Source organism: Ursus americanus, chromosome 20 (assembly GCF_024610735.1).
Source record: "Ursus americanus isolate L20-20 chromosome 20, mUrsAme1.1.p, whole genome shotgun sequence".
Taxonomy (NCBI): Eukaryota; Metazoa; Chordata; class Mammalia; order Carnivora; family Ursidae; genus Ursus; species Ursus americanus.
In genome coordinates, this window is record NC_142146.1 from 2,307,347 (window position 1) to 2,379,435 (window position 72,089).

The 72,089-nt window shown below is 42.3% G+C and overlaps 2 protein-coding genes across 7 annotated transcripts; one reads left to right on the forward strand and one right to left on the reverse strand.

Moving 5' to 3' along the window:
- Positions 1-6,855: 6,855 nt before the first annotated feature.
- Positions 6,856-20,666, reverse strand: ZKSCAN7 (zinc finger with KRAB and SCAN domains 7). Of its 2 annotated transcripts, none has more exons than XM_045798388.2 (6): positions 20,348-20,666; positions 18,007-18,538; positions 12,785-12,953; positions 11,079-11,170; positions 10,635-10,761; positions 6,856-8,780 (listed from the first exon to the last, which is right to left on the reverse strand). In XM_045798388.2, the coding sequence occupies exons 2-6, from the start codon at positions 18,418-18,420 to the stop codon at positions 7,327-7,329; spliced, it is 2,256 nt and encodes a 751-aa protein (XP_045654344.2). In that variant the 5' UTR covers positions 18,421-18,538; positions 20,348-20,666; the 3' UTR covers positions 6,856-7,326. The 2 variants fall into 2 exon arrangements, with proteins under 2 accessions (XP_045654344.2, XP_045654343.2); XM_045798387.2 differs by having other exon boundaries at positions 6,856-8,783.
- An 18,334-nt stretch (positions 20,667-39,000) lies between these two features.
- LOC123792878 (uncharacterized) lies at positions 39,001-52,267 on the forward strand. 5 transcript variants are annotated; one of them, XM_087870022.1, is made up of 4 exons: positions 39,001-39,088; positions 44,892-44,983; positions 45,301-45,427; positions 47,275-52,267. In XM_087870022.1, the coding sequence occupies exons 1-4, from the start codon at positions 39,067-39,069 to the stop codon at positions 48,729-48,731; spliced, it is 1,698 nt and encodes a 565-aa protein (XP_087726148.1). In that variant the 5' UTR covers positions 39,001-39,066; the 3' UTR covers positions 48,732-52,267. The 5 variants fall into 5 exon arrangements, with proteins under 5 accessions (XP_087726148.1, XP_087726147.1, XP_045654339.2 ...); XM_045798383.2 differs by having other exon boundaries at positions 39,014-39,088; positions 47,278-52,267; XM_087870021.1 differs by lacking the exon at positions 45,301-45,427 and having other exon boundaries at positions 39,006-39,092; positions 47,278-52,267.
- Positions 52,268-72,089: the final 19,822 nt, after the last annotated feature.

Genomic DNA, 72,089 nt, shown 5'->3' on the forward strand with positions numbered 1-72,089 from the left:
TTTCACGAGTTGTCCCAATAATACACTTTATAGTAAACAGCTTCAGGAGAATAGGTAATATTTCCTCTTTGAATGTTTGGTAGAATACCCTGGGGAATCTGTCAGGCCCTGGACTCTTGTTTTTCGGGAGGTTTTTGATCACTGCTTCAATTTCTTCATAATTAATTGGTCTGTTTAAATAATCAATTTCTTCCTCTTTCAGTCTTGGTAGTTTATAGGTTTCCAGGAAGGCATCCATTTTTTCCAGGTTGTTTAATTTATTGGCATAAAGCTGTTGATAAAAGTTTCTAATAATCCTTCCAATTTCATTTGTGTTGGTTGTGACCTCTCCTTTTTCATTCATAATTTTATTAATTTGGGTCCTTTCTCTATTCTTTTGAATAAGTCTGGCCAGTGGCTTATTGATCTTATTTATTCTTTCAAAGAACCAGCTTCTAGTCCTGTTGATCTGCTCTACTGTACTTCTGGTTTCTAATTCATTGATCTCTGCTCTAATCTTGGTCATCTGCTTTCTCGTGCATGGATTAGGCCTGTTCCTCTGTTGCTGTTGCAGCTTCTTGAGGTGAGAATATAAAAACTGCATTTTAGATTTTTCTATTATTTTGAGTGAGGCTTGGATGGCTATGTATTTCCCCCTTAGGACTGCCTTTGCAGTATCCCATAGGTTTTGGACCATTGTGCTTTCATTCTGGTTGGTCTCCACAATTTGTTTAAATTGATTTTTAATTTCCTGGCTTATCCAATCATTCTTGAGCAGGATGGTTCTTAGTTTCCAAGTGTTTGAGTTTTTTCCAAATTTTTCCTTGTGGTTGAGTTCCAATTTCAAATCACTGTGGTCTGAGAATATGCAGGGAATAATTTCAGTCTTTTGGTATCAGTTGAGACCTGTTTTGTGACCCAGTATATGGTCTATTCTGGATAATGTTCCGTGTGCATTCGAAAAGAATGAGTATTCTATTGTTTGGGGTATAGTGTTCTATATATATCTATGAGGTCCATCTGCTCTAGTATGTCATTCAAAGCTCTTGTTTCTTTGTTGATTTTCTGCTTAGGTGATCTGTCTATTGCTGATAGTGGAGTGTTGAGGTCCCCTACTATTAACGTATTTTTATCTATATGTCTCTTTATTCTGGTTAAGAGGTGGCTTGTGACTGAGGGCTTCAGAGGGGAGGGGGCATAGGGGAATGAGATAGGCTGGTGATGGGTAGTAAGGAGGTCACGCATTGCATGGTGCACTGGGTGTTACACGCAACTAATGAATCATTGAACTTTACATAAAAAAATAAAAATAAAAAATTTCAAAAAAAATTAAGAGTTGCCTTCTGTATTTTGCTGCTCCCCTGTTGGGGGGCGTAGATATTTATAATTGTCATATCCACTTGTTGGATACATCCTTTAAGAATAATATAGTGTCCTTCTGTATCTCTAACTACACTCTAAAATCTAATCTGTCTGATATGAGAATTGCTACCCCAGCTTTCTTTTGAGGTCCATTGGCATGAAAAATGGCTCTCCATCCCTTCACTATCAGTCTGGATGTATCTTTAGGTGCAAAATGAGTTTCTTGTAGACAGCAAATGGATCAGTGATGTCTTTTTATCCAATCTGCAACCCTGTGGTGTTTTATGGGAGCATTTAGGCAATTCACATTGAGACTGATTATGGAGAGATATGATTTTAATGATGCCATGTTGCCTGTAAAGTCTTTGTTTCTATAGATTGTGACTTTCTGTTCTGTATCACTCTTGGGGCCTTTTTTACTTTTATAGAACCCCCCTTAATATCTCCTGTAGGGCTGGTTTCGTGGTTACGAAATTGGTAAGTGACTGGCGATCTGTGAAGGTCCTTATCCCTCCATCAATTCTGAATGACAGCCTTGCTGGATAAAGGATGCTTGGCTGCATGTTTTTCTTGGAGAAAGCTTTAAAAATGCCCCCCCCAACCCTTTCTCTCATTCCAGGTCTGTGTAGACAGGTCTGACGTAATTCTGGTATTTTTGCCTTTGTATGTGAGAGATTTCTTTGCCCTGGCCGCTTTCAATACTGTATTCTTGGATCTAATATTTGCGAATTGCACTATGATGTGATGTGGCATAGATTTGTCGTGGTTGAACTTGGGAGGGGTCCTCTCTGCCTCTTGGGCATGAAAGCTTGTTTCCTTTGCTAGATTAGGGAAGTTTTTCAGTTACAATTTGTTCAAATATCTCTTCTACACCTCTCTCTCCTCCCCCTCGGGGATGCCAATGATTCTGACATTGTAACGTTTCACTGAGTCAGTAATCTCCTGTAATCTACATTCTTGAGATTGGATTTTTTTTTAGCCAACTTTCTGTTTTAACTTTCTCCTCTACCATCCCATCCTCCAATTCACTAATTCGTTTTTCTTCCTCATTTACCCTGGCCATCAGAGCATCTAGTTTTGACTGCATTTGATTCATAGTATTTTTAATTTCTGCCAGATTCACTCTCGTTTCCGCCCTTAGAGATTCTATATTCTCGTTACTATTTTCATTAGTATTTTTTTCAAGCCTGCACATCATCTTGACCATTGTTGCTCTGAACTCCATTTCTGACAATTTGGCTATATCCATATCCATCAGTTTTGTGGCAGAGGCCACAAACTCATTATCTTTAATTTGCTGGGGGGGGGGGATTTCTTCTTCTCTTCATTTTGATGAGGAGAGGTTGCAGGATTGCCCAGAGCCCAAATATTGACCAGGACCCAGGCAGTGTGCACTTTTTTTATAGGGACCTTAGGGATGTGGGCTTCTTGATTTTTCAGCCTGCCTTCTGGGGGAGGGGCCTGCTGCACTGATATTCAGGTAACCCTGTTTGGGTAGAGTCTCCCTGTCTCCTGGGAGGGGGGATGGGGATGGGCACAATGTGAGCTGGTATTTCTGGGCTTTTGTTCTGTGGCAGCTTTCCCTGGCGGTTTTCTGTGGCTCTTCTGAGAGAACAGCAGTGGCCTAATCCTAGGCTCTGTCTCAGAACAGAGAGATCTCAGTCAGCTCTCCACTGAGCTCTCTTGGCCTCTTTAACTCTTTCTGTTGTTGCTGCTAAAAACCCTGCAGCGTTCTGGTTTGTGCACCCCACATCCGGTGTCACAGCCCTCATTTCCTGGGCCAGCATGTCTCTGTCCTTTGTGTTTCTAACACCACTAGCCGTCCCCGGCTTCCACACACGCTCCTGTGCTCTCTGTTTCAGTGTGTTTCGTGCACACTCTGGAGGGCTGGTTTTCACTCAGGTCCTGCGGGCGCTCCCGAGCTCCTGGTATCAGTTCGAGTGAGCGCACCGGAGCTCTGGTGTTCAGTCTGGTCACATGCGCATTCCCAGGCTCATGGCCTCAGTCTGCTCTCGCGCGGGTGCTGGTCTGCGAGTCCAGCTGCTCCCCAGTGCAGGTGGCTACTGCTTCCCCATGTCCAAGCACAGCGGCTCCCTCCCCCTTCTGTTTATCTTCCAATATCTGTGCATGGATTCACAGCTCCCCGCTTCGTACCTCAAAACTCAGTGCTGGAGATGTTCATTTGTAGAGATCCAGATGTAACTTCCTGCATCTCAGGCTGATTCCATGGGTTTTCAGGATGGTCTGCTACCTATCCAGCTCAACTCAGGGGACCAGCTGAAAAAGGGGACCCCTACTCTTCCTCCATCTTAACTCCCCCTCCCACATGTCCACTCCTAAGAGGAAAACTTAGGAAACGATGTGGTGAATTGTCTAGTTTCTCAAGTGGCTCTCTATCAAACATCACTTAAAGAATAACCACAACTATCTCACTGTTCCAGTACTACTCACTAGGATAGATAGTAACAACAGATGGCCATAGTAAACACACGGCTTATACAGTTGTTAGTGGGTTTACATTTAGCATCACGGCAGCTGTCATGACCACCTTTTCCATAAATGGCCCCTGTAATAGACCACATACATCTCAAATCCTAGGGGCACCAGTGGTGTGGCTCCCAAGGGAGAGCTTGAATGTCATCAATTTTTGCCCATTGCCAAAGCAGCCTGAATGCTGACTTGAGAGTTTCACTAGTGTTCTCTTCTTGACATCAGGACATACTCTATTACTTGCCAGGGTCACTACAGGTATGATGTCATTGCATTTGTTCTGGCCCTTCCTCCCCTAGGAAGCAACACAGACAGACAATCTCAGTAAGGGGATATAGCATTTTTCAATTTTTCTAAAATGGGACTCAAAATATATAATTAATGTACACAATCTAATGGCTGGGCATGTACATTTATGCCCCATGGTCTTGAACATGCAGCTGTGGTTACCACTCCTTATTATATATTGTCCTGTGATTACTTTGTCCAATGATCTAATTGTAACCAAATCTTGGATGACTATTGGCTTTGTACATCTCCATCCACAATCCATATGGCACCAAGTTGGGAAACTGAATATACTGTAAATGCATCACCCATAAAGAAGACAATGCAACAGGAAGGGATTTGGGGGAAAAGCCTGCTAGATATCAGAAATGCCAGCTGTACATTCATTCTTAGAAACTTTTGTCTATGGACTGGGCCACCTAAGGTGAAATACATTGTTTTTAGTCAGCCGACAATTCCAAACAAAGCAAAACTTGAGGAAGACCAACAGGTCAGAAAAGGGGGTAGATCATCATACATTTCTTTCCTACTGTGGTTTCATATAAAGCATTCACATGCCTTAAAAGGGGGTCCATACCTCATCTTACTTGGTCCTGTGCGTACATTAGTGGGAAGACTGCTGTGGTTCAGTAAGGAATATCTACGTTGTCCTATCCCAGGTCAAATACTTGCACCATTAGTTACTTGGAGCCAGCTGACATGACACTTTCCCTGTAAACAGCTGGGACGAGTGCTTCCACAAGGCCCCAACAGGCTAGAACATGTCCTAATATTAGGGTCAGGGGATTTTTTTTTTCCCCACGAAGCAAAAGCTAACCTGTAGTTACTCACAATTTGTCCCTGACACCTAGAGGTTTTCATGAATGTACTCTCTGTAGCACTCCAGGAAGTTACTGCCTTGACAGAAACATCTCCCAACATAGAACAATAATCAGTAACTTTTTAGTACCCATAATCTCTTGACATTTCCTATTGGATTTAAAAGCTGAAAATTAGGATTGGGGATAGAGAATATAGCTATGGAATATTTTCTTTCTGTGAATAAAAGGTAAAAGGGTAAGTGTCCAGCTCCTAGCACCTTTACCATCCCATTTGACCACTTAAACTAACTCCTGGGTATAAATTCAGTCTGATTTTTAGAAATAAAGTGGAGTCCTTTACACAACTGTTTAACAATCCAGTAAAAATTATTTCTAGATATATATCACCAAAATTTACACAGAGGGAGAAACCTGAAGAGTACAACCATTGAATAAATCAAAATATTGCTAAGGATACATCTCTCCCAATTCCCTCCTCCCCAAAAAAGGATCTGGTCACTACTTTTAGCCTTTAATGAATAATTCCCACATTATGCAAACTCTTTCAGAAAATAAAAGAGAAATAAACTCTCCAAATACATTTGGAAAGCCAGGAAAACCTTAGTAAATTCAACGTAGTTCTCTACTTAAAAAAAAAAAAAAATCATCACCACAAACAAATGGATTTTATTCCAGGACTTCAAGGAAATTTCAATCATTTGGAAACTTGTAAAAAAATAGAAAGTGAATTACAAAAATAAAGGACATGACCCATAAAATTACACCAACAGATTTCTTTTTAAAAAACCTGATAGAACTTAGCAACTCTAAGCACAGTAATAATTGCTATATGGGTACTAAGTGCCAAGTACTGTTCTAAATGCCTAACACTTATGAACTACTTTTATCCTAACAACCACAGCTTTACTTTACAGATGGAAGAACTGACACACAAGGAAGCTAAATAACTTGCCCAGGGCCACACACCTAGAAAAGCGGTGGAGCCAGGTGAATTAGGGTATTGGGCAGAAAATCAGTGTTCTTAACTACTGTACTATCTTGCTTTTTCTAAAAACAGAAATAGAGGGTCATCTGGTTGGCTCAGTCAGTAGAGCATGCAACTCTTGATCATGAGGTCATGAGTTCAAGCCCCACATATGCATGGAGCCTATATAAAACAAACAAAAATAAATAACAGGAATAGAAGGAAACTTCCTAAACACAATAGAGTATTTATCAGAAACCAACAATGAAGTAACAGTGGTATGTCCAGGAATACATGTAGAAGATATCAATGAGGCCCCTGTATGTGATATCCTACAATGAGATACCACTTCCATCTTTAGAAGCCTCTAGTCTGATTGGGGTGGGGAAGGGGATCTTATACCCAATTTAAGGATGGTGCAACTTAGAGCAGACTTTTAAAAATTTATTTATTAAACATCTACTATATGAAAATTATTATCTATATGCTAAAAGAATAGATACCATACCTAGCCTTAAAGAGCCTACAATAAGTTGATGCAAAAGCATACACAAACATGTTAAATTCAGAATAATTGGCAAGGATGGGGCACCTGGGTGGCTCAGTCGTTAAGCATTTGCCTTCGGCTCAGGGCATGATCCCGGCACTCTGGGATCGAGCCCCACATCAGGCTCCTCTACTGGGAGCCTGCTTCTTCCTCTCCCACTCCCCCTGCTTGTGTTCCCTCTCTCGCTGACTGTCTCTCTGTCAAATAAATAAATAAAATCTTAAAAAAAAAAAAAAAGAATAACTGGCAGGGTAATTTAACAGTTGCACACTGTAGCACCAAATAACTGGAAGCACTGAGGTCAAATGAATAGAAGTTTAAGAGGGAAGAAAAAGCATTTCAAGAAGGTCTTTAGAAATGAGAGGGATCTGGAAGAATCTAAGGGATATATATTAGCCAACAGGAAAAAAAAAAGGTTTCATAGGTAGGGAACACAAGTGATGAGGGCCTGAATTAGAATGGAAGTCTAAAAACTATATATGGAGAGCCTTAGTCAAGAGAAAGGAAAGAATGAATCCATCTTGCAATATGACTTATGTAAGCAGTAAAACAGAGGAGGTGGAGTAGAATAGGAAACATATCATCTCTGTCCTTGAAAAGCACACAATCTGATTATGGGATGCAGAACTGAGAAATGAGTTAGATTTTTCAACAGTTTAAAAGAAAGAATGAGCAAAAGAATAAACTTACGAGTATGTGAAATGTGTAGTCTTTACTTCCCTAACAGCAGAAAAGGATTACACTGTGACTCCCACTCTCCCACCTTCGTGACTCACCAGAAAGTACGTAGGTATTGGTACATTTTGATGAGGAGTTTTAAGAATCCTTCTTATAAAAAAAAAACCTTAATTCAAAGTTCCTTGGAAAATCACATCTTAAGAAACTGAGCGAGCCAGACCTGAGTGCTTCTCTCCAGTGTGAGTTCGCTGGTGGTGGTTAAAAGTGGAACGCTGACTGAAGGCTTTCCCACACTCAATACATTCATAGGGTTTCTCTCCTGTGTGAACTCTCTGATGCACAATGAGCTGTGAGCTGTCACTAAAGGCTTTCCCACAATCACTACATTTATAGGGTTTCTCCCCAGTGTGGGTTCTCTGATGTACCATGAGACTGGAGCTATAACTGAAGACCTTCCCACACTCATTACATTCATAAGGCTTCTCACCAGTGTGAATTCTCTGGTGAATAATAAGGTGTGAGTTCTGGTTGAAGGATTTTCCACACTCGTTGCATTTATAGGGCTTTTCACCTGTGTGAAGTCTCTGATGTCGAATAAGACACTTACTCAGACTGAATGCCTTACCACACACACTACATTCGAAAGGTTTTTCTCCAGTATGAATTCGCTCATGGTCAACAAGTTGAGAGTTCTGAGAGAAAGCTTTTCCACACTCACTACATTTGTATGGTTTTTGCCCAGTGTGGAGGCTCTGGTGTCGAACAAGACATTTATTCCGACTAAAGGCCTTGCCACATTCATTACACTCATAAGGCTTCTCCCCAGTATGGATCCTCTGATGGTCAATAAGATTTCTATTAGAACAGAAAGCTTTCCCACACTCACTACACTTGTAAGGTTTTTTGCCAGTGTGAACTACCTGATGTCTGACCAGACTTTTACTACGAATGAAGGCCTCACCACACTCATTGCATTCATAAGGTTTTTCCCCAGTATGCGTTCTCTGGTGGTCAATCAGTTGGGAACTTTGAGTGAAGGCTTTTGCACATTCATTACATTTATATGGTTTCTCACCATTATGGAGTCTCTGGTGTTGAATAAGATGGGAGCTGTGTCGGTAAGTCTTTCCACACTCACCACACTCATAGGGCTTTTCCCCTGTGTGGGTTCTGAGATGAACTATGAGCTGAGAGGTCTGCCTGAAGGTCTTACCACATTCATGACACTCATAGGGTTTCTCTCCAGTGTGAATTCTCTGATGCCCAATGAGGTGTGAACTACGATTGAAAGCTTTACCACATTCATCACATTGATAAAATTTCTGTCCCTTCAGAACTCCTTCATGTTCTGCAGCACTAGAGGACAGATCTGGATATTTCCCAAGTTCATTATATTCATTACATCCATCTTTTGTGGATTTATCTTTATCCTCGTGTGTTATTCTGAAGAAATCACTTTCCGGTCGGCTCCCTTCTTCATCTGAGGGTTGCCCTTTCAGCTTCTCTAAAGTACGTTCACAGGAAGATACTCCTGTCTCTGGTTCCTCAGAAACCACTCCACGGACGCCTCTTGATGTCCCATCACATGACGCCGATCCTTTAGAAACTTCCTGCTTTGCAGGCAACTCTGAACGCCGCATCCTAGTCTCACCTGCTGCCAAAAGGAAGAAGAAAACAACTTCTATTCATTTCTTGTCCCGCTGACGAAACAGAATCATCAGCAGTCTATGGAGCTGAAAAAACCTTCCCATTAGGGGACACACTAAGAGATGACACATTAAGAACAAAAGAAAGATGGGAAATAGCTCAAGCTTTTCCTCATGGACAGAAAGACAAAGACGGGAAAAATGGTCAGTGGGGGAAGGTGGAAGAAGAGCTATCAGGACAGAGCTCTGTCCTGACAGCTCTTAATTGCTCCACTTAATTGTCCAATTAAAAAGAGCAACTGGAAGGCAAGAGAGCAGACTGTAAAGGTGGTATGATCTTACAGAAGTCACTTAGTAAAATGATGAACTCTAACATCCTTTCCAACCAAGACACTGTATGGTTCCACGGTTCCCAGTAAAGATACTAGGGAGAGGGAGAGGAGAAGCAAATACTTCAAATCAAATATGAGAAACGGTATGTGCAAACACAAATAGGAAAAAACGTACCAAAAAACTGATTCTCATATGTGAGGACAGTGACAAGATGCAGAGAAGTCACAGGTTCAGAAATGCTGGGGGAAAGTACTGGAAGGGATGGCAGAGCTCTAGAAGCAGGGATTCCCATAGTCTCTGGCACACTAGACTGGTAGAAGGCAGTACTTGCAAGTACTACATTCCAGTAAAAATTAAGAAAGGGATCGATAATTGAAATATGAATCAAAGTATGTCTTTGGTATCTTGATAATCTGCAATCATAGGAAACTGAACAATTGAATATTTCCTTTTGACTTTGGAAAAGGTGGAAGTAGCAAGCAATCAGTCATGTCTAAACACAAAACTATTGGTTCCTTTGAATCATATCTTAACCAGGGCCACAAGCCATCACGGCATTTTAGCACATGAAAAGTTATAGAGGTTCCTGGATGCCTAAGCCCACCCACCCTCTCCAGAGTTGGCTACTGTCTTAGACTTCCCAACCAAAGAACCTGCCCTGAAAACACCCCTTTCCAGGAAGATGTGCTGCCTCAGTCTTTCCCAAAGGGGAAGCTGAGGCAGCCATGCTTTGTGCCAAGTAACTGGTCTCAATACATCTCAGACCACAACTGACTAGACCAGGGCACCAGGCCGAAGCGTAGCTTCTCTGTATGTTACACTCTGCTGTGACCAGGGGCAAAGTTCTGCCCAAACAAAGATTAGACTTAGTGGCTGAACCACCCTTGGAGTCCCTCTCTAAGTAAATTCTGAGCTGGAAATAGGGCAAAATAAAGAAAACTAAAACAAGAAGGAGCTCTAAACTGAAATGAGGCATGGAGAGAAGCCAAGCCATTAGGAGCCATAGCATGCAGAAAGTATGTGGGAACGGAAAGTCTAATGAAGCAGCAGCTATGAGGGGACAAAAGATTCAGAGTGAAGAAAATGGGTACCAGTGGGAGGACAAAACAGATATGCAGGGAGCAACGCCTTACGTTTCCTGGCATAAAAATTACTTGCTGTTTTTGCTGAAGGCCCTGTTTCCCAAAGGATGGTCTAGCTGGTGGGTCTGATCAGATCAGGGTTTCCATTCCTTCAGCCTTATTATAAGTAACACAGCTCAGTACTTACAATAATGTGAGCGGCTCCCTATTCCTTACAACTACAAATTCTAACCAAACCACCTTAGGTCAATTAACAATGGAGTAAAGACAATGTTGATAACTTAAGGCTGAGTGACGGGCGCACAGAGGTTCATTACAGTATTCTCTCTACTTTGTCTCATGTTTGCACCTTTTTATAATAAAAAAGTTGAAAAAAAAAGAATATAACAAAGAAAATGTAAAGAAAAGAATGCAGACTGTAATACTGGGGAACAGAATCATTACCCAAAGAGGCCATGCTGCAATAATTTCCCGGCATGATGCTCTGGTGCACGGCTCTCTGACTGAGGGCCGGACCTTTCCACTTCCTCTCAGTATAGTCCACAGACAGGAACTGGTACGCCGCAGATCCCTGGAATGACAAACTTCTATTGCTCAGGGATATTCCGGGCCTGAAGGGAAGACACATCAGGGTACCAAGAGCCCAGGCGGGGCCCTGGTGGGTAAAGGGGTGAGGGAGGGAGAAAAGCTGGGATGACACATCTAAAAGGACAAGTCCAGGGCCAGAAAGAATCCATGAACTCAGCAAGCAGGGCCCAATTCCAGAGGAAGCAATGAGGCAGGGAAACCACAGGATTAATCTCAGAATTGGCCAGAACTCTGGAGATGAGCGCTAGCTATTCCCAGGCCACAGACTTGGGAACCCAGGGAAGACAGAGTTCAGCTCACCTGGGGCCTGACCATCTGAAGCGCAGCTGCCGCTGCCTGGTCTCCTGACTTCCCAGCCTGGGAAAGGGAAGGCACCCAGGAAGCACACTGACCTGAAGAAGGAAAGAGAGCTATGAGAACAAGTCCTGCCTCAGCTCCAATAAGGTCTGTATCCCAGTGAGTGGGTTCAAGAGAACCAGGCAGCTCCACACACTGCCTCATTCCTCTTCCATACAGGTGTTATTCTGACTGTGCTGTGAATTTTCCATGCAGGTGTTATTCTGAGGGTGCAGAGGGTTCCCTGGTCCAACTGAGAACTGGCCATTCCTCCCAGCCCTCACTCGCTTCAAACTCTCTGAAGGAAGCTATACTTCTGCCCACTTTCTCTCCCCATGGCTCCCCTAGCGTAAGCCCAGCCTGTTTGCCCCTCACATTTCTGGCCCATCATTCCCGATTTCTCTTCCTTCTCTTGGCTTCTCATTATGGACGCTGCAGGCGCTTGGGCCTCAGAGCAACGCTTTTTGCTCTGTCAGAGATCTCCCTGCCTCTCAATGCTCTAATGCTGCTTTCCCAGTTCCAGCTCTCTTCTAGACTCCTATTACAGACTTTCAGTGGCCTACTGGACATTCCATTTCGGTGTCCCTCACCACTTTAAATTCAGAGTAAAAAATGGACGTTCTTACCAACTTCCTTTCCTGACTTCCCAAGTTCTCTGAATGAATCCAAATACTGGCCAAATCCCATAATTCTCCTTCCTCTTCACTGTCTTGTGGATTCTTCCTGCAAAATGTGTCTTCTGTCTCTCAATTTTTCCTTTTTTTTTTTAGCTTTTAATAATATTTTATTATGTTACGTTAGTCACCATACAGTACGTCCGTAGTTTTTGATGTAATGTTCCATGATTCATTTCTTGCGTATAACACCCAGTACGTGCTCTTTCTGTTCCACTCAACATTGCTCAGGCAATGATCACCTCACATCTATTCTGACACACTGGCCTCTTACCGAGGCTCTCAACCACTGGTCTCACCATTCATGCCAGAGTGGTCACATGCATGAGAATAATTCTCCCAAAATACTGTTTCTAACACATCAACTCCCACCCATCAAAATTTTCCTAGCCTCAACCGTTAGGCCCTGTTTAAGAAGACTACTGCTCCCCAAAACAGTTCCTCCTCATTCCACCTCAGTGGGGTCCAAAGAACCCCCACTTAGAGTCTTTGCTTATATCCTCTGATCTTTCCACCCCCCTTCAATTTGCTCCACCACTTTTGACTGTCACATCCAACTGCTACCTCATCCATGAAGCCTCCCCTTCCCATGCAGCCTATAATGATTTTGCTCAATGTTTACAATGTCCATATTGCTCATTTTCATGGCATCAAATGCCTGGGGACAGATATCACTGAATGTATCTTACAAGTAGGCCTCTTCTTGCTGTTGACTGACTCTCTGCCAACTAGATAACAAGCTCTTTGAAAGCAGCGAGTGTGTACTATATCTCTCTGGTCCCCAACAGGGCCTTACCCATGACAGGTGCTAGACAAAAACTTGCTGAATACATGAATGATTGGAGAATAAGGAAAAGGAACAGACAAAGTCACTAGGAAAGGAAGAAAGAGGGTAGGGCAATGACGAATTCCAACAGGGTGGGTTATAGGGAGATAAGGGAGACTTGAAGAGAAAAGGGAGGTAAGATTTGAGGCCAGAGCTGGGGAGTTGAGTACCAGAGTGCCCATTAGGGAGGAGGTGTGTCCCTTGGTCATGAGGAGGCTCTAGGTGGGCTCCAGAGGATGAACCTTCACTGAAGGGTGAGGTAGGAAGAGATTCTTCTGCTGTACCCAGGGCTGTCGTCTCCTCCAAATGCATTTCCTGTTCCTGTACAGGAGCTGAAACCTAGAGACAGGAATTATAATTGGATTCAAAACAGCATCCTTCAAGGTATGGAACCCAAAACCTCTAAGAAACACCCCCAAAAAGAACTCAGGAAAAGAACAGCCAATGTCCTTCTAGCCCCCCCCCCTCAGTATAGCCCACTGGGGGAAAAACTGTCAGAACAGGATCTCTAGCTTGCAATCCTGTTTGCTATCCCTCTGTCGAACCTCTTGGTAAGAGCCTGAAGACCAGATTATATAACCATTTCCATTTTGTCAATTCTTCAGACACAAATCTGCTTATGAAGAACAAAGTAAAAGGAGCCAGGAGAGCAATTCTATACACTCTCTGTGACCTTAGTCTACAGAAGAGACCAATCAGAAGTACCTAGAAAATAAAATATGATAGATGTATGTACCTATACATGCACAGATAATGCTGAGGCTGATAGTTAAGAAGCAACAGCCCAGAATAGCAGCTGACAAACCTCAAGAGAGCTTTTCCAATCTCTCTCAGCAAACGTGTTTCCTCTTCAGAGAAGCCATTCCTAACCACACTGACAAAGCAAGGGTTGTAGTACTCTCTCTCAAATTACCTGATTACATTTTCTGTAAGCCTTAACCCTTACATTATTTTATTTATGCCTTTATTGTCTATTTTTCCCCTAATGAAATATAAGCTTTTTGAGGGTAAGAACTTTGTCTTGATCGCTTGCTCCTAGAATACTACTTGGCCCAATGTTGGTGTTCAGTTAAAACTTGCTGACTGATTTTCTCTTGATACTATTTTTTCCCTCTCGATACTTACTACTAGTTTTTAGAGTTATCTGCAAACCCAGTTTTCAATATGCACTACCCCTTCAAAATAACGTTATAAAAAGTCAAATAAGATCAGGTAACACCAATCTTTAGAGACCTTGAGAATACCTCAGAGCATAGGTATTTTTTATAATAATTTTTTATTACGTTATGTTAGTCACCATACAGTACATCCCTGGTTTTTGATGTAAAGTTCGATGACTCATTAGTTGCGTATAACACCCAGTGCACCATGCAATATGTGCCCTCCTTAATACCCACCACCAGCCTATCCCAGTCCCCCACCATCCTCCCCTCTGAAACCCTCAGTTTGTTTCCCAGAGTCCATAGTCTCTCATGGTTCATTCCCCTTTTGTTTACCCCCCTTCATTCTTCCCTTTCTTCTTCTACCGATCTTCCTGCTATTTCTTATGTTCCATAAATGAGTGAAACCATATAATTATTTTTCTCTGCTTGACTTATTTCACTTAGCATAATCTCCTCCAGTCCCGTCCATGTTGCTGCAAGTGCTGGGTAATCGTTCTTTCTGATGGCTGAGTAATATTCCATTGTATAGATGGACCACATCTTCTTAATCCAGTCATCTGTTGAAGGGCATCTCAGCTCCTTCCATGATTTAGCTATTGTGGACAATGCTGCTATGAACATTGGGGTGCATATGGCCCTTCTCTTCACTACGTCTGTATCTCTGGGGTAAATACCCAGTACTGCAATGGCTGGATCATAGGGTAGCTCAATTTTTAACTTCTTAAGGGACCTCCACACTGTTTTCCAAAGTGGCTGTACCACCTTGCATTCCCACCAACAGTGTAAGAGAGATCCCCTTTCTCCACATCCTCTCCAACATTTGTTGTTTCCTGCCTTGTCCATTTTTGCCATTCTAACTGGCATAAGGTGGTATCTCAATGTGGTTTTGATTTGTATTTCCCTGATGGCTAATGATCTTGAACATTTTTTCATGCGTCTGTTAGCCATTTGTATGTCATAGAGGAGAACAGAGGCTGCAATCTCTTTGACATCGGCCACAGCAACTTTTTTCATGACACATCTCCAAAGGCAAGAGAAACAAAAGATAAAATGAACTTGTGGGACTTCATCAAGATAAAAAGTTTCTGCACAGCCAAGGAAACAGTGAAAAAAACTAAGAAGCAGCCCACGGAATGGAAGAAGATATTTGCAAATGACACTACAGATAAAAGACTGGTATCCAAGATCTATAAAGAACTTCTCAAACTCAATACACAAGAAACAAATAATCAAATCAAAAAATGGGCAGAAGATATGCACACTTTTCCAGTGAAGATACAGGTTTTCTAACCCTTGCTAACTGTCATCAAACCAGCTCCTTACAATCTCATGGTTACTTTTTCACCAGCATTTGGAGCTGAAAACCTAAAATACCACCTAAATGAATCATATTTATAGACTCACTTGCTTACACTGCCATGTACACAGTATAGCCTAAGGTGAAAATAACTTCTTCACAAATCCTGCTGGATTTGTCCCATTGGGTTACATCTGCTGAGATGAGGGGACTTTCTGCCTTACTGTATATGTCTCCAGCACAGTGATAGAACCAGGAGGCTCTCTTGAGTCTCCACTGGACAGTTCTTTTTTTTTTTTTTTAAGATTTTATTTTTATTTATGTGACAGAGAGACAGCCAGCGAGAGAAGGAACACAGCAGGGGGAGTGGGAGAGGAAGAAGCAGGCTCCCAGTGGAGGAGCCCGATGTGGGACTCGATCCCGGAACACCGGTATCACTCCCTGAGCTGAAGGCAGATGCTTAACGACTGCACTACCCAGACGCCCCCTCCACTGGACAGTTCTTATAAATGGGAGTTAGAGCTCTTAAATACAGCTGCTGTGGGTATTGGAAGAAGATAGAACTTAACTGCATCATGAAAACACAACCTTGAAATTCACCAACAACTAAATGCTGGTCCAGTTCCTGTTCATTATCGAGGACTCGGACTCCCAGGTTTTTCTTTTAGGCAAGAAAACCTCGTTCCAATTTTCATTCTAAGATGGCATTCCACAGCAAGATACTAGGGGAAAACTAGTGACTTAGAACCCAGGGAGCTAGAAAATTCTAATTCCCACACTTGGTAGTAATCAGCAACAACCATACTTCAGTTAAATATCATGGACAAAGAGAACATTCACTAATTCTGCCATCTGAGATGAGTCAATTAATCTCTCTGTGCTTGTATCACTATGTCAAATGGAGATATGATTACTATTTGCATATTTTGTAAGCCTGCTAGGAACTGAAATAAGATACTGGATATAAAAGCATTTCATAAATTGCATGATTCTGCAGCCCAGCAGGGATTGCTCTACAACCCTCTCCAGCCCCAAAGTGCCCACATGCACATGCTTGCTCCTACTGAGCAGAATGACTCTGATCTGCCCTGATATTCCTTAATCTCCTCCTGGCAAACTGCCATGAAAGATGTGAGGGGCCATAAATACATTTTCTGAGCCTATGGTAGGAAAGACAGTCCCGATCTCATGTCTTCCATATCAGAAAAACTTAAGCTGACAATAATGACTAAGTAAGAAATAGAATCCAAAGACCCTACTGCTAAGCAAGAGCCAGGAGTGTTCAGCTGCCCTGTCAACTGTCAGTCACTCGCTTAAGTGTGTGACTCAGTCACCTTTTTCTGAGGCTGCCTGGATAAAGGATTAAGTTTTAATGGAGGGGGCATTCTCTTCAGCTTAAGCAAACAAAGGTGGGAAATAGAGAAATTTTCCTTCCACCCTCCTCACTAAATGGCACTCAAAACACTTTCTTCAGCCACTGGTCTCTGCCCATGGTTGAACCTAGTTACTCTCTAGACCCTGGTGATGGCTGATTTGTTCTTGTGTTTACTTTTGTATCCAAAGAAATAACGGTTGACAAGGATTTAATGCCAAATGGGCAGGCTGGTACTCTTGGGAAAAGGTGTAGCCCTCAGACTCCAATTAACTGGAATCAATTCCCTAGGCATATATATTGTAACCATTTTTTTAAAAAGCAATGTATAAAACGATATGCTGGGTACTCTGGAAATTTCGTATACTGGTTTTCTGTGATTAAGTGCGAGGGAGTAAAAGTAGAGGGACCCCTAATCCACCCTGCTTGGTTAGTTACAAGACAGCAGTTTTAGACTCATCAGATAGAACTGACTTATCCACCTGTGATGGTCTTTTAATGTGTCACTTTAGCACTAATCTGGGTGTTGCTGTGAAGGTATTTTGTACATGTCATCAACATCCATATTCAGTTTACTCTAAGTAAAGGAGATTATCCTAGATCATCTGTATGAACCTGATTCAATCAGTTACAAAACCTTAAAGTCAGAGCTGGGAGTTCCATGAAAAAGTAATTCCGCATGTAGACAGCAGCTTCAGCCTGTGCCTGCGTTCCAACTGGCCCTTCCTGATGGCCTCCTCTACAGATTTCCGACTTGCACTGCCAGTCCTCATAATCACTTAAGCCACCCTGTAGCAATACTATAGATATAGACACAAATACAAATATACAATATATGTAATTTCCTACTGGTTTTGCTTCTTTGGCTAAACCTTGACTGATACACATGGTCACAGAGCTACTTAGCTCTGTGGTCCTAGAAGCCAGATTTCCCACTGTTATCACACTGCTAACTCTCCAACTTTTCCTCTAATTTGAATTACCTTGGCTTTATATTTGAGAGAACCCTAGGAAACAGGGTAAACCAAAATGAGTTAAAGAAAAAAAGAAAGAAAGAAAGAAAGACCCCAGTTGGGTTCAGAAAGTTAGAAAAGAAACCAATAATTTTGAGGCCCAGAAATGTCACCTCTCTAAGGAACCTAAAATGCAGGAAGAGAGATAACAGACTCTGAGAAGTCCAAGGAAGTAAGTAATGAGAACTTCTCAAATGAAGGCCCATGTTATCAACGTACCCAAAAATCTACTCCCTACCACACTTCCCCATTCTTCCCCATTCCCCATGGGCAGATCCTCTGTCTGTCAGGAGTACTATGTGGATCTCCAGGTCGAAGCAAGGGTCACGACACAGTATTTCACAAAGTGATACACAGAGCTTGTCTGGGAACTGTATTTTTGTTTATAACTTGAAGCACAAAACTATTTCCTCTCTATCCATGGAAATGGCTCAGGAATCCTAAGGGTAAACGAGCCTAGAGCCTAGGGAACAGAGAATGACTATTCCCAAGCCAATCCAACCACCAGAGAAGGGTTCCAGATGCTATTCTGGACTCATCTGCTCACCTCTCCTAGGTGTCTCTGAAAATCCTCCACCACAGCCACAGCCTCCTCGCCACTCTCAGGGTGATGCAGCTGCACCCAGGTCCGTAACTCCCCAGGGAGGATGCTCAAGAACTGCTCCAGCACCAGCAGCTCCAGGATCTGCTCCTTGGTGTGTACCTCTGGCATCAGCCACCAGTGGCAGAGCTCCCGGAGCCGGCTCAGGGCCTCCTGCGGCCCAGACATCTCATGGTAACATAACTGCCTGAAGTGCAGCCGGAAAATTTCACAGACAGGAGGGTGGTTCTTTTGGAGATTGCAGCCCTGACCCCAGGTATGGCTCCCTGGCTCCTGCTTCATGGTCTGGCGCCCCTCCTGTTTCTGCAGAACAGCACCCCTAGGGAGGAGGCCTAAAGTTCCCCTGCCTTGGGTGGCCATTGTGACCTCCAAGAGAAGCTTGTTTCAGCTGCAGTCTGTCCAATTAAAATGATGCTCTGTAATTCAGGTCTCAGGAGCTGTTTTCAGAGATGGGGACAGAGGGCAATGGGGGTGTCACCTATAAAAACATCAAAAGAGAAAAAAGAGAAATCAGAGTCCCAGAGTGTTCAGCCCCAAGCTGACAACAGACCATCCACAGTTAAAAACCAAAGCTCCAGGGGTGCCCGGGTGGCTCAGTCAGTTAAGTGTTTGACTCTTGGTTTCCACTCAGGTCGTAATGTCAGGGTCATGAGACACTTAGTGTAGAGTCTGCTTAGGATTCTCTGCCTCTCCCATTGCCCCTCCCCCTGTTCACATGCTTGATCATGTGCTCTCTCTCCCTCTAATAAATAAATAAATAAATCTTAAAAACAAAACAAAAAAAACCTCCAGGAAAAGAAAGGGGTGGCACAACCAGGGCAGTCTCTAAGCATCTCTCCAAGGGACTTCCCTTCTTAAACTTATAGTGGCTCCCATAACCTACAGGATAAAACCTAAATGTCTATGCCTAGCGTTCACAGCCCTTCACCACCTGGCCTTGGGCCCTGTTCACACCCCTTACCACTCTCCCCAGGTACCCAGGCTAGAGAAGCTGCAATAATCTCCAAATGAGGAATATGTCAGATGATTCAAAGGGTATATTAAGAACACAGAAGTTGTTATTTAACTCCTACTTAGTGTATGTTTTATAATGTGTATTGAAATTTGTAAAACAATACATATATTTAATTTCTAAGTAAACGTACGCTGGAAGTGAATATTCAAAGCTCTTCTACTCTTCTCTATTGTGACAGAGATGCACAATAATGTTTGGGACTAAAGCTCTGGAGACACAGCTAGAAGCCACACATCTTTTGTCCTGTTTGGATTTTTCTTCTTCAACTTTTGACAAACTCTTACTCATCTGTCAAGACTCAAAACAAATATTATTTTCTCCTGAATGCTTGCTTTCCTGATTGTCCCATGCAGGAAGAAACCTGGTAGCCTCCCTCTCTGTAGTTCTCACTAAAACACTGTTGTTTTAACTAGTTTATGTTTTAACTGGCCACTCACACCCTCTTGCTAGACAGCCACCAAAGAAGGCAACCCAATGGAGTCAGTAAATGCCAGACCTTTTTCTACCCAACCACCTCCCCTAGGAAACCTTCCTGATCTCTCCAAGCTTAAATGTGGGTATTGCCTCAGTGAGCCCACAGTACCTTTTTCATTCAAACCTCTACTAGAACACTTACCACACTGTGTTTGTGGTTTACACTGCTGTCTCCCCCACTTCGGGGTAGGAATCAAAGGGCAGGGCTGGTTTCCAGTCTTCTTTGTGTAAATACACACACACACACACACACACACACACACGCCCCACACCCACACCCACGAGCATGTGTGTGTGTGTACGGGGCACACAGAGGTACACCTTTAGTAAATGAATGGATGTGGTTCATTTAGCTGATACTGAAGAGGGGAAAAAACTTTTATCCAGTTTATATACCATAAAACTCTGAGAATCAGTACCTTAGTGGTAACTACGTCATCGATACTAGTCACTCTGCATCTCAGTACCTTCGGTAAGCTACTTCTCTCTAGGCTTCAATTTCTGTTCAAAACACACACACACACAAAACAAAAAACAAAACAAAAAACTTTAAAATAATCTGTTAACTCTGCTCAGAGATTCCACACCTGTAAAAAGTTCTGGTCATTTTCCTACTAGTTCCGAACGCTCAGCAGCTAATCTCATCTGTACTTTTGGATCTCCAAGTGACACTTCACGTTTTTAATTTGAAGACTGTGACCCACTTCTGACGCTTCGACGCTTTGTATTGTCTCTCAGCGCAAGGCTGGAAAAATAGCCAGCTAACACTTAAACCAGGGCTTCTGCGGCGCAGCTCACCTGGCCATGTCTGCCTGTTTCTCCGCTGTACCGGCAGGTGCCAGGCTCCTGGCCAGGCTCGGCTGGTCAAGGATACGGGACAAAGAGGCGGCCCTACAACTGGCGGCTTCAGAGCTTCACAGGGACCGCGCCACCGGCGGCGGAGGAAAAGCGTGCACCGGGCCGGCGTCGCCGATCAGGGCTGCGGGCGGCCGCGGCTCCAACCCAGCGACCCCGGCCCGGACAGCACCTCCCTCCCCGCCCCTGCTCCGCTCACCGAGGTAGAGTCGCGGCGACCCCTCAATAAGGGACGCAGCCGGGGCCCGCGGAAGCGAATACAACGACCAAGCCGGAAGCGAGAACAGCGCCCGCTTCCGGCCCCTCCAGCATCCCGGAAATCTCGGTGGCGAAGGTGGGCGCGCGCTTCCCTGCCCTCAGAAGGGCGGGGAGGGTCACGGGCGCCAGTACAACCTGCCCCCGCGCCAGGCCGGGCCGCCTCGGAGCGGAGAGAGGGCGGGGCCTCAAGTGAGGTTTCAGGCTGCGCACGTGCCCCTCACAGACCGCTCAAAGTCTGAGCTACCCATATGCACCCCAGCTCTGCCCCTACCCTTTCTGCTGACATCCAACTTCTGAGACTTCTGTCATCTGAAAAAGATGCGGAGCATACTGTGTGCCTCACAGGACTACAAGCGCTGACGGGTAACATACAGACACTACATAGCAAAAGGCCTGCCATATCCTGAGCTTTCGGTTATTATTATACTGTATGTGATGCCCAGGGCATTTTCACCCAATCTGAGTTTCAATGAATAGGCATCTCCATCTTATAAATGAAGAAACAGGCCCAGGGACTGATATTTTGGCCAATGGATGTGGTTAATCTTTCATAAAGTTAAGCACTGGCAATTTGCTGTCCAAGGAAAGGCCCCCATGGAGTGCCAAGGAGCAGATAAAAAGTGGGAAGGTAAGGGGGCAACATAATGTAGATGCACTTATCTAACATCTGAGGGAACACCACCCTGACCTCTCTGAGAAACCATCACACTAGCTTTGGTATGAAAGCTAACAGAACAGGTAACCCAAATTCTGTATGCCTAAAGCAGCATTCATCAGTTTTGTTTTTTTTTTAAGATTTTATTTATTTATTTATTTGACAGAGAGAGACAGCCAGCGAGAGAGGGAACACAAGCAGGGGGAGTGGGAGAGGAAGAAGCAGGCTCCCAGCGGAGGAGCCTGATGTGGGGCTCGATCCCAGAACGCCGGGATCACGCCCTGAGCCGAAGGCAGATGCCCAACGACTGCGCTACCCAGGCGCCCCAGCATTCATCAGTTCTGAAGCTCCACCCATGTTCCCATCACTGTGAAAGGCACTATCATTCACCCAGGGGCCCAAACTAGAATGCTGGATGTCATACCATGGGCTGGGTGACCATGGCCAAGTTACTTGGCCTTTCTGTGCTGCAGCTTCTTCATCTGTAAAATAAAGATAAGAATAGTACCTAAATCATAGCATTAATATGAGGATTGGATGAGATAATATATATATAAAGCATTTAGAATGGTGCCTGGCACATTGTAGGTATAATAGGTGTTTTCTAGTGTGTTTCTTCCCACTTCTTTATCCATTGTATCAAGATTACTGCCAAGGCCTGCTGAGTCTTTGACCCATTTGTTTGTAGTAATAATAATAGTAATAACAAACTTTTGATTTAAGGAGACCACAAAGAGAGAAGCACAGTCAGGTCTGGAGATTCTCTGTCCCCAAACTGCTCAGACTTTGTGACATCATCTGTGTGGACAGTCCCCTCTTCAACACCCAGGAATTTGTATACACCTTAAAAATAAAGTAGGTCCCTAGAATATGGGCAGGAACCCCCAGTTACTGTGCTTGAACGGGAGTGGATGTTGCCCAAGAGCAGAGACTTTCCTATTACCTTGAAAACTTCTATTCGTTCTTCAAGACTTAACTGAGAAACCCCCTTCTCCAGGAAGCCTTCTCTATATCCCATCTCTCTCCTTGCATTAGGTACCCCTTCCTTTGTGTTTGTCAGAGTCCTTATTTGTCACACTGTGTTAACACTGTTTACCTGTCAGCCTCCTCCACTGTACAGCTCCTATGTGAGCTGATCCATGTCTCTCTGGCTCACATTTGAGTCCCCAGGCACAAACTCCAAGCTTGGCTGGTTTTAGTAACTGTCTTCTTGGCTGGAAGAAAAGGTCAGGCCACCTGTATTTCACTGATGTGCCTGGCCTAACCTCTAAGAAACAGGTCCTTCATCTAAGTTGCTGTGGAAGGTTTTTTAATCAGGGAAGGAAAATCATAGGTCTGGGTTGTAACTTCCAGCTATACTGAGAGGCTTGGAGGGAAAGAGACAGGGACATCCCTTATAAGACAGGATCATTAGTTTGCAGGTGAGGCTTAGCAAATGTCCTGCTAGCTGGGTAACGTTTTACTGGCTGAAAAGGGCAAGGAAGACTCTGAATTCAAACCTATAGACGTCCTCTCCTCTTTCTATCCCAAGAGGCTATCTTTCTCTAAACCCCATTCATTCCTGTTCTTTATTACTCTGTTTATTACTACTAATGGTGTTCCAGCCCTTTATGAGCATGGGGGGGGGGGCAGTGACACTAATAAAATATGGCTTTGAGTTAGACACAGGGCGGGGGGGGGGAGTATGGACTGTTCTCTTTGACTTTGAGCCTCAATGGCCCTCATGGTCCTATTCTTTGGAAGCCAATCTCAGGCAGGGAGACCAATGAGATAAGCGGGACTCTGAGCTTCCTAGATGGAACTGGAAGTTGCTCCAGGGACCCGAAGACCACGAGGTAGTTGCTTCTGGTACATCTTTAGTTCAGGACTCTTTCCAAGCCACTTGCTAGTGGGATGGCAACTGGGCAGAGGTGGGTGGTGCTGGTGTGTGGGCCACATCCCAGCCCTGCAGTGGGAGCTGTGTTCCCAGGGTGCCTCTGCCCATTGTTGGGGCTGGAATTGACCTTCACTAGTGACACAGATGGGGAGACTGGCCCAGAGAGCGGTGGAGAACTTCTGGTGATCCCAATGCATCAGCGACCATGTTTGGTGGGAATGCTGGCCTCTGCCTCCACACCTAGTACCATCCCAACTCGCCATGCTTCCTTCCAGGGATCTCTACACCAGTAGGTTTAGGAGAGTGGGGGCTGTACCCCCCTGTACTCTGTTCTGGCAAAATCTCTGCTCTGGGCCTGTCATTGCAACCCCAACCCTCTCTCTGGACCTCCAGCTCAGCCTCTGGCCCTTCCTGCTGCAGATCTGCAAAGTGGAAAGAGCATTTTCAGGCCATCCTACCCACAAGTCCCAGCCACCATAGTTGGTAGTGAGGACTCATGGAGTGCACAAAGGATCCTTAGAGTTGGTAGTCTAGTCACCACCTTCTTATTTCACACGTGGAGAAATGGGGCCACAGAGCTATATGAGCCAAAATCTGCCTCTCATTACCATCTAGGATTTGTGTTCTCAGACAAATTATGTATCCACTGCGTCTTAAGTCTCTTCATTTGTGAAATGGGAAAAAAAAAATCCGTGCCTGCTGACACCTCCCAAGTTGGGAGGATTAAGTGAGGTAAATTGTGACCTTTGACATGTCCTAATAAGCACTATACAAACATAAGGAAGACATCTATGTAAGAGACTTTGGATTCTAGGAGGGAGATAGGGGAGTGAGAGTAGACCTTAAAAATGTCAAGGCAGATATGGGTGACTAGCAAAAGGCAGTACGTGATACCCAACATGAGAGACATTCAGAGAGCCAAGAAAGGGATTGATTTTGAAAGCGATCACAGTCAGCCTCAAAGGGAATAGCACTGAATTGAGCCTTGAAGTAGGATTTGGACAGGTGTTGGGGGAGAGATGACAACATGATTAAATGTCAAGAGATACACATTTTCAGGAGGGAGGAATCATTATTTCAGCAGGTTATTTCCTGTTACAAGCTGTAGGAAATTAAAAAAAAACCAGTGATGTGATTTCTAGTTTTGATGTATAAAATCTCTGCACCCCTAAAGCACCATAATATCTCCTGATGATCCTGTTTTAACACCACTTTAGAGAACAGGTAACACTTAACATTTCTTATTGCAACTTGAACAATCAGAAGAGAGCCAAGAAGACACTGAACCCTGATATTCCAGAGAATTTATAAATTCCCTCCAATCTGAGGTCTCTAGGATGACTTCATCTGCCCTTGAAGCTCTTCTATGGCTAAGCATATATATCTAGTGCATTACCCCCTACCCCAGTAACACCAATGTTCACACACTAGTGTTTCTACAGATTAAGCATGCAAACGTCCCTAAGTGAGTGGATGTTTCCTTCTTGGAGGAGATATTCTGGAAGGGCCAAGCTTTTCTCCCCATTTAGTGGTGGGCAGAAGTATTGTTTCCTCCCCTTTCTTCATAGTGCCTGGAACAAGCCTGTCCTTAAGAGTTTCTTGCCTGTAAAGAGTTAAGCCTGCACCTATCATCCAATTCTCTGTCATTCCTAATTCCTTCTGCTGCCCAGATACGGATGGAGCCTGGGAGAAAGGTAACAAGGAATAAAGGTCAGATACTTCTCTAAGTACTTTTTAGGGTTAGAGGGGGCTTGTTTTCCAGTCATTTCCAGCCACAGGGATACACAATAAAGTTTGGAGAGTAAAGCTCTAGTAGAAATTTCTCAATTTCAAAAGGTCAGTTATGATTGGAATTTGGCTTATGTTTGCTCTTTGCTTCTAGAACTAAAATAAATGTTACGGATATTCTCTGGAAGAGAAAAAATTTGGAATTTTCTAGCACTCTTGTCAGAATTTTGTTTCATCTCATTAATCCTAATCACACACTTGAATTCCAAGCAATTCCACACTGCTGTGATGTCCTCTAATTTCAAAACTCACAACAGATACCAACCACTAAAAATTTCTAGAAGCACTGTCTGAAAAATGAACTTCTTATACCTGGCTTCCACCTATGTCTTTGGATTCCTTCCTCTAGTCTACATTACTTCAAGCAATTTCTGCAATGTCAGTTTCATTGAGTTCAATCTATTATTACATATACACACCTATTATATCCCAACAGATTGATGCAGAAGCAGATATAAGATTCTTGCCTTCTATTAAAACAGTCTTTAGTCAACTAATCAAGCAGCTTACCACTTTAGTTTACTCAAGTCCAAAATCTCTGATAAGTGCACCTAGAACAATAAATTCAGTCCAATCTAAAATTACTATGCACAGAGGGAGGTAAGATGGCAGAAGAGGAGGGGACCTCGTTTCATCTGGTCCCATGATGATAGCTATATAACTATCAAAACAATCTGAACAGCTATGAATTCAACCTGAGATGTAAGAAAAGAATTGCTGGAATTCTACAAATGGAAAAGTGACCACTTTTTGCAAGGTAGTACTTGTAAAGAAGTGAATGTGAGGGGATATATCAGAAGATAGATGGCGGGGGGGGGGGGGAGGTAAACTCTGTATGGTGGCTACTGGAAAGTGACATAGCCTCAGAATGAAAAATCAGAAGTTTTAGAAGTCTGCTTCAGTGAGAGACATCCCTGCCTGAAAGGTGCTCAGGGGGCAAAGTGGGGCAGAATCCTAGGTGGGACAGTGTGGTCTCAGGATTCCCAGGGTCATGGAAAGAACAGGGGTGCCTGAGCTGGCAGAGTTCCCAGGCATCTGAGCAGGGAAACTGGCTAAGGTCAGTGATCCCAGGTGGGGGCTCTCAGCTTGGTTTGCCATAAACCATGAACCGCAGCATGACTGGGCGATAGCTCTCCATACAGGCGCCCTGAAAAGGAAAGAAACACGGCAACCCTCCGCCTTCCACGAGAGCTTTGGCACAGGTGAGCATCTCAGGAGTCTGCTGAATTTGGCACACACAAAAGTGAAGATTGCTTTTCACTGAGAGGGAAACAGGGGCCTGAGGTCCTTCAGCTCCAGGGCTGGAGATCAGGGCATGGCCATTTTTATTTTTATTTTCATCCTCTAAATCAGCAAGGAAAGCCTTCAGGAAACAAAAGCCACACAGAGCGACCAGAAGCAGCTTACAATGAGTCCAGCCCCCTAGTAAGGGGCTGTGCAACTGTGCCCAGGCAAAGACACCCAAGAATCAACATAGCAGGTCCCTTGCTCAGAAAACCAGCTGGAACATCAGATGAATACCAAGTTTACAGAGCACACAGAACTGTGAAACTCCAATGCTAGGGGAAAAGAGAATATGGAATTTGAAGGGTTTTTTTTCTCATGATTCTTTTATATCTCAGTTTTAAAAGTTCCTTTTATTTTTTTTCCTTTTTTCCTTTTCAACTAGTTTATTTTACCAAATCTTTGTTTTTAAGTCTTTTTTAAACTTTCAGTTTTACATTTACATTTTATAGATATATTCTTCATTTCTGGATTCCTTTCACTATATACAATTTAATTTTGCATATATATAAGTTTTGCTTTCTTTACAATTTTGGGACTTAGTGTCTTCTAATAAACAGACCAAAACACACCCAGAAGCAAGTGGATCACCCTCCTTTCTCCACCTGGGAGATTATATTCTTTCTTTTTTCCCTTTTGTTTTCTTTTTCTTTTCTTTTTTGGTTTTTACCTCTTAGGATTTGTCTAGTGTGTATTTCACATGGGTCATGGCTGGTATTTTTTTTTTGTTTCTAGTTTATCCATTCTTCTCTGGTAAAAATGAATAGAAGGAGGATTTCACAACAAAAGAAAGAGAGGGGTAATTAGCTCTGCCAAAGATCTAATTTATATGGATATAAATAAAATGTCAGAGCTGAAATTCAGGGTAATGATTATAAAGTTACTAGCTGGGGCTGAAAAAAGCATAAAAGACACTAGAGATTCTATGAGTGCACAATTAAATCTAAGAAGGCCAAAATTAAAAATGCTTTAACTGAGATGCAGTCTGAAATGGATGCTCTAACAGCTAGGGTAAATGAGGCAAAAGAGAGAGTCAGTGACATAGAAGACAAGATGATGAGAGAGTGGTCAAGTTTCATTCTTTTGCATGTAGCTGTCCAATTTTCCCAGCACCATTTATTGAACAGACTGTCTTTTTTCCTCTGGATGTTTTTTCCTGCTTTATCAAAGATTAGTTGCCCAAAGAGCCGAGGGTCCATTTCTGGGTTCTCTATTCTGTTCCATTGGTCTATGTGTCTGTTTTTGTGCCAGTACCATGCTGTCTTTGTGATCATAGCTTTGTAGTACAGCTCGAAATCCGGCAATGTGATGCCCCCAGCTTTGTTTTTTCCTTTTCAACAATTTCTTGCAGATTCGGGGCCTTTTCTGGTTCCACACAAATTTAAGGACTGTTTGTTCCAGTTCTTTGAAAAATGTCATTGGTATTTTGATCGGGATAGCCTTGAAAGTGTAGATTGCGCTGGGTAGCATGGACATTTTAACTATGTTAATTCTTCTGATCCATGAGCATGGAATATTTTTCCATCTTTTTGTGTCTTCCTCGATGTCTTTCAAGAGTGATTTGTAGTTTCTAGAATATAGGTCCTTTACGTCTCTGGTTAAGTTAATTCCAAGATAATGTATGATTTTTGGTGCTATTGTAAATGGGATGGATTCCCTAATTTCTCTTTCTTCATTCTCGTTATTCGTGTACAGAAATGCAACTGATTTCTGAGCATTGATTTTGTATCCTGCCACATTACTGAATTGCTCTATAACTTCTAGTAGTTTGAGAGTGGATTCTTTTGGGTTTTCCATATAGAATATCATGTCATCTGTGAAGAGAGACAGTTTGACTTCTTCTTTGCCGATTTGGATAACTTTTATCCCTTTTTGTTGTCTGATTGCTATTGCAAGGACTTCTAGTACTATGTTGAATAATAGTGGCGAGAGTGGGCATCCTTGTTGTGTTCCTGATCTTAAGGAAAAGGCTTCCAGATTTTCCCCATTGAGAATGATATTTGCTGTAGCCTTTTTATAGATGGTTTTTATGAGATTGAGGAATGTACTCTCTATCCCTACACTCTGAAGGGTTTTCATCAGGAAACGATGCTGTATTTTGTCAAATGCTTTTTCTGCAACTATTGAGAGGATCATATGATTTATAAATTCTAAATGGATGAAAGACCTTGATGTGAGACAGGAATCCATCAAAATCATACAGGAGAGCATAGGCAGCAACCTCTACGACATCGGCCACAGCAACCTTTTTCATGACACATCTCCAAAGGCAAGAGAAACAAAAGATAAAATGAACTTGTGGGACTTCGTCAAGATAAAAATCTTCTGCACAGCCAAGGAAACAGTAAAAAAAACTAAGAGGCAGCCCACGGAATGGGAGAAGACATTTGCAAATGATACTACAGATAAAAGACTGGTATCCAAGATCTACAAAGAACTTCTCAAACTCAATATGCAAGAAACAAATAAACAAATCATAAAATGGGCAGAAGATATGAACGGACACTTTTCCAATGAAGACATACAAATGGCTAACAGACACATGAAAAAATGTTCAAAATCATTAGCCATCAGGGAAATTCAAATCAAAACCACACTAAGATACCCCCTTATGCCAGTTAGAATGGCAAAAATTGACAACGCAAGAAACAACAATTGTTGGAGAGGATGTGGAGAAAGGGGATCCCTCCTACATTGTTGGTGGGAATGCAAGTTGGTACAGCCACTCTGGAAAACAGTGTGGAGGTCCCTTAAGAAGTTAAAAATTGAGCTACCCTATGATCCAGGCATTGCACTACTGGGTATTTACCCCAAAGATACAGACATAGTGAAGAGAAGGACCATATACACCCCAATGTTCATAGCAGCATTGTCCACAATAGCTAAATCGTGGAAGGAGCCGAGATGCCCTTCAACAGATGACTGGATTAAGAAGTTGTGGTTCATATATACAATGGAATATTACTCAGCTATCAAAAAGAACGAGTTCTCAACATTTGCTGCAACATGGATGGCACTGGAGGAGATAATGCTAAGTGAAATAAGTCAAGCAGAGAAAGACAATTATCATATGGTTTCTCTCATCTATGGAACATAAGAACTAGGAAGATCGGTAGGAGAGAAAGGGATAAAGAAAGGGGGTAATCAGAAGGGGGAATGAAGCATGAGAGACTATGGGCTCTGAGAAACAAACTGAGGGCTTTGGGGGGAGAATGCGATAGACTGGTGATGGGTAGTAAGGAGGGCACGTATTGCATGGTGCACTGGGTGTTATACGCAACTAATGAATCATTGAACTTTACATCAGAAACCAGGGATTTACTGTATGGTGAATAACAGAATATAATAAAAATATTATTATGAAAAATAATAGAAAATAAAAAATAAAATAAGTAAAGAATTATTTTCCAAAAAAAAAAAGAAAACAAGTTGATAGAAAGGAAGGAAGCTGATGAAAAGAGAAAAAAAAAAGCAAAACTAATGTATCGTGAAGGGATACTTCACAAAATCAGTGATAGTGTAAGGCGAAACAATAATAGAATTTTTGGGGTCCCAGAGGAAGAAGAAAGAAAGAGAGGAACAAAAAGTACATTTGAGTTGAGAACTTCCTTAATCTGAGGAAGGAAAACTCATTCAAGTCCAAAACGTAGAGAGAACCCCACTCAAAATCAATAAAAATGGATCCACATCCTGATATATAACAGTGAAGATTGCTAATTTCAGAGATAAAGAGAAAATCCTTAAAGCAGCTTGAGGCTACACATTCTTAATCTATATGGGTTGGAACATTAGACTGGCAGCAGACCTATCCACGGAGAACTGGTAGGCCAGAGAGGGCTGGCATGATATATTCAGGGTACTAAATGAGAAAAACATGCCGCCTAAGTATACTTTACCCAGCAAGGCTGTCATTCAGAATGGAAAGAGAGATAAAGAGCTTCCAGGAAAACAGAAACTAAAGGAATTTGTGATCACTAAACCAGCCCTGCAAGAAATATTAAAGGGGATCCTGTAAGTGAAGAGAGAGCCCAAAAGTAACATAGACCAGAAAGCAACCGAGACAATCTACAGTAACAGGGACTTTATAGGTAATACAATGGCACTAAATTAATATCGTTCAGTAGTTACTCTGAATGTAAATGGGCTAAATACTCCAATCAAAAGACACAGATTGAATAAAAAATCAAGACCCATCCATATGCTGGCTACAAGACATTCATTTTAGACTTAGAGACACCTCCATATTGAATGTGAGTAGGTGGAGAACTATTTATCATGCTAATGAACATCAAAAGAAAGCTGAGATAGCAGTCTCATATCAGACAAATTAGATTTTAAACCAAAGATTGTAATAAGGGATGAAGAGGGACAATATATCATACTTAAAGGGTCATTCCAACAAGAAGATCTAAAAATTATCAATATTTATGCTCCAAACTTGGGAGCAGCCAATTATATAAACCAATTAATAACCAAATTAAAGAAACACATTGATAATAATACAATAATAGTAGGGGACTTCAACACCCCACTCACAACAATGGACAGATCATCTAAGGAGAAGATAAACAAGGAATCAAGGGCTTTGAATGACACACTGGACCATATGGATTTCACAGTTATATACAGAGCATTCCATCCCAAAGCAACAGAATAAACATTCTTCTCAAGTGCACATGGAACATTCTCCAGAATAGATCACATACTGGGTCACAAATCAGGTCTCAAACAAAAGTTTGGGATTGCTCCCTGCATATTTTCAGACCACAGTGGTTTCAAACATGAACTCAAGCACAAGAGGAGGTTTGAAAAGAATTCAAACACTTGGAGGTTAAAAAGCATCCTACTAAACAATGAATGGGCCAACCAGGAAATTAAAGAACTTAAACAATTCATGGAAAGAAATGAAATGAAAACACAACTGGGGCGCCTGGGTGGCACAGTGGTTAAGCGTCTGCCTTCGGCTCAGGGCGTGATCCCGGCGTTGTGGGATCGAGCCCCACATCAGGCTCCTCCACTATGAGCCTGCTTCTTCCTCTCCCACTCCCCCTGCTTGTGTTCTCTCTCTCCGTGGCTATCTCTATCTCTGTCAAATAAATAAATAAAATCTTTAAAAAAAAAAAAAAGAAATGAAAACACAATTGTTCAAAACCTTTGGGATGCAGCAAAGTTAGTCCTAAGAGGAAAGTACATAGCAAAACCAGCCTTTCTCAAAAAATTATAAAAGTCTCAAATACACAAGCTTACCTTACACCTAAAGGACCTGGAGAAAGAACAGCATATAAAGCCTAAACCAGGCAGAGGAAGAGAGATCATAAAGATTAGAGAATTACAGACAAATATCCCTGATGAACATGGATGTCAAAATGCCCACCAAGATCCAATAGGATCCAAGAGTACTTTAAAAGGATTATTCACCACAACTAAGTGGGATTTATTCCTGGGTTGCAAGGGTGGTTCAACATCCACAAATCAATTAATGTTACACATCACACTACTAAAAGAAAGGACAAAAACCATATGATCCTCTCAACTGATGCAGAAAAAGCATTTGCCCAAATACAGCATCCTTTCTTGATGAAAACTCTCCACAATATGGGGATAGAGGGAACATATCACACTATCATAAAAGCCATCTATGAGAAGCCCACAGCAAATATCATTCTCAATGGGGAAAAACTGAGAGCTTTTTCCCTAATGTCAGGAAGATGGCAGGGCTGCACACTCTCACCACTGTTTTCCAGCATGGTACTAGAAGTCCTAGCCTCAGCAATCAGACAATAAAAAGAAATTAAAAGCATTCAAATTCACAAAGAAGAAGTCAAACTCTCTCTCTTTGCAGATGCCATGATACTTTATGTAGAAAACTCAGAAGACTCCACCCCAAAATTGATAGAATTGAACTAGGAATTCAGCAAAGTGGCAGCATATAAAATCAATGCACAGAAGACAGTTCCATCTCTATACACTAACAGTGAGGCAGAAGAAAGAGAAATCAAGGAATTGACCCCATTTACGAAAACCATAAGACCTATGACTAAACCTAACCAAGAGGTAAAGGATCTGTATTCTGATAACTATAGGACATGTATGAAAGAAATTGAGGAAGACACCAAGAAATGGAAAAACATTCCGTGCTCATGGACTAAAAGAACAAATATTGTTAAAATGTCTATGCTACTGAAAGAAAACTGCATATTCAAGGCAATCCCTATCAAATTAACATCAGCATTTTTCACAGAGCTGGAACAAAGAATCCTAAAATTTGTATGGAATCAGAAAAGACCCCAATTAGCCAAAGGAATGTTGACAAAGAAAACCAAAGCTGCAGGCATAACAATGCCAGACTTCAACATATATTACAAAGCTGTAATCATCAACGGAACTGACACATAGATCAATGGAACAGAATAGAGAACCCAGAAGTGGACCCTCAATTCTATGCTCAACTAATCCTCTACAAAGTAAGAAAGAATATCAAATGGAAAAAAAAAAAGGACAGTCTCCACAACAAATGGCGTTGGGAAATCAGACAGCCACATGTAGAAGAATGAAACTGGACCACTCTCTTACACCATACACAAAGATAAACTCAAAATGGCTGAAAGGGTTCAACGTGAGACAGAAATCCATCAAAATCCTGGAGAAGAACACAGAAGCAACCTCTTCTACCTTAGCTGCAGCAACTTCTTGCTAGACACGTCTCCAAAGGCAAGGGAAACAAAATCAAACACGAACTATTGGGACTTCATCAAGATAAAAAGCTTCTGCTCAGCAAAGGAAACACTCAACAAAACTAAAAGGCAACCTACAAAATAGAAGATATTTGCAAATTTCTTTTTTTTTTTTAAGATTTTATTTATTTATTTGACAGAGACAGCCAGCGAGAGAGGGAACACAGGCAGGGGGAGTGGGAGAGGAAGAAGCAGGCTCACAGCAGAGGAGCCTGATGTGGGGCTCGATCCCATAACACCGAGATCACGCCCTGAGCCGAAGGCAGACGCTTAACCACTGTGCCACCCAGGCGCCCCGATATTTGCAAATTTCTTATCAGATAAAGGGCTAGTATCCAAAATCTATAAAGAACTTATCAAACTCAACACCCAAAAAACAATTCAGTCAAGAAATTGACAGAAGACATGAACAGCCATTTCTCTAATAAAGACATACAAATGGCCAACAGACACATGAAAAAATTCTCCATATCCCTTGTCCTCCAGGAAATACAAGCTCAACCACAATGAGATACCATTTCAAACCAGTCGGAATGGCTAAAATTAACAACTCAGGATACAACAGACATTGGGAAGATGGGGAGATGGGGAACCCTCTTACACTGTTGGTGGGAATGCAATCTGGTACAACCACTCTGGAAAACAGTATGGATATTCCTCAAGGAGTTAAAAATAGAGCTACCCTACGACCCAGCAATTACACTACTAGGTATTTACCCCAAAGATACAAAGGTACTACTCCTCAGGGGCACCTGCACTCCAATGTTTATACCAGCAGTCTCTGCAATAGCCAAACTATGGAAAGAGCCGAGATGTCCATCAACAAAAGAATGGATAAAGAAGATGTGATATCTCTATATACAATGGTACATTACTCTGCCATCAGAAAGGATGAAATCTTACCATTTACATTGATGTGGATGGAACTGGAGGGTACTATGCTCAGCAAAATAAGTCAGTCACAGAAAGATAATTATCATATACTCACATGAGGAAAAAAGAAATAGCACAGAGGTCATAGGGGAAGGGAGAGAAAGCTGAATGGGAAGAAATCAGAGAGGTAGACAAACAATGACAGACTCTTAACTCTAGGAAATAAACTGAGGGTTGCTGGAAGGGAGGTTGGTGGGGGGATGGGGTAATCAGGTGATGGGCATTAAGGAGGGCACGTGATGTGATGAGCACGGGGTGTTATATGCCACTGATGAATTACTGAACTATACATCTGAAACAAATGATGTACTATATGTTGGCTAATTGAATTTAAATTTAAAAAAAGATAAAATGTTAGTACCCAAAATTTATGAAAAACTTATCAAACTCAACACCCAAAAAACAAATAATCCAGTCATTAAATGGGCAGAAGACATAAACAGACATTATTCCAAAGAAGACATACAAATGGCCACCAGACAGATGAAAAATTGTTCAACATGACTCTGCACCAGGGAAATAAAAATTAAAACCACAATGAGATACCACTTCACACCAGAGAGAATGGTTAAAAAAACAACTCAGGAAACAACAGACATTGGGAGGATGTAGAGATAGGGACCCCTCTTACACTGTTGGTGGGGATGCAAACTGGTGCTGCCACTCTGGAATACACTATGGCGCTTCTTCAAAAAGTTAAAAACAGAGCTACCCTATGACCCAGCAATTGTACTACTAGGTATTTATTCAAAGGATACAAACATAGTGATTCAAAGTGGCACCTGCACCCTAGTGTTTATACAACCAATGTCCACAATAGCCAAAATATGGAAAGAACCCAAATGTCCCTCCATAGATGAATGGATAATTAAAATGTGCTATATATATAATAGAATATTACTCAGACATTGAAAAGAATTAAATATTACGATTTGCAAGGACACGGGTGGAAGTACAGGGTATTATACTAAGAAAAACAAGTCAGTCAGAGAAAGGCAAATACAATATGATTTCACTTATATGTGAAATTTAAGTCATGAAGCAGATGAACATAGGGGAAGGGAGGGAAAAACAAAATAAGATGAAATCAGAGAGAGATAAGAAATATATCAGACTGCTAACTATAGGAAATAAACTGAGGGCTGCTGGAGGGGAGGTGGGTGGAGGGATGGGGCAACTGAGTGATGGGCAATGATGTAATGAACACTCATGTTATGTGCAACTGATGAATCACTGAACTCTACCTCTGAACCTCATAATACACTATATGTTAAATAAATGACTTTAAATTTTAAAAAGAAGAAAAAGAAAAAACCCCCCGTACATTCTCACCATCATGTTCTTATGATTTTCTACACATAAACTGCCCCTGGCCTAGAACTGCAAATTTCTCCACATGCACCCACCTCAGCAAAGCATTTAGAACTACCCTTTATTTTAGAACACGGAGTTACCTCCAGTCCTGTCCATGTTGCAGCAAATGTTGAGAAATCGTTCTTTTTTTTTTTTTAAGATTTTATTTATTTATTTGACAGAGATAGAGACAGCCAGCGAGAGAGGGAACACAAGCAGGGGGAGTGGGAGAGGAAGAAGCAGGCTCATAGCCGAGGAGCCTGATGTGCGGCTCGATCCCATAACGCCGGGAATCACGCCCTGAGCTGAAGGCAGACGCTTAACCGCTGTGCCACCCAGGCGCCCCGAGAAATCGTTCTTTTTGATGGCTGAGTAATATTCCATTGTATATATGGACCACATCTTCTTAATCCAGGAGGAGATAATGCTAAGATAAATAAGTCAAGCAGAGAAAGACAATTATCATATGGTTTCACTCATTTATGGAACATAAGAAGTAGGAAGATCGGTAGGAGAAGAAAGGGAAGAAGAAAGGGGGGGTAAAGAGTAGGGGGAAAGAACCATCAGAGACTATGGACTTTGGGAAACAAACTGAGGGCTTCAGAGGGGAGGGGGGTGGGGGAATGGGATAGGCTGGTGATAGGTATTAAGGAGGGCACATATTGCATGGTGCACTTGGTGTTATATGCAAGTAACGAATCATGGAACTTTCCATCAAAAACTAGGGATGTACTGTATGGTGACTAACATAATATAATAAAAAAATATTATAAAGGAAAAAAGTTCTGGAAATTGACAGTGGTGATGGTTGCAAGCATTGTGAATATACTTAATACCACTCAATTGTACACTTACCAAAATGTTCAATTTCGTATGCTATATATTTCCACAGTTAATACAGTCTCTTAATTAAAATAATATGCATTTAAAAAAAAGAACAGGAAGTTACCTTCCCAAGTGCAGTGAAAGCCTAACTGATCCAAGGCTTAACCGGGCAAATGAAAAATCCCAGTGAATAAATTCATTAATAATAATACTTTCATGGGAAGAGTGTGTGCCCTAGCAGGGATTATTATTTTCTGTGGCAGTTTTGAGGAAAAACATATTTCTTGGGCTTATGAATGCCTACACGGCTGGCACTTAATCAGACAGTGCCTTTTGGGTTATCTAATCGTCCGCCTAACTGCCCACAATCAAACTGAGACATCTCACGGGCCAATTTCCCTCAACTTGCATTATTGAAACAAATGGGAATTGCCAGAAGGCATTCAAGATTCAGAATTTGCTTCTTTTGGCAGATCCTCACTCCCCCGCTGGGAGCAAGTGCAAATGAGGCTATGACCATGAAACTATTTAACTCTTGAGGATATTGCAGAATCTACTGTTGAAGCAGTAACTGCCCAGCAAAAATCCCTAAACTCTCTGGTGAAAGTTGTTCCTGATACTAGCATAGTCCTTCATTATCTTTCAGTTGAGCAGGGAGGTAGGCGATTGTGCTGTGGCCAACACCACCTGTCGCACTTGGATGAATTCTTCTAGGGAAAGTGGAGTCTCAGCTGCATGAGACCACCGACCCAGCCAATTGGTTTAAGAAAGCGACTCCTTCAGTAGGGTCTTTCTCTGATTTATTTGACCCTGACTGGTTTGAGTCTTGAGGACCATGATGACTCCAAAGTGCACTCCAGACATTGGGAATCATTCTACCTATAGTAATCATAGTAGTCCCCCTGGTGCACTTTGTTCACTCAAAAGCTTTAAATGCATGCTTCATCCACTAACCACCAAGGGAGTCATCTCCCTAATATTATAATGTCAGAAAAGTTACAAAGAGAATAACCAATTTAAAGAATGTGAACCTGACATCGTGGCCTAAGATTACCACACAGAGATTCAGCAAAAACTGTGAGAATTCTAGAGTAGTAGCTGGGAGTAGTGCTAATGCCTTACATTTTTGCTCATGTCTCTCACTTAGGCCAAGAGTCTGATTTAAATGGGGTAGCTGTTAAAGACAAGACAAGAACACCAAAATGGAGTTGCTTATGCTACTCCCCACATCATCAAAATGAGACTTAATTTACTTACAGTTTTGGTGACTTACTTGCATTTTGGTCTCCCAGACATGGAATCTGCAACCAATCTGTCAAAGAACAAACTTCAAATTTTAAAGATCTTATTGGCTTCATTCAGTGACTCATAAATCAGGCAGCACCCAGTCTAGCAGATAGAAAGAAGCTTCAGAGAGTTATACAAGGCAATACATTTTATAGACAAAAGGGAGCAAGAAGAAGGATGTTACACTAGACAAAAAGGTAGATTGGTTATTACAAGGCTACTTTCTTTATAAGGGATGGCAGGGGTTTTTATCAGGTGGATTACCTAGACCTAATGCTGATCAGGAAATTCCTGATTGACTTAAGATTCCATTTCTGGGTTAGCCAAAACTGTAAGTTCCAGTTTGGTGACAGGAGGCAGAAGAAGAAAGGGGGCCAGGGAAGGGTTGACCACTCTGACTCCATCTTGCAACAGCCACTGTTTTGGGGAGTCCTTAGAAGAGCAGACATTTTTTGGAATCATGATAAGCATCTTGAGGTTTAGACACTTGAAAAGTTACCCCATCTCACAATACTGAGTAAAAAAGGTCAACCAATCACTGAGCAACCCATACCAACCGAATTTTTTCCTCCAGTGTGGTTTTAAGCTTAAAAAATACCACCTCCCCTGGTCCTCTTCAGAAAGGCACATCAACTGAGTTGGGTTGCCCTTCCTGGTTTGCAAACCTAAATAAAGATTTGTCTCCTTTTTCCTTCCTCATAGGATCACTCCTGAAGGTTTTTTTGTTTCTTGTTTGTTTTGGTTTGTTTTGGTTTGGTTTTTTCTTAGCATAAGCGACTCCATTTTGGGCCTGTTGTCTTTAACAAGTCAATCAAGATTTTCCTGATTATCCTGAGTTGGGTAATCTGCCTGATAACCCCCCCCCCCGCGCACCCCCTATAAGCAAAGTCACATTGCAATAACCAGTCTACCCTTTCGCCTAATATAATCTTTTTTTCCTGTTCCCTTCTGCCTGTGAAATCGCTAGCCCTTGTATAGTTCTTCCAGCTCCTTTCTTTCTATCTGCTAGACTGGATGCTGCCCGATTGGTGAACTGCTGAAGAAAAGCCAGTAAGATCTTTAAAATGTACTCAGTTGAATTTTGTTCGGGAGAAAACAACTGGAAGCCAGGGGGAGGTACGGTTTTGTGTGCCTGTTTGGAAATCAGCAAGTACCCCTAGATGTGGTGGTGATGAGGGAAGAGGTCCTCCTGGAGTAATGAGTGGCCCCCATAACAGCTCTCCCTTTGGCCAGAACCAGTCAGCTAGAACTTAGTGCTCCCTATTTTGACCCCTAGTTTTGGATCCCATCCTTCCCTGGGGGGAGGGGGGTGCGCGCGGGGAAGGGGGGGAGCACTGGAGGGCAGCAGGGCACACACCTTGGAAAGGATGTGGTCAAATTTGGGAAGGCCCATAGAGCTCTGGACCCTGACAGGGCATTGGCCAGTGGAGGGCAGGCGGTGGGGCGGAGGGCGCGGGGCGGGGGCGGGGGGGTTGTGGGGGACCAGCCAGGCACGCGCTCACAAGCCCGCTAGCACGGCACTGGCGCCAAGGAGAAGCCGAGACGCTGGCCCTCCCAGCTTCCTAGAGAGGCCGCCGAGGCCCGGGGCGGCGGCGCGCGTGCGTGACGCGGGCCAACGGAGAGACCGGCGCGGGGCGGAGGGCCCTGGGCAGATGGTGTGGCCGGAGGAATGACTGCCGTGGGCTTAGAGAGTCGGTGAGGGGCCCGGCGGGGCGCGGGGGCGTCGGGGGCCGCTGGCCAGCGCAGGGTTCGGGAGGGCGACGGGGGCGTTCGGCCCCTCCCGGGCTGAGAGTAAGGGGGCAGGGCGCCGGCTGAGGCCGGGCCCGGAGGCTGCGCCCTGGGCGGGTGGTCTAGCCGGGGATCCGGTGCCGGCCTCCGTGAGGCGCGTACCTGGAAGTGCTTTGCAGCCCGGGGCAGAGAGGTGGGAGTGACGGCTTTTGCGCTTTATCCTTTCTCCCAACTATGCAAACAAAGCGTACTTGTTATGGACAATTAGATGACCCGGATGAGTGCCAGAAAAGCAAGAGTGACCGCAATCCACAAATAGTGTCGTCTGGATGCTTCCTGACACTTTAAAATTCGTTCATAATTGTGCAAACTCATACACACACACACACACACACACACACACACACACTTACCTGGCAGGGGAGATACCATGATCTCGAACGAAATGGGATCATACCATCATTGCTTTAAAAAACTTCTTTTGGTATAATCGTGATACAGAAATACTGCGCTAAGATATACAAAATAGGTACCGTAGGACACAATAAAATTTGCCATTTTAACCATTTTAAAGTGTGGCATCATTCAGTGGCATTAAGTATGTTCATACTCTTGCTTCTTGAAAATTACAGTACTTTGAACCGGTGGAATGCATTTGTTCACCTGGTGGTCAAAATTGGTGCCAGCATTATGGCATTACTAAGACATATTTCTGAGAGTATAATGAAAAAAAAATTTTCGTTAGCAGTTTATTTTCCATAGTACACATTACATAAAGCTGTAAATGCTCAGCAAGTGACGTTTGTGCAGAAAAATAGCAAAGTCTTGTTTATTAGGACGATTGTCTCTTTTCAAAATGAAATGAGGTATATAAAAAAGGTAGTTTTTATTTTTGTAATATATCTTTTACAGATTTTATTTTAATAAAGGGGTTTTTAAACAGAAGGTACAGCTCTAATTTAAAACCACTGTACTAGGCCTCGGAAATCAGAGAATGGTCTTCTAGGTTAAAAGTGGTGGCCAGGAAAGAACAGCATCCTGTTTCAAACTGTAGTTCAAGAGTGAAAACTCAGTATTAGTATTAGGTACGTTATTTGCAGGGAAATGTCAGCGAGTGGTTTTAGTTGTAATTTGTTGAAGGAATTTCAGAGGACTTACATCTGTTTACACATGTATGTATCTGTGTGTATTGAGGGTCTGATGAGTGAAGGTGCTCTTACATGTCGTGTTAATGCTGGAGAAAGGCAGACAAATTTTGGTTGAAAACTGTAATCCTTCCTATAGGTCCAAACGATGGGGATGTTTTGAAGATAAACCTCAATACATACATACAAAGGAAACTGACAAGAGCATCAAAAATACTAACTATGCCACTTTAAGTTTCTGTGGCTCCTAGTGTCCAGGAAGTCTTAGTGCATAAGCATTCTGTGATATTGGTGAGTTGCTCTGGAGTAAATACACATAATGTATAGTGACCGTAACTTACCTTATTTGGCAGTCTTCAGGATTTTTGTATCAGAAACACTGTGAAAGAGCTCCCTCAGGTGAATTATGATGTGCTGTACAAGATTGAATTTTTGAGCTTAAGCATTTCCTTCCCTGATCTTAAAGCTTTTAACCTCCTTCCTTGTTTTATTATACTGATTTATTATATCGCTCTGGACACTGTCTAACGTACCTGTGTTTTCTTCACTTCATTGTTTGTCTTCCTATGAGCTCTGCAAGGCAGTGTTTTTGTTTTGTTTTTTGTTTTTTGGGTTTTTTTTTTTCTTTTTTTTTTTTGGTCTCATTCACTACAGAGACCTTAGTGCCTGGGGCATAGTAGGTGCTCAATAGGTATTGTTAAGTTAATGAAAGAATGACTAAATTGGAGATAAGAATGACAGTATTTGGTATCTTTTTCGATTGCCAAGTTAATTTTTAAGCTAAAAAAAAATCGGAAAAAAAACCTTAACATGCTTCCTCGATTCAAAAAATCTTTTTCTTTTGAGTAATTGTGGACTTACAGGGGTTGCAGAAATTGTACACAGTTCCCTTATAGTCTTTACTCAGTTTTCCTAAAGTTAACATCTTGCATAACCATAGTACCGTCATCAAACTTAAGAAATCTATAGTGGCACGGTACTGTTAATTAAACTGCTGACTTTAATTTAGAGTTCATCATTTTCTCACTAGTGACCTTTTCCTGTTCCGGGATCCAATCCAGAATGCCTCGTTCCATTTAGTTGTCATGTCTCCTTGTTTTCCTTTAGTATGTGACAGTCTCTCCATCTTTCCTTGTTTTTCGTGACCTCGATGCTTTTGAAGTATGGTGTGCTGGTATGTTAGAAAACCTCTCACTTTGGTTTTGTCAGACGTTTTCTCCTGCTTCGAGTGAGGATGGTGTCGATATGTCTTATTACTGCTGATATTAATTTTGATCTAGTGGTGTCTGCCACGTGTCACCACTGTAAAGATACTGTCTTTCCCTTTGTAACTAGTGATTATTTGGGGGAAGATACTTTGAGACCTTGTGTAACAATATCCTGTTCTTCCTTACTTTCACTCACTAATTAGCCTTCCTGGTGGCTCTTATTAGTGTAGTGGTCTAATGGTGACTTTCATTTCTGTTATTCCCTCTGCAGTTATTAATTGGAATACTTTCTGAGGAAGAGTCATGCCTTGTTTTCCTTTGTTTTATTTATTCAGTTAGTTATATCAGGGTGTGATGTTGGGTATGTATTCTTTGAGCTGTGATGCAGTGCTGATATTACTTATTTTGTTGCTTAAATTATTCTGGCCTTGGCCGTTGGGAGCTCTTTGCAGTTGGCTCCTGTTTCCCCTTGAAGTGCCCACATCCTTTTTGGTGTCTTTCCCTGACTTTCCGGCACCACAGAAGACTCACGTTGTTGTATCTTCCCTTTCCCAGCCCTGGAGACCACCACTTCTCCAAGGAGCCCTAGTTCCGTTTATTGGAGAATGGTATGGAGAAACCAAGTTTTGGGCGCTAGGTTTGAGCTCATTTCTTAATTGATATATTTGTTTAAGTATAATGTAACATTCCAATTATGTACTGGAAGCAGTCTTTCCTGTTTCCTTACCAGTGTATAAAATAAGGCATATGTACCCTTACACTGGGAGGGAAAAGCACAAGAGTAAGAGACTGCTTAATGAGGATTTTAAAAGAAAACAAAATCACATTGTGTATGAGTTGAAGAGACAAAATGATGAAGGAAGGGAAGGAGGGCGGGAAGGAATGTCCCTGAAAAATGCCCAGATAATTGCCTGGGATGACTGAACTTTTTCTTCTGTTCTCAAAAACTAGTTGGGACATGGAGAAAGCCTGAGGCATTAGGATACCTGAATTTAACCATACAGGTTCAGCTCACTGGCCCCCATGTGCTCTGGGTCTTTCATCCAGAGTCCAAAAGGCCCTGGAGGTCTTCTCTGTGTGCGTGGTTGCAGAAGCTGGACTAACCCTTTCTTCGGGTGAAGGCCTGGAATCCTTTGCCAGATTCCTGGCTTTCGCCCTCAGTTTCCTGTCAGTCTTCTCATCACCTCTGTCCGGATGCTTCACTGACCTCTTCAGACATTTCTGTAACAGCTGCTTCAGAACAGGTCCGCTTGGAGGCTTATTTTTGGTGCTAATTGCACTGTGGGTCTCCATTTCCTGAGAGAGGTCTTGCCGATTATATTTTCTGGTGGATGCGTTTCTTCTAAATATTTGTCTCTGGCCTCAAGTTCATTCTCTTTAGCCTCACTGCCAGGTTTCTGGTCACCTGAGCAGCTTTCTAGTTCTTTCATACTTTAGTTTCTTTCTCTTCTCCAGTCTGTTCTGCAAGTTTGTTGGGGAAAGTCCCTGTCCCTCTTTCTCTTGACTTTGGGCTTCCTTCTGAGCAGTTGTTTCTGCTACCTGTTTGTGCTGCTGGGGCTCAGCAAGGCTGGAGCCTGCCCCACTTGCTCCTGAAGCACCCTTTCCTGTCAGCCACCTTTTGTTGTTGCTGGTGTTCAAGTCTGTCTGTGGGCCTTCAGCCACTTAACTTTATCATTTCCGTCCTTTTCCTTTGCTTTTGTTTTCTCAAGTACTTATTCTTTTTTTCTCCCCTAGTTTTCACAGCAAGGCTTCATTTCTCTGCGAACTTCAGCAGACTCCTCAGCGTGCATGATCCTTTCCTTTACTTGACTCTCATGCCCTGAGAGCAAGAGTGTCATTTCTGTTAGCTGGATGGCAGCGTGCTTTCCGGTGTGAGCCTCTTTCCGTCTGTGTTTAGTCATTATTTTTTTGTCTGTCCTGATAGCATTGCCGCGTCTGGAAGATGTCGAATAGGTATTGGTTTATAACAAAGAGCGGATGGCTTCTGGGTGAAGGTAGTGGTTTCTTTAAGTGTACTTAGTGATGGTGGGAGATGAAGGGTGGTTTCAGGGGAAGATGAGCATCATTTATGACTGTGGTGCACTGAGTTATGAGGACACGATGTAACAGGTGCCAGGTTATGGTATGTATATAATATTTGTATATGGTCTGCAGTAGTGGTCCAACTTTATTCTTTTTGTATGCACATCTAGTTGTTCTAGCACTTGTTGAATAGTCTGTTCTTCTCCTTTCGGTCGTCTTGGGACTTTATTCAAAATTAAGTAATTATGAATATATGGGTATTATCCCTTATTTCTTTTTTTTTTTTTTTTTTAAAGATTTTATTTATTTATTTGACAGAGAGAGACAGCCAGCGAGAGAGGGAACACAAGCAGGGGGAGTGGGAGAGGAAGAAGCAGGCTCACAGCGGAGGAGCCTGATGTGGGGCTCAATCCCACAACGCCGGGATCACGCCCTGAGCCCAAGGCAGACGCTTAACCGCTGTGCCACCCAGGCGCCCCTATCCCTTATTTCTTATTCTGTTAGTGTCTCTGTGTCTGGTCTTATGTCAGCACTACACTACATTGATGACTGCTGCTTAGTAAAGTAAATCTTGAGACAGTGGACTTATTAGCCCTTCAGCTTATTTTTTCCCAATATTCTCTGAGCTAGAACTCCTTCATTTTCCATATGAATCTTATTATGAATTTGTCTTTTTTCAAAAGAAGCCAGTTGGAAATTTGATAGACATCATGGTGGAAATAAACCTTACTAGGGGCCTATATATGGATGTGAGTTTAAGGAAAGAGAGGGAATGAGAGATGTCTGGAATCATTCAGAGAACTTGGGAAGTAAGGAAGTTGGTAAGAACGTCCATTTTTTATTCTGAATTTAAAGTGGTGAGGGACACCGAAATGGAACGTCCAGTAGGCCACTGAAAGTCTGTAATAGGAGTCTAGAAGAGAGCTGGAACTGGGAAAGCAGCATTAGAGCATTGAGAGGCAGGGAGATCTCTGACAGAGCAAAAAGTGTTGCTCTGAGGCCCAAGCGCCTGCAGCGTCCATAATGAGAAGCCAAGAGAAGGAAGAGAAATCGGGAATGATGGGCCAGAAATGTGAGGGGCAAACAGGCTGGGCTTACGCTAGGGGAGCCATGGGGAGAGAAAGTGGGCAGAAGTATAGCTTCCTTCAGAGAGTTTGAAGCGAGTGAGGGCTGGGAGGAATGGCCAGTTCTCAGTTGGACCAGGGAACCCTCTGCACCCTCAGAATAACACCTGCATGGAAAATTCACAGCACAGTCAGAATAACACCTGTATGGAAGAGGAATGAGGCAGTGTGTGGAGCTGCCTGGTTCTCTTGAACCCACTCACTGGGATACAGACCTTATTGGAGCTGAGGCAGGACTTGTTCTCATAGCTCTCTTTCCTTCTTCAGGTCAGTGTGCTTCCTGGGTGCCTTCCCTTTCCCAGGCTGGGAAGTCAGGAGACCAGGCAGCGGCAGCTGCGCTTCAGATGGTCAGGCCCCAGGTGAGCTGAACTCTGTCTTCCCTGGGTTCCCAAGTCTGTGGCCTGGGAATAGCTAGCGCTCATCTCCAGAGTTCTGGCCAATTCTGAGATTAATCCTGTGGTTTCCCTGCCTCATTGCTTCCTCTGGAATTGGGCCCTGCTTGCTGAGTTCATGGATTCTTTCTGGCCCTGGACTTGTCCTTTTAGATGTGTCATCCCAGCTTTTCTCCCTCCCTCACCCCTTTACCCACCAGGGCCCCGCCTGGGCTCTTGGTACCCTGATGTGTCTTCCCTTCAGGCCCGGAATATCCCTGAGCAATAGAAGTTTGTCATTCCAGGGATCTGCGGCGTACCAGTTCCTGTCTGTGGACTATACTGAGAGGAAGTGGAAAGGTCCGGCCCTCAGTCAGAGAGCCGTGCACCAGAGCATCATGCCGGGAAATTATTGCAGCATGGCCTCTTTGGGTAATGATTCTGTTCCCCAGTATTACAGTCTGCATTCTTTTCTTTACATTTTCTTTGTTATATTCTTTTTTTTTCAACTTTTTTATTATAAAAAGGTGCAAACATGAGACAAAGTAGAGAGAATACTGTAATGAACCTCTGTGCGCCCGTCACTCAGCCTTAAGTTATCAACATTGTCTTTACTCCATTGTTAATTGACCTAAGGTGGTTTGGTTAGAATTTGTAGTTGTAAGGAATAGGGAGCCGCTCACATTATTGTAAGTACTGAGCTGTGTTACTTATAATAAGGCTGAAGGAATGGAAACCCTGATCTGATCAGACCCACCAGCTAGACCATCCTTTGGGAAACAGGGCCTTCAGCAAAAACAGCAAGTAATTTTTATGCCAGGAAACGTAAGGCGTTGCTCCCTGCATATCTGTTTTGTCCTCCCACTGCTACCCATTTTCTTCACTCTGAATCTTTTGTCCCCTCATAGCTGCTGCTTCATTAGACTTTCCGTTCCCACATACTTTCTGCATGCTATGGCTCCTAATGGCTTGGCTTCTCTCCATGCCTCATTTCAGTTTAGAGCTCCTTCTTGTTTTAGTTTTCTTTATTTTGCCCTATTTCCAGCTCAGAATTTACTTAGAGAGGGACTCCAAGGGTGGTTCAGCCACTAAGTCTAATCTTTGGGCAGAACTTTGCCCCTGGTCACAGCAGAGTGTAACATACAGAGAAGCTACGCTTCGGCCTGGTGCCCTGGTCTAGTCAGTTGTGGTCTGAGATGTATTGAGACCAGTTACTTGGCACAAAGCATGGCTGCCTCAGCTTCCCCTTTGGGAAAGACTGAGGCAGCACATCTTCCTGGAAAGGGGTGTTTTCAGGGCAGGTTCTTTGGTTGGGAAGTCTAAGACAGTAGCCAACTCTGGAGAGGGTGGGTGGGCTTAGGCATCCAGGAACCTCTATAACTTTTCATGTGCTAAAATGCCGTGATGGCTTGTGGCCCTGGTTAAGATATGATTCAAAGGAACCAATAGTTTTGTGTTTAGACATGACTGATTGCTTGCTACTTCCACCTTTTCCAAAGTCAAAAGGAAATATTCAATTGTTCAGTTTCCTATGATTGCAGATTATCAAGATACCAAAGACATACTTTGATTCATATTTCAATTATCGATCCCTTTCTTAATTTTTACTGGAATGTAGTACTTGCAAGTACTGCCTTCTACCAGTCTAGTGTGCCAGAGACTATGGGAATCCCTGCTTCTAGAGCTCTGCCATCCCTTCCAGTACTTTCCCCCAGCATTTCTGAACCTGTGACTTCTCTGCATCTTGTCACTGTCCTCACATATGAGAATCAGTTTTTTGGTACGTTTTTTCCTATTTGTGTTTGCACATACCGTTTCTCATATTTGATTTGAAGTATTTGCTTCTCCTCTCCCTCTCCCTAGTATCTTTACTGGGAACCGTGGAACCATACAGTGTCTTGGTTGGAAAGGATGTTAGAGTTCATCATTTTACTAAGTGACTTCTGTAAGATCATACCACCTTTACAGTCTGCTCTCTTGCCTTCCAGTTGCTCTTTTTAATTGGACAATTAAGTGGAGCAATTAAGAGCTGTCAGGACAGAGCTCTGTCCTGATAGCTCTTCTTCCACCTTCCCCCACTGACCATTTTTCCCGTCTTTGTCTTTCTGTTCATGAGGAAAAGCTTGAGCTATTTCCCATCTTTCTTTTGTTCTTAATGTGTCATCTCTTAGTGTGTCCCCTAATGGGAAGGTTTTTTCAGCTCCATAGACTGCTGATGATTCTGTTTCGTCAGCGGGACAAGAAATGAATAGAAGTTGTTTTCTTCTTCCTTTTGGCAGCAGGTGAGACTAGGATGCGGCGTTCAGAGTTGCCTGCAAAGCAGGAAGTTTCTAAAGGACCGGCGTCATGTGATGGGACATCAAGAGGCGTCCGTGGAGTGGTTTCTGAGGAACCAGAGACAGGAGTATCTTCCTGTGAAGGTACTTTAGAGAAGCTGAAAGGGCAACCCTCAGATGAAGAAGGGAGCCGACCGGAAAGTGATTTCTTCAGAATAACACACGAGGATAAAGATAAATCCACAAAAGATGGATGTGATGAATATAATGAACTTGGGAAATATCCAGATCTGTCCTCTAGTGCTGCAGAACATGAAGGAGTTCTGAAGGGACAGAAATTTTATCAATGTGATGAATGTGGTAAAGCTTTCAATTGGAGTTCACACCTCATTGGGCATCAGAGAATCCACACTGGAGAGAAACCCTATGAGTGTAATGAATGTGGTAAGACCTTCAGGCAGACCTCTCAGCTCATAGTTCATCTCAGAACCCACACAGGGGAAAAGCCCTATGAGTGTGGTGAGTGTGGAAAGACTTACCGACACAGCTCCCATCTTATTCAACACCAGAGACTCCATAATGGTGAGAAACCATATAAATGTAATGAATGTGGAAAAGCTTTCAATGAGAGTTCCAAACTTTTTGACCACCAGAGAACGCATACTGGGGAGAAACCTTATGAGTGCAATGAGTGTGGGGCTGTCTTTAGTCGCAGTAAAAATCTCGTCCGACATCAGGTGCTTCACACCGGCAAAAAACCTTACAAGTGTAGTGAGTGTGGGAAAGCTTTTTGTTCTAATAGAAATCTTATTGACCATCAGAGGATCCATACTGGGGAGAAGCCTTATGAGTGTAATGAATGTGGCAAGTCCTTTAGTCGGAATAAATGTCTTGTTCGACACCAGAGCCTCCACACTGGGCAAAAACCATATAGATGTAGTGAGTGTGGGAAAGCCTTCAGTCAGATCTCTCAACTTGTTGACCATGAGCGAATTCATACTGGAGAAAAACCTTTCGAATGTAGTGTGTGTGGTAAGGCATTCAGTCTGAGTAAGTGTCTTATTCGACATCAGAGACTTCACACAGGTGAAAAGCCCTATAAATGCAACGAGTGTGGAAAATCCTTCAATCAGAACTCATACCTGATTATACACCAGAGAATTCACACTGGTGAGAAGCCTTATGAATGTAATAAGTGTGGGAAGGTCTTCAGTCATAATTCTAGCCTTATGGTTCATCAGAGAACCCATACTGGGGAGAAACCCTATAAATGTAGTGATTGTGGGAAAGCCTTTAGTGACAGCTCACAGCTCACTGTGCACCAGAGAGTTCACACAGGAGAGAAACCCTATGAATGTATTGAGTGTGGGAAAGCCTTCAGTCAGCGTTCCACTTTTAACCACCACCAGCGAACTCACACTGGAGAGAGGCATTCAGCTCTGGCTCACACAGTTTGTTAAGACATGATTCTCTAAGACAGAGCAAGATATTTTGAGTTAATATTTCTTTGTAACAAAAATACCCTGATTTCCTCTTAGAATCACTATCAACGAGTGCCATTCTGTGCATTCTTTCTGCTGGGTCATGAAGGTGGATAGTTACAGGGCCATCCTTCCCTACTATGAGGGAAGTAAGGATTACACATTTCTCATAGGTTCCCTCCCTACTTTTTCCTTCCTTCCCTTCCTTCCTTCTCTTTCTCTTTTTTGTTTTAAAGTGTATCTCTGGTTTTAGTTATGAATCCCATAATCGAATTCTGCGCTTTTCAAGGACAGTAATTATATGCTTCCTTCCTTTCCAGCTAATCAATTTCACATTTGCATAAAGTCATTCTCCAATCCTCTGATTCTTTCCTTTTTTTTTTAAGATTTTATTTTATTTATATGACAGAGAGACAGCCAGCGAGAGAGGGAACCCAAGCATGGGGAGTGGGAGAGGAAGAAGCAGGCTCATAGCGGAGGAGCCTGATGTGGGGCTCGATCCCAGAATGCCGGGATCATGCCCTGAGCCGAAGGCAGACGCTTAACTGCTGTGCCACCCAGGCGCCCCTGATTCTTTCCTATCTTGGATGTGGCCTTTTAAAAAGTTTTACTATAATCTAGATCCTCATCATTTGTATTCCCTATCTAGAAAAACCTTTTCTTCTTCCCGTTTGCTAATCTTTGTCCCTCAGACCCTTTATGATCCAGCTCATCTCAAACTTTCTTCTTGAAATACTTTGTTCTTCCTCCTGAACTTATGTTGATTTGATCTCAGTGCTCCAAATTAGTCTGTACTACAATTTGCAGTTTTTATTATTGCATTCAGAACAGTTGTCAAGGCATAGGTGTATACTTTCATACCAACTTAATGTAGGCTTTTTGAGGTTGGGTATCTTATTTCTTTTAGCATATAGATAATTATTTTTATATGCTAGTTATTAATAAATAATTTTTTAAAACTCACCTTTCCAATTCAACCATTCTTAAACTGGGCGTGAACTCCCCATCTACCACTGGACCTAAGACTTTTAAAGATGGATATCATAGGATACCACAGATAACGGCCTCATTCATATCTTTATATATTTCTCTGGGAGTTTTAGTGCTGTTACCTCAGCCTCAAAGAACTGACGATTTGTGCTTGAGCATGCCTCCATGCGTGTGTGTGTCTAGGTTTTGGAGTCAGCAGTTATTCCACCAATAGTACCTTTCCCTGCTTTCTGTGATTGGAACTCACAGTGACTCTGATTTCCTTACCATGTAGTTCAATGTAGCTGTAACTACCATCTAATATCAAGGTGAGAGGAGTACACTTAATTATTGTAATTATCTTCTGGGCCATCTTCTATGAGACATTAGCTCAAACACCTTATCCCTTCCACCATTGCAGGAATGCCCCAGTGTTGGGAGCCTTTGCCTCTGGTGTGTGCTCCTTTTCTCTTAGCAAGACAGTAGGATTGACAATGTGGAAGAGAAGGAGGTTAGAGGGGCAGTGCCAGATTATGTAAGCTTTGCAGGGGAGAGATTATTGTGAGCCTTGATTTATATCTGAGACAATGGGGAGGAAAGGGAAGAGAATTGAGGCTCAAAAAAATAAGAATTAGATATGATTGGGGGGAGGGGCATCTCAGAAAATATTAAAATGTTACTGGGGATATCTGTAAAAACTATTGAACCAAGGATACAGCTAGAAATTTGCCATTGTTAAGTAAGTGTTTTAAATTTGTGTTTTCAGATATATTTTTGCAGTTTGTTTCCCTTTTCATTTACAAAATCTGCAGATAGGACCTTCTTTAAAGGGTTTTTATCCTGGGAGCACCCAGATCCTGAGAAGGAGCCCAAGCCCATTGGCCTATGCCTCCACTGTGAGTTGCACATTACTGGTCATGTCTTCAGTAGAACCCCTTGCCTTTTGTATGCTATAATTTTACCTTCTGTTTGTTGTTTGCTTATCCTCTTACCACCATGAATCTGGAGGGGAAGAGCCAGCACTATTCATAAGTATATTACCCCCCACGACCAGTCTGGTGTACACGTTCAGTAGGAATGGATGTCCTTACTTCCCTGAAAAGTACTCAGGCTCTTGCATGGAAGAAAATGGGCTATATATGAAAGCCACACCTCAATTTCTATTGGTTATTGCTAGTATTTTTAAAAAGTATTGAGTTTTAAAAATTTTATCTGGATCCAATTGCCTTGCTAAATTATTTTTAAATAGTTTTTTAGTTTTATTTCCTAGTTTTTCTAAGTATACAATAAATAATGGCTAGTATTCTCTTCATTTGTAGTCCATATTCACTTAAGTTGTGTGTTAGCAAAACTATTTTTTTATGCTTTACTTTTGTGTTTTAGAAATCTATTAAGGAGGGTTTAAACAGGAAAAATTATTCCAACCAAAAAAAAAAAAATTTCCTTAGAGACTTCTGTTTTGCCATTATACCTCACTGTAAGATTAAAAACCACCCCAGAAAGGTGGGGCTGGACTCTAAATCATCTATTGTTGTGTATGTATTTCCAGATTCTTTTTTTTTTTTTTTGATGTTATGTTAGTCACCATAGAGTACATCATTAGTTTTTGATGTAGTGTTCCATGATTCATTGTTTGCCTATAACACCCAGTGCTCCATGCAATACATGCCCTCCTTAATACCCATCACCAGCCTAGCCCAATCCCCCACCCTCCCCCTCCGAAAACCCTCAGTTTGTTTCCCAGAGTCCATAGTCTCTCATGGTTCATGACCCCTTCTGTTTACCTGCCTTCGTTCTTCCCTTCCTTCTCCTACCAATCTCCCTGCTATTCCTTATGTTCCATAAATGAGTGAAACCATATGATAATTGACTTTCTCTGCTTGACTTATTTCACTAGCATAATCTCCAGTCCCATCCATGTTGCTACAAATGGTGTGTAATCATTCTTTCTGATGGCTGAGTAATATTCCATTGTATATATGGACCACATCCTCTTCATCCAGTCATCTGTTGAAGGGCATCTCAGCTCCTTCCACAGTTTAGCTATTGTGGACAATGCTGCTATGAACATTGGGGTGCATATGACCCTTCTCTTCACTACGTCTGTATTTTTGGGGTAAATACCCAGTAGTGCAATGGCTGGGTCATAGGGTAGCTCAATTTTTAAATTTTTGAGGGACCTGCACCCTGTTTTCCAAAGTGGCTTTACCAACTTGCATTCCCACCAACAGCGTAAGAGGGTTCCCCTTATTCCACATCCTCTCCAACATTTGTCGATTCTTTCCTTTTCAATTTTTGCCATTCTAACTGGCGTAAGGTGGTATCTCAATGTGGTTTTGATTTGAATTTCCCTGATGGCTAATGATTTTGAACACTTTTCATGTGTCTGTTAGCCATTTGTATGTCTTCATTGGAAAAGTGTCTGTTCATATCTTCTGCGCATTTTTTGATTTGATTAGTTGAGCAAAACTGTTTAAAAATTTTTTTTGTATAGTGGACAACAGATTTTCTTGCATTCTAAAAATCAAGTTTATTGAGTCATGAAATATGTTTAACAACTGCATCTATTTAAAGTATATGATTGAATGAGTTTTGATCAATAGCTCCATGCAGGAAACCATCACCCTGATCAAAATACAGAACATTTCATCATCCCCAAAGAGTCCTCTTGTAGTGCATTCTTGCACTGGCTCCAGTCCCAGGCAACTACTGATCTGCTTTTTGTCACTGTAGATTTGTTTGCATTTTCTAGAATTTTATAAAAATGGGTATATCTCTCTTGTTAATCAAAGCCAGGCAAGGTGATCCAGTATCTGTTAGGGTTCCCCACCTGGGCTTCCCCATCTATGAAGGCCTGAGGGAGTGGGTATGAGTGGGGCCACCAGGACACTGTAGGCTGTTGGAATTCTTGAGAAAAGTTTGTTAAGAAGGGTCTGGATGGTACTGGCACCTTAAGGTAGAAAGAACTAGGAAATCGAAGTAAATCTGGGAAGACAGGAGGATATCTAGTAATGATAACTGAGTCATATCTATCTGTCTACAAAATTCCTGGAACAAAGACGAAACATGTAATGTAATGAGGCAATCAATCATATGTTGATATAGTAACCAGGGAGCTTGGGAAGGAGGCAGAGTAGGAGGACACTAAACTCACCACATTTTCAACTAGATACTATTGACATCCAAGTCAATAAACTAGAGAGCAATCTGAAGGCTAGAGAACACACCCACAACTAAAAATAGAGAAGCTGCATCTGAAAGTTTAGGATGGTCAGAAAGGTAGATGGAGACTACCTGCAGGAGGGAGGGAACTGCACACACACAGAGGGCAGAGAAATGGGCCCTTGTACCAGGGAGCTCGCATGGGAAAGACTAATCCCCATAGCATTTGGCTTTAAGAACCAGAAGGGCTGAATTTTGTGTTTGTGAAACCAGTGAGACTTGGAATGAAGAGCTTTGGAGGTAAGCTGATTAAATACTGGGCAAGCTGGGAGGCCACGTGATAGCTGAGTTGCTGCCCTTAAAGAGACAGCAGACTGTGCAGAGAGGAACATAAAAGCAGTTTATACAACACCAGTGGCAAACAGGAGACAGATCTGTTCATACTGACTTCAGAGTGTTTGGGGGACTATGAAAACGAAGGACCTGACAGGTGTCATTTTCCTCCACTACCCCCAGTATAAGCACAGGGACACCTGGGGGAGGTGGGGTGGCATAGACATTTGTTACCTAACCTGCTAGCCTCGGTCATGGACTCAGCAAATTTTGTTAAAGCTGTGTGGGCACCAAGCCAACAGCTGCACAGCTGCCACCTTGTGCCATGCATGTCTGACATGCTGTGCCCAGCTGTGTGCCACCAGCCACCCTCGTGGGTTTCGCCCAGCTGCATGTCCCCAGCCACAATCACATGCTGTGCCTGTGTGATTGGCTGTGCACCACCAGGCACAATCCTACACCACACCCAGTTGCATGCCCCAGTTGCAGTTGTGTGTCCCTAGTTGCAGTTGCACACCTTGCACAGCCACCAGGTACACAGCTTCTGCCTAGCCTAACCACTGCATCAGGGCCAACCACCACAGCACATCCAGCTGTACATCCCTAGCCACAGAAGCACTTTAGGGGATCCTGCAAAAGACTAGTGGCCCACTGCAAGTTTTGCTAACACCACCCCACCCCACAAGTTCCCCAGCGGGCACACACCCCACCCCCAGCCAGAGCTGGCTTGCCTGGGTTCCACTAACACCACAGAGAGCAACTACAGCCCACAACAGGCAGAGTCAGTGCAGATGAATGCACTGAAAGGAAAAGTGACAGACACAACAGCAGGGTGTAAGCAATACAAATAGGACACTCTCCTAAAGTGCCAGGTTCTGGTGAGCGGGACACAGTACTAGAGGACACTCCAGGAACTCTTCTTCATAAAATCATTACTTTGAAGAGCAGAAGACACAGTTGACTTTCTTAACACAGAGAAACAGAACAGATACAGAGAGACAAAATGAGTAGACAGAAAGATTTATCCCAAATGAAAGAACAGGAAAAGGCCACAGCCAGAGATCTAGGCAAAACAGTTATAAGTAACATGCCTAATAGAGAATTTAAAGCAATGATCATAAGGATACTCACTAGACTTGAGAGGAGTGGAAGACATGAATGAGGCCATTAAGACAAATAACAACATAGTCAAGTTGAAGAGCACAATAAATGAAATGAGAAACATGCTTGATGGAATGAACAGCAGGATAGAAGAAACAGAGGAACAAATTAGTGACCTGGAAGACAGAAAATAATCAAGCTGAACAAAAAGAATTATGCAAAACAAGAATAGACTTAGGGAATTCAGTGATTCCATCAAACATAATAACATTTGTACTATAGGAGTCCCAGAAGAAGAAAGAGAAATGGGGCAGAAAATTGACTTGAAGAAATAGTAGCAGAAAAATTCCCTAATCTGGGGAAGGAGGCACAGAGAACCCCCCAACAGAATCAACAAAAGCAGACCAACACCAAGGCATATTGTAATTAACTGCAAAATTTGGTGATACAAAATGTTAAAAGCAGCAAGACAAAAGAAGTTGTTAACTGACAAGGGAAAACCCATAAGGCTAACAGGAGATTTTTCAACAGAAACTACAAGACAGAAGAGAATGGCATGATATAGTCAAAGTGCCAAATGAGAAGCCAAGATACTCTACCAGCAAGGTTATCATTCAGAATAGATGGAAAGATAAAGACTTTCCCAGGCAATCAAAAACTAAAGGTGTTCATGTCCACTAAACCACCTCTTCAAGAATTTATTATTATTTTTGGAATATTTAAGGCAAAAGCATGTTTATTTTGTATTTTTCTTGAAAATCATTGTTAAACATTTCGTATATACAAAAATGTATATAATCTGAATATACAATTAAAAGTATAATAAAACAAATCCATCTTAAGCACTATCAAAATGAAGGAAAACTATGTTACCAGTGTAAGTCTCCAGCCTCCAGGTGCCCTTATTCGAACACGCACATCATATATAACCACTATCCTGCATTTATACATGTTCTTGTTTAGTAAGTGATGGGTTTTTTATTACATATGCCTAAATGTCATATTATTTAATTTTATTTTTTTTAATTTTGTAAAAATGGAATCATAATTTTTTTTTTTTTTTAGTAGAAAGTCAACTCTCATTTCTATGAAACTGCTATTCTTGGATGACTTCTGTGGACTCTATATACTTTAGGCCAGTAAACAATTTATCCCTTCATTGTTACTAGCATTTTCAATGATTCTTCTTTGCCTCATTCAGCTTTTGATGGCCCTAGGTGTTCCTTGGTTTGTGGCAGCATCACTCCAATCTCTCCGCCATCTTTTTTTTTATAATAATAATTTTTTATTATGTTAGTCACCATACAGTATATCCTTAGCTTTTGATTTAGTGTTCCATGATTCATTATTTGCATATAACACCCAGTACACCATGCAATATGTGCGCTCCTTAATACCCATCACAGGCCTATCCCGTTCCCCCACCCCCCTCCCCTCTGAAGCCCTCAGTTTGTTTCCCAGAGTCCACAGTCTCTCATGGTTCATTCCCCCTTCTGTTTACCACCCCTTCATTCTTCCCTTCCTTCTCCTACCGATCTCCCTGCTCTTTCTTATGTTCCACAAATGAGTGAACCATATAATTGTCTTTCTCTGCTTGACTTATTTCACTTAGCATAATCTCCAATCCTGTTCATGTTGCTGCAAATGTTGTGTAATCGCTCTTTCTGATGGCTGAGTAATATTCCATTGTATATATGGACCACATCTTCTTAATCCAGTCATCTGTTGAAGGGCATCTCGGCTCCTTCCACGATTTAGCTATTGTGGACAATGCTGCTATGAACATTGGGGTGCATATGGCCCTTCTCTTCACTACATCTGTATCTTTGAGGTAAATACCCAGTAGTGCAATGGCTGGATCATAAGGTACCTCAATTTTTAACTTTTTAAGGGACCTCCACACTGTTTTCCAAAGTGGCTGTGCCAAATTGCATTCCCGCCAACAGTGTAAGAGGGATCCCCTTTCTCCACATCCTCTCCAGCAATTGTTCCTTGCCTTGTCAATTTTTGCCATTCTAACTGGTGTAAGGTGGTATCTCAAGGTGATTTTGATTTGAATTTCCCTGATGGCTAATGATTTTGAACATTTTTCATGTGTCTGTTAGCCATTTGTATGTCTTCATTGAAAAAATGTCTGTTCATATCTTCTGCCCATTTTTTGATTTAATTATTTCCCGTGTATTGAGTTTGAGAAGTTCTTTGTAGATCTTGGATACCAGTCTTTTATCTATAGTGTCATTTGCAAATATATTCTCCATTCCGTGGGCTGCCTGTTAGTATTTTTTACTGTTTCCTTGGCTGTGCAGAAGTTTTTATCTTGATGAAGTCTCACAAGTTCATTTTTGCTTTTGTTTCTCTTGCCTTTGGAGATGTGTCATGAAAACAGTTGCTGTGGCTGATGTCAAAGAGGTTGCAGCCTATGTTGTCCTCTATGATTTTGATGGATTCCTATCTCACATCGAGGTCTTTCATCCATTTGCAGTTTATCTTTTTGTATGGTGTGAGAGAGTGGTCAAGTTTCATTCTTTTGCATGTAGCTGTCCAATTTTCCCAGCACCATTTATTGAAGAGACTGTCTTTTTTCCTCTGGATGTTTTTTCCTGCTTTATCAAAGGTTACTTGCCCAAAGAACCGAGGGTCCATTTCTGGATTCTCTATTCTGTTCCATTGGTCTATGTGTCTGTTTTTGTGCCAGTACCATGCTGTCTTTGTGATCACAGCTTTGTAGTATAGCTTGAAATTGGGCACCGTGATACCCCCAGCTTTGTTTTTCCTTTTCAACAATTCCTTGGTGATTCAGGGCCTTTTCTGGTACCACACAAATTTAAGGGCTGTTCATTCCAGCTCTTTGAAAAATGTTATTGGTACTTTGATCGGGATGGCATAGAAAGTGTAGATTGCTCTGGGTAGCATAGACATTTTAACTATGTTAATTCTTCTGATCCATGAGAATGGAATATTTTTCCATCTTTTTGTGTCTTCCTCAATGTCTTTCAAGAGTGATCTGTAATTTCAAGAATATAGATACTTTACGTCTCTGATTAATTCTGAGATAATGTAGATTTTTGGTGCTAATGTAAATGGAATGGTTTCCCTAATATCACTTTCTTCAGTCTCATTGTTCTTGTATAGAAATTCAACTAAGCGGGGAGTTAAGTAGGCGGAGTAGTAGATCCCTTTTGCAGCTGGTCCCCTGAGCTGAGTTGGATAGGTACCAGACCATCCTGAATCAGCCTGAGACGCAGGAAGATACATCTGGATCTCAACAAAAGAACATCTCCAGCACTGAATATTGTGGTAGGAACCAGGGAGCTGTGAATTTGCGCACAGATATTGGAAGATAAAGGTAAGGGGAAGGGAGACTCTGTGCTCAGGTGCTGGGAAGCGATAGCCACCTGCACTGGGGAGCAGGCCAGACTCGTGGCCCGGAACCCGCGAGAGAGCAGACTGAGACTGTGAGCCTGGAAATGCGCACATCCAAAATGAAAACCAGAGCTCCAGAGCACTCACTGGAACTGGACTAAGACTGCACTGAAACCGGACTAAGACTGGGAGTTCGGGAGCACAGACGGGGGCGGCTGCTGGCTGGCAGCTGGTGGTTTTAGAAACACAAAGGACAGAGATGTGCCAGCCCTGGAAGTGAGGGCTGGGAAACCAGCTTTGGGGTGCACAACCCGGACGCTGCAGGGTTTCTAGTAGCACCAACAGAAACAGAGTTAAAGAGGCCAGAAGAGCTCAGTGGAGAGCAGACTGCAATCTCTCTGTTCTGAGACAGAGGCTAGGATTTCACCACTGCTGCTCTGACTCTCAGAAGAGCTACAGAAAACTGCCAGGGAAAGGCACCAGAGAACAAAAGCCCGGAAATACCAGCTCACATTGTGCCCATGCGCATCCCCATTCCCCGTTGCAAGGGATAGGGAGACCCCACCCAAGCAGGGTTGCCTGAATATCAGCGTGGCAAGCCCTTCCCCCAGAAGGCAAGCTGAAAAATCATGTATCTCACATCCCTAAGGTCCCTATAAAACAAGAGCACAGTGCCTAGGTCCTGGTCAATAATTTGGGTTCTGGGCAACCCCGCAACCTCTCCTCTTCAGAACGATGAGAAGGAGAGCAAAGAAAAGATAATGAGTCTGTGGCCTCTGCCATAAAACTAATGGTTATGTATATGACCAAATTATCAGAAATGGAGTTCAGAGTAACAATGGTCAAGATGATGTGTAGACTTGAAAAAAGTATTAACGAAAATAGTAATGAGAATATACAATTTCTAAGGGCGGAAATGAGAGTGAATCTGGCAGAAATTAAAAATGCTATGAATCAAATGCAGTCAAAACTAGATGCTCTGATGGCCAGGGTGAATGAGGCAGAAGAAGGAATTAGGGAATAGGAGGATGGGATGGTAGAAGAGAAAGCTAATACAGAAAGTTGGCTCAAAAAAAAAAAAATCCAATCTCAAGAATGTAGGTTACGGGAGATTACTGACTCAATGAAACGTTCCAATGTCAGCATCATCGGCATCCCCAAGGGAATGGAAAAGAGAGAGGTCTAGAAGAGATATTTGAACACATTGTACTTGAAAAATTCCCTAATCTAGCAAGGGGAACAAGCATTCGTGTCCAAGAGGCAGAGAGGAGCCCTCCCAAGCTCAACCATGACAAACGTATGCCATGGCATGTCATAGTGCATTTCGCAAATATTATATCCAAGGATAGAGTATTGAATGCGGCCAGGGCAAAGAAATTTCTCACGTACATAGGCAAAAATATTAGGATTACATCAGACCTGTCTACACAGACCTGGAAAGAAAGGGTTTGGGGGGCATTTTTAAAGCTCTATCAGAGAAAAACATGTAGCCAAGGACCTTTATCCAACAAGGCTGTCACTTAGAATTGATGGAGAGATAAGGACCTTCCAGAATCACCAGACACTGACCAATTTCATAAGCACGAAACCAGCCTTACAGGACATATGAAGGGGGTTTCTATAAAGTAAAAAGGCCCCAATAATGATACAGAACAGAAAGTTAGAATCTATATAGAAACAAAGACTTCACAGGCAACATGACATCATTAAAATAATCTCTCTCAATAATCACTTTCACTGTGAATTGCCTAAATTCTCCCATAAAAGGCCACAGGGTTGCAGATTGGATAAAAAGGCATGACCAACCATTTGCTATCAACAAGAGACTCATTTTGAACCTAAAGGTACATCCAGACTAAAAGTGAAGAGATGGAAAACCATTTCTCATGCCAATGGATTTCAAAAGAAAGCTGGGGTAGCAATTCTCATATCAGACAGATTGGATTTTAAACTAAACACTGTAGTTAGAGATACAGAAGGACACTATATTATTCTGAAAGGATGTATCCAACAAGTGGATATGACAATTATAAATATATATGCCCCCAACAGGGGAGCAACAAGATACACAAGCCAACTCTTAACCACAATAAAGAGACATATAGATAAAAATACGTTACTAGTAGGGGACCTCAACACTCCACTATCAGCAATAGACATATCACCTAAGCAAGAAATCAACAAAGAAACAAAAGCTTTGAATGCCATACTCGACAAATTGGACTTCATAGATATATATTGAACACTACACCCCAGAACCAAAGAATACTCATTCTATTCCAATGCCCATGGAACATTCTCAAGAATAGACCAGATACTGGGTCACAAAACATGTCTCAACCGATACCAAAAGACTGAAATTATTCCCTGCAAATTCTTAGACCACAACGCTTTGAAATTGGAACTCAAACACAAGGAAAAATTTGGAAGAAACTCAAACACATGGAGACTAAGAACCATCCTGCTCAAGAATGATTCGATAAACCAGGAAATCAAAAATCAATTTAAACAATTTATGGAGACCAACGAGAATGAAAACACAACGGTCCAAAACCTATGGGATACTGCAAAGGCAGTCCTAAGGGGAAAAAACATAACCATCCAAACCTCACTCAAAAGAATAGAAAAATCTAAAATGCAGTTTTTATATTCTCACCTCAAGAAGCTGGAGCAGCAACAGAGGGACAGGCCTAATCCACACATGAGGAAGCAGCTGACCAAGATTAGAGCAGAAATCAATGAATTAGAAACCAGGAGTACAGTAGAGCAGATCAACAGAACTAGGAGCTGGTTCTTTGAGCGAATCAATAAAATTGACAGACCACTGGCAAGACTTATCCAAAAGAATAGAGAAAGGACCCAAATTGATAAAATTATGAATGAAAAAGGAGAGGTCACAACCAACACCAATGAAATTGGAAGGATTATTAGAAACTTTTATCAACAGCTATATGCCAATAAATTAAGCAATCTGGAAGAGATGGAGGACATCCTGGAAACCTATAAACTACCAAGACTGAAACAGGAAGAAATTGATTTTTTTAACAGGCCAATTAATTATGAAGAGATTGAAACAGTGATAAACAACCTTCCAAAAAACAAAACTCCAGACCCAGATGGTTTTCCTGGAGAATTCTACCAAACATTCAAAGAAGAAATAATACCTATTCTCCTAAAACTATTTCAAAAAATAGAAACAGAAGGAAAGCTACCAAATTCATTCTATGAGGCCAATATTACCTTGACCCCAAACCAGGGAAAGACCGCATCAAAAAGGAGAATTACAGACCGATTTACCTAATGAATATGGATGCCAAAATCTCAACAAGATACAGGCTAATAGAATCCAACAGTACATTAAAAGGATTATCCATCATGAACAAGGGGGATTCATCCCTGGGATGCAAGGGTGGTTCAGCATTCACAAATCACTCAGTGTCATAGATTTTATCCAGAAAGAAAAATTCAAAAATCATATGATTCTCTCAATAGATGCAGAAAAAGCATTTGAGAAAATACAGCATCCTTTCCTGATTAAAACCATTCAGAGTGAATGGATAGAGTGTACATTCCTCAATCTCATAAAAACCATCTATGAAAAGCCTACAGCAAATATCATTCTCAATGGGGAAAAGCTGGAAGCCTTTCCCTTATCAGGAACATGACAAGGATGCCCACTCTCGCCACTATTATTCAACATAGTACTAGAAGTCCTTGCAACAGCAATCAGACAACAAAAAGGGATAAAGTTACCCAAATCAGCAAAGAAGAAGTCTAAATGTCTCTCTTCGCAGATGACATGATACTCTATATGGAAAACCAAAAGAATCCACCCCCAAACTATTAGAAGTTATACAGCAATTCAGTAATGTGGCGGGATACAAAATCAATGCGCAGAAATCAGTTGCATTTCTATACACAAATAATGAGACCGAAGAAAGAGAAATTAGGGAATCCATCCAATTTACAATAGAACCAGAAACCATACGTTACCTTGGAATTAACTTAACCAGAGATGTAAAGGACCTATATTCTAGAAACTATAAATCACTCTTGAAAGACATTGAGGAAGAAACAAAAAGATGGAAAAATATTCCATGCTCATGGATTGGAAGAATTAACATAGTTAAAATGTCCATGCTACCCAGAGGAATCTACACTTTCAATGCTATCCCGATCAAAATACCGATGACATTTTTCAAAGAACTGGAACAAATAGTCCTTAAATTTGTGTAGAACCAGAAAAGGCCCCAATCTCCAAGGAACTGCTGAAAAGGAAAAACCAAGCTGGGGGCATCACAATGCCGGATTTCAAGCTGTACTACAAAGCTGTGATCACAAAGACAGCATGGTACTGGCACAAAAACAGACACATAGACCAATGGAAAAGAATAGAGAACCCAGAAATGGACCCTCAGCTCTTTGGGCACCTAATCTTTGATAAAGCAGGAAAAAACATCCAGTGGAAAAAAGACAGTCTCTTTAATAAATGGTGCTGGAAAAATCGGACAGCTACATGCAAAAGAATGAAACTTGACCACTCTCTCAGACCATACACAAAGATAAACTGCAAATGGATGGAAGACCTCGATGTGAGACAGGAATCCATCAAAATCATAGAGGAAAACATAGGCAGCAACCTCTACGACATTGGCCAAAGCAACCTTTTTCATGACACATCTCCAAAGGGAAGAGAAACAAAAGATAAAATGAACTTGTGGGACTTCATCAAGATAAAAACTTCTGCACAGCCGAGGAAACAGTCAAGAAGACTAAAAGGCAGCCCACAGAATGGGAGAATATATTTGCAAATGATACTACAGATAAAAGACTGGTATCCAAGGTCTATAAAAGAACTTCTCAAACTCAATACGTGAGAGACAAATAAACAAATCATAAAATGGGCAGAAGGTAAGAACAGACACTTTTCTAATGATGACATACAAATCGCTAACAGACACATGAAAAATGTTCAAAATCATTAGCCATCAGGGAAATTCAAATTAAAACCACACTAAGATACCACCTTACGCCAGTTAGAATGGCAAAAATTGACAAGGCAAGGAACAACAATTGCTGGAGAGGATGTGGAGAAAGGGGATCCCTCCTACATTGTTGGTGGGAATGCAAGTTGATACAGCCACTCTGGAATACAGTGTGGAGTTCCCTCAAAAAGTTAAAAATTGAGCTACCCTATGATCCAGCAATTGCACTGCTGGGTATTTACCCCAAAGATACAGATGTAGTGAAGAGAAGGGCCATATGCGCCCCAATGTTCATAGTAGCATTGTCGTCAGTAGCTAAATCGTGGAAGGAGCCGAGATGCCCTTCAACAGATGACTGGATTAAGAAGTTGTGGTCCATATATACAATGGAATATTACTCAGCTATCAGAAAGAATGAATTCTCAACATTTGCTGCAACATGGACATCACTGGAGGAGATAATGCTAAGTGAAATAAGTCAAGCAGAGAAAGACAATTATCATATGGTTTCTCTCATCTATGGAACATAAGAACTAGGAAGATTGGTAGGAGAAGAAAGGGATAAAGAAAGGGGGGTATTCAGAAGGGGGAATGAAGCATGAGAGACTATGGGCTCTGAGAAACAACTGCGGGCTTCAGAGTGGAGGGGGGTGGGGGAATGGGATAGACTGGTGATGGGTAGTAAGGAGGGCATGTATTGCATGGTGCACTGGGTGTTATACGCAACTAATGAATCATGGAACTTTACATCAAAAACCAGGGATGTACTGTATGGTGAATAACATAATAAATAAAAAAAATTAAAAAATACATAAAAACATGAATATAGGGAAGTACATTATTCCCTTTACCTCAGGCTCCAATAAGTCTTGGATCCTGTCTTCATTTAATTTTTTAATATGCTACTCATCATGAATTTTTTGCATTCATGTGATTTAAAAAAAATATTAAATCAAACTATTACATTAAAAAAAGAATTTTTGGATAAACCAGGAATTCAAAATTCAATTTGATCAATTTATGGAGACCAATGAGAATGAAAACACAATGGTCCAAAACCTATGGGACACTGCAAAGGCAGTCCTAATGGGAAAATACATAGCCATCCAAGCCTCACTCAAAAGAATAGAAAAATGTAAAATGCAGTTTTATATTCTCACCTCAAGAAGCTGGAACACGAACAGAAGAATAGGCCTAATCTATGCACGAGAAAGCAGTTGATCAAGATTAGAGCAGAGATCAGTGAATTAGAAACCAGGAGCACAGTAGAGCAGATCAACAGAACTAGAAGCTGGTTCTTTGAAAGAATAAATAAGATGGATAAGCCATTGGCAAGGCTTATTCAAAAGAATAGGGAAAGGACCCAAATTAATAAAATTATGAATGAAAAGGGGGAGGTCACAACCAACACCAATGAAATAGGAAGCATCATTAGAAACTTTTATCAACAGCTTTATGCCAATAAATTAAACAACCTGGAAGAAATACATGCCTTCCTGGAAACCTATAAACTACCAAGACTGAAACAGGAAGAAATTGATTTTTTAAACAGACTGGTTAATTATGAAGAGATTGAAGCAGTGATCAAAAACCTCCCAAAAAACAAGAGTCCAGGGCCTGACGGATTCCCCGGGGAATTCTACCAAACATTCAAAGAAGAAATAATACCTATTTTCCTGAAGCTTTTTCAAACAATAGAAACAGAAGGAAAACTACCAAACTCCTTCTGTGAGTCCAGTATTACCTTGATCCCCAAACCAGGCAAAGACCCCGTAAAAAAGAATTACAGACCGATATCCCTCATGAATATGGACGCCAAAATTCTCAACAAGATCCAAGCTCCAGCTTCTTGAGGTGAGAATTTAAAAACTGCGTTTTAAATATTTCTATTCTTTTGAGTGAGGCTTGGATGGGTACGTATTTTCCCCCTAGGACTGTCTTTGCAGTATATCATATTTTATACCATTGTGTTTTTATTCTCGTTGATTTCCATAAGTTGTTTAAACTGATTTTTAATTCCCTGGTTTGCTCAATCATTCTTGAGCAGGATGGTTCTTAGTTTCCAAGTGTTTGAATTTCTTCCATTTTTTCCCTTGTGATTGAGTTCCAGTTTCAAAGCATTGTAGTCTGAGAATATGCAGGGAATAATATCCGTCTTTTGGTATCAGTTGAGACATGTTTTGTGACCCAGTATATTTTCTTCTGGAGAACGTTCCATGTGCATTCAAAAAGAATTATTCTTCCATTGTTCTGGGGTGTAGTGTTCTATATATATCTATGAGGTCCATCTGGTCTATTATGGCATTCAAAACACTTGTTTCTTTGTTGATTTTCTGCTTAGGTGATCTGTCTATTGCTGAAAGTGGAGTGTTGAGGTCCCCTACTATTAATGTATTATTATCTATATATCTCTTTATTCTGGTTAAAAGTTGGCTTGCGTATCTTGCTGCCCCCCTATTGGGGGCGTAGATATTTATAATTTTCATATCCACTTGTTGGATACATCCTTTAAGAATAATATAGTGTCCTTCTGTGTTTCTAACTACAGTCTTTAGTTTAAAATCTAATCTGTCTGATATGAGAATTTCTACCCCAGCTTTCTTTTGAGGTCCATTGGCATGAGAAATGGTTTTCCATCCCTTCACTTTCAGTCTGGATGTATCTATAGGTTCAAGATGAGTCTCTTGTAGATAGCAAATGGATGGGTCATGTCTTTTTATCCAATCTGCAACCCTGTGGCGTTTATGGGAGCATTTAGGCCATTCACATTGAGAGTGATTTTTGAGGGATGTGATTTTAATGATGTCATGTTGACTGTGAATTCTTTTTTTCTATAGATTGTAACTTTCTGACCTGTATCACTCTTGGGGCCTTTATTCTTTAATAGAAGCCCCCTTAATATCTCATGTAGTTATGGTTACGAATTCCTTCAGTTATGAATTCCTTCAGTTTCTGCCAATCCTGGAAGTTCCTTATCTCTCCATGAATTCTGAATGACAGCCTTGCTGGTAAAGGATCTATGGCTGTATGGTCTTCTCACTTAGGGCTTTGAAAATACCCTGCCAACCCTTCCTAGCCTGCCAGGTCTCTGTAGATAGGTCTGGTATTATTGTGATATGTTTCCCTCTCTACATAAGGATTTTCTTCCCCCTGGCCGCTTTCAGTATTGTATCCCTGGATCTAATATTTGCGAAATGCACTATGACATGACATGTTGTAGGTCTGTTGTCACTGATCTTGGGAGGGGTCCTCTCTGCCTCTTGAACATGAATGCTTGTTTCCTTTGCCAGATTAGGGAAGTTCTCAGCTATAATTTGTTCAAATATCTCTTCTAGACCTCTGTTTTTCTCTACCCCCTCGGGAATGCCCATGATTCTGACATTTGAACATTTCATTGAGTCAGTAATCTCCCGTAACCTACATTCTTGAGATTGGATTTTTTTGAGCCAAGTTTCTGTTTTAGCTTTCTCTTCTACCATCCCATCCTCCAATTCACTAATTTGTCTTCTGCCTCATTTACCCTGGCCGTCAGAGCATCTAGTTTAGACTGCATTTGATTAATGGCATTTTTAATTTCTGCCAGATTCGCTCTCATTTCCGCCCTTAGAGATTCTATATTCTCGTTACTATTTTCGTTAATATTTTCTTCCAGCTACACATCATCTTGACCATTGTTACTCTGAATTCTATTTCTGACGTGGTTATATCCATACCCATCAGTTCTGTGGCAGAGGCCACAGACTCATTATCTTTTCTTTTTTGGAGGGGGGATTTCTCCTCCTCATCATTCTGATGAGGAGAGGTTGTGGGGATGCCCAGAGCCCAAATTATTGACCAGGACCCAGGCAGCGTGCACTTGTTTTATTGGGACCTTAGGGATGTGGGCTTCTTGATTTTTCAGCGTGCCTTCTGGGGGAGGGGCCTGCTGTGCTGATATTCAGGCAACCCTGTTCGGGTAGAGTCGCCCTTTCCCTTGTGAGGGGGGATGGGGATGCGCACAATGTGAACTGTCGTTTCCGGGCTTTTTTTCTCTGGCGGCTTTCCCTGGGGGTTTTCTGTGAGTCTTCTGAGAGTCACAGCAGCAGTGGCCGAATCCTAGCCTCTGTCTCAGAACAGAAAGATCACTGTCTGCTCTCCACTGAGCTCTCTTGGCCACTTTACCTCTGTTTCTTTTGGTGCTGCTAAAAACCCTGCAGCATCCCAGGTTGTGCGCCCCACAGTCACTCTCTCAGCCCTCACTTCTAGGGCCTGCTCGTCTCTGTCCTTTGTGCTTCTAACACCACCAGCCGCCCCTGGTTCCCATGCGCTCCTGAGCTCTGTGTTTCAGTGTGGTTTGTGTGCACTCCGGAGCACCAGTTTTCAGTCCAGTCCCATGCACACTCCCAAGCTCCCAGTATCATCCCAGTTCCTGTGAGTGCTCCGGAGCTCTGGTTTTCAATCTGGTCGCACATGCATTCCCAGGCTCATGGTCTCAGTTTGCTTTCTCGTGGGTGCCAGTCTGTGAGTCTGGCCAGCTCCCCAGTGCAGGTGGCGACTACCTCCTGGTGCCTGAGCGCATTGGCTCCCTCCCCCTTCCATTTACCTTCTGATATCTGTGCACGGATTCAGTGCTCCCTGCTTTGTTCCTCAATACTCAGCACTGGAGGTGTTCGTTTGTAGAGATCAAGATGTATCTTCCTGCATCTCTGGCTGATTTCTTGGGTGTTCAGGATGGTCTGGTAGATATCCAGGTCGATTCAGGGAGCAGCTGAAAAAGGGGTCCGCTAATCCTCTGCCATCTTTTCTCCTCCTACCTCTTCAAGAATTATTTAAAAAGTCTCTGTGTTTAAAGGAGAGACCAGGGGGAGGATTATGATGGCAGAGGATTAGGGCAACCCTAACTTACCTCCTCCCTTGAACACAGCTAGATAAATTTCAACTCATTCTGGATGCACAGGAAATCAATCTGTGGACTGAGAGAACAAATCTCCGCATCTACAAGCAGAAAAAAAGGACCACCTTGTGGAAGTTAGGAACTGCAGAGTTGATTTGGGAGTGAAAAGAGCCACAGGCATTGTGGAGGGGAGGGAGGCCTGACCACAGAGAGGAGTGAGAGAGAAAGAGTGAAAAGACTAAAAACATAGGCAGGGGATTGCACAAGAAAAACTCTCCCAAAACCATTGGGGGGAAAGGAGAGGATTTAAATACCACAAATAAAATAACCAAACTAAACTACAATAAATATTGCAAGGTTTTTTTTCATAATAATATTTTTATTATATTATGTTATTTACCATACAGTAATCCCTGGTTTTTGATGTAAAATTTGATGATTCATTGGTTGCATATAACACCCAGTGCACCATGCAATATGAGCCCTCCTTACTACCCATCACCAGCCTATGCCATTCCCCCACCCCCCTCCCCTCTGAAGCCCTCAGTTTGTTTCTCAGAGTCCATAGTCTCTCATGCTTCATTCCCCCTTCTGATTACCACCCCCTTTCTTTATCCCTTTCTTCTCCCTACCAACATGGACGGCACTGGAGGCAATAATGCTAAGTGAAATAAGTCAGAGAAAGACAATTGTCATATGGTTTCTCTCATCTATGGAACATAAGAACTAGGAAGATCGCAAGCTTTTTTTTTTTTATAAACAGCAGAGCACAGTCTGAATTTTCAAAGGTCAGCACCATCACCAGGGTCATGCTGGGAGAGCTTAGTGGTGCTCTGGTGGGGAAGGGAAGTGGAGACCCAGAGGGGGCAGCATGCTCTGAGGATCCCCTGAATTGTGTGGGGAGAAATAGTTCCCCTGCTTAGACTGCATTTGGTAGAGGTGATACTGCCTTTGTGGGGGTAAAACACCTGGCAGTTGCCATTGAGATGTCCCATTCACCAGCATAGAAACAAAGATGCAGGCTGTGAGCAGCAAACCTTGGCACCAGCTTTGAGCTGTGATTTACCATACACTCTAAACTCCTGTGCAGTTGTGTGTCCGTTTTCTGGGACAAGCTGCTACAGGGCAGTGAAATCCACCCCTAAAGAGTCAGCATGGGTCCACACTATGGGGGTCTCTGAAGTCTGGAGTTTTGAAACCCAGCCACACCTGAGATAAAACACAGGAGTGGTGCACTGCTGGCAGGCAGACAGCTCAGACACAGCCTGAAGGTGGGGAGCTGTTGGAAGCCAGGGACACAGGAGGGGTGATTGTTTACTCATCTCTGAGGGCTTACTGAGGAGTGAGGGACACAAGCTCCTCCCTCTGGAGAAGAGGGGGGGGGAAGCTGTTTTCACCCACAAGCACTGACCACCTCAGTGAGGAAAACAGCACCAAGTGGATGCAAGATCTGCTTACACCAAGTCCCGCCACCCTGCGCCCTGCCAGTGCATCTCCACTAGGGCAAGTCCACCTGAGAATCAGCAGTAGGCCCCTGCAGAAGACAAGCAAAAAAACCCTTGCACATACCAAGTCTACTGATCAAGGAATGCTGGAAAGCTTCAGGTGTAGGGCAAACAGGATTTAGCCTCCTTTTGTTTTTCCTTTGGATACACAAAAAGCATTTTATTATTTTATTATTATTTGTTTTTAATTTTTTAACTTTAAAATTCTTTATTTAAAAAAAATTGATCAAGCTTCCCATAATAAAGAGACCAAAACATGCTTAGGATCTAGCTTTCCTTTACTTTTTAAAAAAAAATTTTATCTATTTTTTTATTTTTATTTTTGTTGACATCGAAAACGACAAGACAGAGGAATTCACCCAAAAAGAAAGAACAGCAAGAAGTGATGCCTGGATATTTAGTTGATACAGATATTAATAAGACGTCTGAACTAAAATTGATAACAACAATTATAAGAGTACTGGCTGGACTTGAAAAAACATAGAAGACACTAGCGAATCCCTTACTACAGAGATAAAAGAACTAAAAACTATTCAGACCAAAATTAAAAGTGCTGCAACTGAGATGCAAACCCAAATGGATGCCATGGCAGTGAGAATGGTTGAAGCAGAGGAATGAATCAGTGATATAGAGCATAAAATTATAGAAAAAATAAAGGTGAGGAGAAGAGGGAAAGAAAGGCATCGGATCACGAATATAGACTTAGGGAATTCTGCTCTTTAAAGCATAATAACATTCAGGTCACAGGAATCCCACAACATGAAGAGAGAAAAAAAGGGCAGAAGGTTTATTTGGCCAAATTATAGCTAAAAAATTCCCTAACCTGAGGAAGGAAACACACCTCACAATCCAAGAAGCATAGAGAATTCCCACTAAATTCAACAAAACCCAGTCATCACTAAGACATAGACAAATGCACAAAATACACAGGCAAGGAAAGAATTCTGAAAGGAGTAAGGGCAGATAAAGTCCTTAACGTACAAGGGAAGACATACAAGATTTGCAGCGGTTCTGTCCACAGAAACTGGGAAGGCCAGAAGTTGCAGAATATACTCAACATGCTGAATGGGAAAAATATGCAGCCAAGAATACCTTCTTCAGCAAGGCATCCAAATAGAAGGAAAGGTAAAGTGTTTCCAAAACAAAAACTAAAGGAATTTGTGAACACTCAAACAGCCCTGTAAGACATATTAAAGGGGATCCTTTCAGGGAAGAGAGACCCCAAAAATAACAAAGACCAGAAATGAACAGGGACAATCTACAAAAACAGTGACTTTGTAGGTAATATGACGACACTACATTCATATCTTTCAAAAATTACTCTGAATGTAAATGGACTAAATGCTCCAATCATAAGAGATAGGGTATCAAAATGTATTTAAAAAGCAAGAACCAGAGGGGAGTTAAGATGGTGGAGGAGTAGGGGGTCCCTGTTTTCAGCTGGTCCCCTGAGTCGAACTGGATAGGCACCAGACCATCCTGAACACCCACGGAATCAGCCTGAGATGCAGAAAGATACATCTGGATCTCTACAAATGAACATCTCCGGCACTGAGTATTGAGGTACAAAGCGGGGAGCTGTGAATCCGCGCACAGATATCGGAAGATAAATGGAAGGGGGAGGGAACCGCCGCGTTTGGGCGCTGGGAAGCGGTAGCCACCTGCACTGGGGAGCGGGCCGGACTTGCGGACCGGCACCTGTGAGAGAGCAGACTGAGACCATGAGCCAGGGAACGCGTGCGACCAGACTGAAAACCAGAGCTCCAGAGTGTGCACAAACCACACTGAAATGGAGCTCCGGAGAGCACGGGGGCAGCTGGTGTCTGGCGGTGTTAGAAGCACAAAGGACAGAGATATGCCGGCCCTAGAACTGAGGGCTGGGATGCCAGCAGTGGGGCGTGGCCACTGCTGCTCTGACTCTCAGAAGAGGCACAGCAAACCACCAGGGAAAGCCGCCAGAGAACAAAAGCCTGGAAATACCAGCTCACAATGTGCCCATTCCCATCTCCCCTCGCAAGCGACAGAAAAACTCTACCTCAAACAGGGTTGCCTGAGTATCAGTGCGGCAGGCCCCTCCCCCAGAAGGCAGGCTGAAAAATCAAGAAGCCCACATCCCTAAGGTCCCTATAAAACAACTGCACACTGCCTGGGTCCTGGTCAATAATTTCGGCTCTGAACAACCCCACAACCTCTCCTCATCAGAATGACGAGAAGGAGAAATCCCCCCCAGCAAAGAAAAGACAATGAGACTATGGCCTCTGCCACAGAACTCATGTATATGTATATAACCTAATTGTCAGATATGGAGTTCAGAGTAACAATGGTCAAGATGATGTGCAGACTTCAAAAAAATATTGACGAAAATATAGAATCTCTAAGGGCAGAAACGAGAGCAAATCTGGCAGAAATTAAAAAAGCTATGAATCAAATGCAGTCAAAACTAGATGCTCTGATAGCCAGGGTGAGTGAGGCAGAAGAACGAATTAGTTAATTGGAGGATCAGTTAGTAGAAGAGAAAGCCAAAACAGAAACTTGGCTCAAAAAAATCCGATCTCGAGAATGTAGGTTATGGGAGATTACTGACTCAATGAAATGTTAAGGTGTCAGACTTATCGGCATCCCCGAGGGGTGGAGAAAAACAGAGGTCTAGAAGAGATATTTGAACAAATTATAGCTGAAAACTTCCCTAATCTGGCAAACGAAACAAGCATTCGTGTCCAAGAGGCAGAGAGGACCCCTCCCAAGCTCAACCACGACAAACCTACGCCACGTCACATCATAGTGCATTTCACAAATATTAGATCCAAGGATACAGTATTGAAAGTGGCCAGGGCAAAGAAATTTCTCACGTACCAAGGCAAAGATATCAGAATTACGTCAGACCTGTCTACACAGACCAGGAATGAGAGAAAGGGTTGGGAGGGGGCATTTTTAAGCTCATTCAGAGAAAAACATGCAGCCAAGGATCCTTTATCCAGCAAGGCTGTCATTCAGAATTGATAGAGAGGTAAAGACCTTCCAGAATCGCCAGTCACTGACCAATTTT

Excerpts from the sequence above, each read along its gene's own strand:
- ZKSCAN7 (XM_045798387.2), bottom strand. The coding sequence starts at position 18,420 with ATGGCCACCCAAGGCAGGGGAACTTTAGGCCTCCTCCCTAGGGGTGCT. Across the intron at positions 12,954-18,006 it reads TTCAGAGACACCTAGGAGAG|GTTTCAGCTCCTGTACAGGA; the intron begins GTGAGCAGATGA and ends TCCTGTCTCTAG. Across the intron at positions 8,784-10,634 it reads TTGCAGCATGGCCTCTTTGG|CAGGTGAGACTAGGATGCGG; the intron begins GTAATGATTCTG and ends TCCTTTTGGCAG.
- LOC123792878 (XM_087870022.1), top strand. The coding sequence starts at position 39,067 with ATGACTGCCGTGGGCTTAGAGA. Across the intron at positions 39,089-44,891 it reads GACTGCCGTGGGCTTAGAGA|GTCAGTGTGCTTCCTGGGTG; the intron begins GTCGGTGAGGGG and ends TTCCTTCTTCAG. Across the intron at positions 44,984-45,300 it reads TTCAGATGGTCAGGCCCCAG|GGATCTGCGGCGTACCAGTT; the intron begins GTGAGCTGAACT and ends TTGTCATTCCAG.